General features: G+C 31.3%; 2 protein-coding genes across 2 annotated transcripts; both read right to left on the reverse strand.

The window, feature by feature from the left end:
* Positions 1 to 13,400: 13,400 nt before the first annotated feature.
* On the reverse strand, positions 13,401 to 24,520 carry LOC148278849 (uncharacterized). Its single transcript, XM_088230801.1, has 2 exons — positions 23,954 to 24,520; positions 13,401 to 18,208 (listed from the first exon to the last, which is right to left on the reverse strand). The coding sequence occupies exons 1-2, from the start codon at positions 24,407 to 24,409 to the stop codon at positions 17,570 to 17,572; spliced, it is 1,095 nt and encodes a 364-aa protein (XP_088086927.1). The 5' UTR covers positions 24,410 to 24,520; the 3' UTR covers positions 13,401 to 17,569.
* A 22,582-nt stretch (positions 24,521 to 47,102) lies between these two features.
* Positions 47,103 to 52,740, reverse strand: LOC148278850 (uncharacterized). Its single transcript, XM_088230799.1, has 2 exons — positions 51,804 to 52,740; positions 47,103 to 50,061 (listed from the first exon to the last, which is right to left on the reverse strand). The coding sequence occupies exons 1-2, from the start codon at positions 52,596 to 52,598 to the stop codon at positions 49,621 to 49,623; spliced, it is 1,236 nt and encodes a 411-aa protein (XP_088086925.1). The 5' UTR covers positions 52,599 to 52,740; the 3' UTR covers positions 47,103 to 49,620.
* Between the last annotated feature and the right edge of the window lie 19,349 nt (positions 52,741 to 72,089).

Here is a 72,089-nt window from a genome sequence, read left to right on the forward strand (position 1 = left end):
ATTTAAAAAATATATATATATATATATTTGCAATCTTATTATTTACCCAAATATTTCAATTTTGGGGGCATTTTCAACGAGTTGTACATAACTCACTATTAGAGAATGGGAATCAAGTTGGGGTAGAGTGGGGTTCGAACCTCGGACCTCTGATCCGTGAGTCCGCAACACTAGCCACGGGACCACAACCCGATTGGCATTCATAACTCAATTTTCTAAAAATGGTCTTTTGAATATACAATAACCAGGGCAGTGACTTACAAAAAACTACGCATTACAAAAAAAAACTTTGAAAAACAGCCGGAAAGCGAACTTTGGAAAATAATGCCTACAAAAACTTCAACGTTTGAGCGCAGGCCATTCCCTTTTCCATTACTCTTTGTAAAATTATAGCACATACATATATACGACACTTATCATTATCGTCGTTGACTCTTTCCAACCAAATGGTGCATAGGGCACTGCATTGGTACACCAATCACATCTCATCTTGATAAAAAAAAGATGGTAAGATGATCAGTATTAAGTCCAAGGATGATGTAATATCATAGGTGTGATTATGGATGAAAAACTCTTATTTGATTCCCATATTCAGACGTCTATATATAGGGCTTACAGAAATCTGGGCTTTATTATACGCACCACTCAACCATTCAAAACAACCGCATCCCTCAAAATCTTATATAATGCATACGTTCGCAGCCATCTTGAGTTTGCATCTGTTGTTTGGAATCCTCGATTTACAATTTATATATCACAACTAGATAAAATACAGAATAGATTCCTTAAACTTCTGGATCGTAAATCTCTTAAATATTTTGACTCGTATGAAGACTCTTCTTCCTTTCATAGTTTAACTTCCCTAACTAAACGTAGAAGCATTTCTGATCTGTCTTTCCTCTTCAAAATTTTAAACAATTTTATCGATAGTTCATATCTCTTGGAGCGTATTTCAATCAATTGTCCCGTAAAGTCAACACGACAAGTTCATTTTTTTTACAATTCATTGCCCAAAAAAAATATGTTCAAAATGCGTTTATTTATCGTAGCTGCTCCAAATTTAATTTACTTTGTCCCCATTTAGATATTTTTAATACAAAATTTTGTGACTTCAAAAAAAAACTTTTTGAAACACTGTAAAATAAAACATTTGTCAGTGTGTAATAAGTTAATGTTCCTTTAATTATGTTTATTTTATTGTAATATAAAAAAAATTAATTGGTCACCTATATTATGAAAATCCCTCTCTTCCACCCCTCCACTCTATTTCCTCATCTTTTTCAGAGCTCTTTTTTTTTCTCATGTCTTATATAATATATATTATTTTTAATATATTATTTTTCTCTTTACGATGTAACATGTTCTCTCATTATATTTGTGAAAAACTTTAACTGGATGTATGTACTATTTTTTATATTTTGTATTCTTATATAACAACTGTTGTTTTTCCTAAAAAAACCTTTTAAATAAATATTTTATGTCAACTACTGACCACATGACCACTACACTACAAGGCCAAAAGAATACGACAAATACAAACCTACATAAAAATGAATTCATGAAGGGGTGCATAAGTTGTTGTAGTTTATAAGAAAAAACTAAAATTACCCAAAATTATATAGATAAAAATGATAAATAAGGAGAAAAAAAAAGAGAGACTGAAACTCATGAAAAATAAAAGCAAGAAAAGAAAAACATAATTAGGGTGAGCTGCCATAGTTATTATAAGTACAAACATGTAATAGTTACGTATTATTATAATAAGTTCACGTTACGTAAGTACACTTAATAATATTACAAAACTTTCACAATAATACGATTTATTTACAGTACAATAATTTATTAAAAGATTCATGTTTTTCAATTCCATAAGTTGAAGATTGTAGAATCTTAGACCAACATGGAATGCATGCCTCTGTGTGCACTTACTGCATCATGGCACTGACAGAACACTACAGGATCTCTTACTTATCCAATTTTAATTAATTTTAAACAATTTCCCATTTGTGTGTACATATTTCAGGCAAAAGAAAAATATAACTTTCTTAAACTAAGTGCATTTTTCTATTTATAGTCTGTGAGTAACTTACCAAGTTCACTACTAGGAGAACTAGCCTTTTAGGTGATCTTAAGCTATTTCTATTAAGTGACTATTTGCGTCTAAGACTCCTCCCCTTCCAATTAAACCGTATGTGATTTAATATTGAATCAGAGCGTAATACACAATTTACAATTTATCTTTAGTTAAAATAATTTTTAATCATATATATATAAGATAAATACTTGATTTTGTTTGTTAATTTAGCTATATGTTTTTCCCATATTAGACTCTAATCCAGGGGTGCTCAAACTTGAACTGCTGGCGATCTACCTCAATATTTTTAGACTACTTACGATCGACTTGAGAGGCTGCAAGTATGTGTGATGCAGGGTTGTCGTACATACACGATACACCCTACCTACCTAGGTAGGGTGTACCGTAGCATATATAGATATTAGCTTTCGACTCGGTCGATCGCGATCGACTGGTCGATCGCGATCGACCGTTTGAGCACCCCTGCTCTAATCTATTAATTTGTTGAATATTTGGGTAAGGATACCTTCGTATGGTTATGAGTGGGATAGATTCGTACTGTACAAATGTACCCCACGCGAGTGAAGAAGGTTTATTCAGCAATAATATTGTATTACAGAACTATGCCGCGAATATACGTAAAAAAGGGTCTAGAATGGAAGAGGTAGATGAAGATGCAATAAAGTCTGCGATGAAGAGATTTGTTTTCCGAATACCAAAGATGAAGGAACAGTTTACATATTAGACGTGGTCTATATACTCCCACAACCCAAATTTGCTTTCACAGCAAAAACAACTAACATTTTACAGATAGTGTTTTTCTGGGTTATTATGCCGTGTTTGTGGGCTTTGTATTGCCGACGTTTCGGAGCACATTGCAGTGTCCATCTTCAGGGCTGAATGTATGAGTGTAGTTTTTAGTGTGTTTAATTGTGAGGAATTTGTACCGTGTCGCAGTCGGGCAATGTATGTGGTTAAGTGTGTGGAGTTTGTACCGTGGGCTTTGGAAGCACCGGGTACCATGAGGTTCGTAGTCGTAACCCATCATCCCTGTTTATGTTATTAGGATGCTTGTATATTTCTATGGCTTCCTTTATTAAACGGGCTTGATGATTTTTGGGCTTTCCAAGGACATTTGGCTCAAATGAGAAATTATGCCCTGTTTCTATGTAGTGCTCTGCAAGAGCTGATTTATCCGGGTAGCCCAACTTGCATGCACTCTTGTGCTCTTTTATTCTTGTCATTATGTTTCTGGCAGTCTGCCCTATGTAGACTGTTTCACAGCTTTTGCAATTTAATTTATATACTCCATCTGTTTCAAGTGGGTCCCGATCTTTTACTGATTTTAGTAAGTTTCTTACTTTTGAGGTCGTACCGAACACTGTCCTTATGTCCCGTTTCTTAAGCGTTTTTGCAATTCTATCCGTGACATTTTTGACATAGGGAAGGAACGCTATTCTTTTATCCGTATTAGCATCATCCATCTTGGAAATATTCTTTGGATTTGTTACCGACATTATTCTTCTTTTTATATCCTTCTTTTCATAGCCATTACTTTCTAATACTTTTGTCAGTATATTCAATTCCTCTTCTAGGTTACTTTCTTCACAAATACGTGTTGCCCTTCTGGCCAGCGTGTTTATGATGCCTAATTTTTGAGATGGGTGGTGATGTGAGGTAGCATGGAGATACCGGTTTGTATGTGTGGGTTTTCTATACACCGTATGTCCCAGTCTGCCATCTTCCTTTCTGCTTAATTTGACGTCTAGAAAAGATAGGCTTTTGTCCTCCTCTACTTCCATAGTAAACTGTATTGCCGGGGAAGATATTTACACAAGCTCCGAAAACTCCAGCACTATACGGACTACCAAAAATACACAAAGAAGGCACTCCTTTGAGGCCAATAGTAAGCACTATAGGTGCTCCTACATACAAACTCTCACAATACTTGGCAAGTCTCCTTCAAAAACACACGGGAAAAACCACTTCATTTGTCAGAGATTCTTCACATTTTGTGGATACAATAAAGGAGCTAAAAGTTGAGAAGGATGATATATTAGTCAGTTTTGACGTAGTGTCACTTTTCACGAATGTGCCCCTGAATGACGCAATGGTACTTATAAGAGAGATTTTTAGTGAAGACATGTGCGCTTTATTTGAGTACTGCTTAACAAATGGATACTTTTCTTTTGAAAATGAAAATTTTTAAACAGTTAGAAGGAGTGGCTATGGGCAATCCTTTATCGCCGGTTCTAGCAAACTTTTTCATGGAGACATTTGAAGAAACGGCCTTGGACACAGCTCCATATGCACCCAAAGTATGGCTTCGATACGTAGATGACGTATTTGTCATTTGGAATCATGGTGCAGAAAGATTAACAGTGTTTTTAGACCACCTAAATAATCTCCACCCGGCAATACAGTTTACTATGGAAGTAGAGGAGGACAAAAGCCTATCTTTTCTAGACGTCAAATTAAGCAGAAAGGAAGATGGCAGACTGGGACATACGGTGTATAGAAAACCCACACATACAAACCGGTATCTCCATGCTACCTCACATCACCACCCATCTCAAAAATTAGGCATCATAAACACGCTGGCCAGAAGGGCAACACGTATTTGTGAAGAAAGTAACCTAGAAGAGGAATTGAATATACTGACAAAAGTATTAGAAAGTAATGGCTATGAAAAGAAGGATATAAAAAGAAGAATAATGTCGGTAACAAATCCAAAGAATATTTCCAAGATGGATGATGCTAATACGGATAAAAGAATAGCGTTCCTTCCCTATGTCAAAAATGTCACGGATAGAATTGCAAAAACGCTTAAGAAACGGGACATAAGGACAGTGTTCGGTACGACCTCAAAAGTAAGAAACTTACTAAAATCAGTAAAAGATCGGGACCCACTTGAAACAGATGGAGTATATAAATTAAATTGCAAAAGCTGTGAAACAGTCTACATAGGGCAGACTGCCAGAAACATAATGACAAGAATAAAAGAGCACAAGAGTGCATGCAAGTTGGGCTACCCGGATAAATCAGCTCTTGCAGAGCACTACATAGAAACAGGGCATAATTTCTCATTTGAGCCAAATGTCCTTGGAAAGCCCAAAAATCATCAAGCCCGTTTAATAAAGGAAGCCATAGAAATATACAAGCATCCTAATAACATAAACAGGGATGATGGGTTACGACTACGAACCTCATGGTACCCGGTGCTTCCAAAGCCCACGGTACAAACTCCACACACTTAACCACATACATTGCCCGACTGCGACACGGTACAAATTCCTCACAATTAAACACACTAAAAACTACACTCATACATTCAGCCCTGAAGATGGACACTGCAATGTGCTCCGAAACGTCGGCAATACAAAGCCCACAAACACGGCATAATAACCCAGAAAAACACTATCTGTATTCTGAAGGCCGTGAAAACCTACGAACCTTAACTAACATTTTTACCTTTGGAAAGGATCTTTCTGTGTACAATGTGCAATAATAGATTCATTTAAAGAGATAACGGTCTGCTACTTTTATGTTGATTGATTTCATGTTATTTTTTGTGTAAAATTTTGTTAGTTAGTTATAACAATACTGTTATTTATAACTGGATTTAATGTTGATTCTGTGTTAATTTTGATCTCAAATAAAGTTTGTATTTTGTGTGAACACCATTTTTTATCATTGTGTCAAAGTATTTCACACTATGTACGAATCTACCCCGCGTGTGGTGTGCATTCGTACGATTTTATTTTTTCTAAAAAACCATCATAATTTATCCATGTTGTTTTGTATCAACATTTAACTACACTATTATTTCAGTCTGATATATGGGTAATAAAAGATCATTGAAATTGTTTAGAAACAGCTATTCATTTTTTTATAAGCCTTATAGTAAAAAATGTACAAATCTTACCTGCTCTTCCGTATACCAAAATATTGATATACATAATAAAATACAGATGTTCTTTTGAGAATTTAATATTTTAATCCAAGAATTGATAAGACTTATTATGACTTGTAATTAGCGGGTTTGAATGATCAATTTATAAATTGTGCGATATTTATCATTTTGTCTATACGTCTTCGATATAATTTCAAAGTGTTTATAAAACCTTTAAAGTTAAACTCATCTAGTATCATGGTGACTTTAAAAATTTCATACGTTTTTTAAATATCGTTAATAAATTAGCGGCCTCCGTGGTGTAATGGTTAAGACACTTGACTTGAGCACGAAAGGTTACGGGTTCGATTCCCGGTGAGAACACCAAAATTAATTTTGATTTTTTCAAGCCTGTGTTGTAATTCACCACTGTAATTGGGCCTCCTGGTTTGTTTGGTACAAAAAAAACGGAATGAAAATAGTCTCTGGACTGGTACCTGAAGCGTAAGACTGACTATCTTACCTTGATGTTACAAAAAAAAATATCAAGATACGCTGCAACTGGCGTACGAATTCAGTTCCAGAATGATGATGAAAAAAAAAGGCTTTTTATCAAATACCATTAAATTAAATTTCTGAACAACCTAATAAGCTTGAATTATTACAGGCTCATATAGTACTTGGATAAGACTTTTAATAAGTACTGTTTATGAAATGAAGAAATCAATTTGAAATTGTTGGTTAAATTTTTTAAAACAACTCATTAACAACTTTTTAAATTAAAAAAAATACTAAGTTGGATTCTTTTGACATATCTAAGTATTCTGAATTTTTGGACCAGTAGTGATAACGTTGCTAAAATTAACCATCAAAATGTCGAGAGAGCGATAATCAAACTTGGGACATCTGATCCACGACGATACCATAGGATCATGATCCAGCCCAATTATTACCGTAATTTTAAATTGTAACTAATATAAAAAGGCGTTTTTTGTCTTGTAGAAAAGTGTGAATATAATATGAATTCCGTTGACTTGGCAAATACTTTTTTATAACATGAAAAACGTCAACTCTGAAACAAAATATTTTTAGTTTTCTTTTATTGTAAAATAATTCATACTTACTCTGATTGTGTTTTTTCTCGATATCGTCAGTTTATTTGTTATCCATGTCTTTGAATCATCAATCAAAATAAGTCCAGATACTATATTTGATCCAGTTTCTGCATTAAGAGCTGCCCACCTCAAATTGGTTGATACACCAGTGTTACTGGTAAATGTAGTCAGATGTATTTCTGTATTAGCAGCGACTTCCAAGCCTCGGGTGCTTATACAACTTCCCGCATCTTTGTCATTTATTACAAAATAATCATTAGCCCCTTCTGGTCTCTGCGGAATATCCTCAAAACCTTCATATGTCTCTAGTTTGAACAAGGTAAAACTACTTGCGGCACATTCTCCGTCAAAAATACCCAAAGATCCAGAAAATTCTTCCTTGTAGCATTCTTCCTGGCACTTCACTATGTTTATAATTGACAAAACGAAGTAAAAACACGCAATCACATACATTTTGGAGATTACTTTTAAGTGTTTATTTTTTCCAGAAACATAAGCTTTCATAAAACTAAACTTATTCGCAATAATCAAACACGTTTTCACAATGTTTTCTTTCAAAGAAATCTTCCGTCATTTCATCAGACACTGCAATTGACAAACTGAATGCAAAACAAATCAGAACATCAATATATTTAACAATCTGACGAAAAAATCTTATCGTATGTTATTCTCATCAATCAAATTTAATTTAATTTAATCGTAATGTATTTAAGTGGGTTATTTACAACTCGTTGAAAATGGCCCTCAAAATTAAATATTTGGGTATATCATAAGAACCCAAATATTTATTTTTTTTTAAAGAAAAAAATATATATATAGGCAATGCCCTGTTCTAAGGAACCGATATGTTGCGGCAAAAAAAATAATGCAAAAGTGTACACGGATATTACATCTTTTAAAAAAAAATCTTCATAAGAGTTGTGAAATAAATTTATATTGCATGTATTCGATAAGTATAAATGTTGTAAATAAGTATGTATATAATAAAATAAATATGTATTTATATAATAAGTATGTACAATGTACATAATATATAAGTATATACATAACATATAGGTACAAATTAAGTCATAATTGTTAACAAACTTTTTACTTTTCATGTCTATGTAAGCAACATTTAAATTTGTAGTTGGATTTTCATTTATAACATGAATAAACATGTTTGTCACACATGTTTGTTGCAAGAGTCCTAGTCCCGCCCCTGATATATGGGAGAGAAGTATGGACTTGGAAAAACAGGGATGAAAGTAGGGTGAATGCTGTCGAGATGCGATCTCTCAGGCGAATGTGTGGTAAAACTATGCACGATAGATGCACAAATGTTGAGATCCGTACATTATACATGTAAGGCTGAGGCAAACATTATCGACAAAATCAAGAAAGGAGCTCTGCGCTGGTTTGGACATGTAGAACGATTGGACAGCGAAAGAACGGCCAAGAATATTTACAATTTGAATGTTGATAGGTGCAGAAATAGAGGAAGACCGAGAAAGACATGGCATGACCAAATCCAACATATACTTGAAGCATGGGCATGTCAAAAGTCGGAATAATCGGCGCGTGTGCATGAGAAGATGTTTGAATGTAGAGGAAGCGAGATCTGTATGCAAAGATAGAGTGTTGTGGCGATCTATCCTCTCTGCCTACCCTTCCGGGGAAACGGCGTGATGGTTTGTTGTTGGTGTTGTTGTTGTATAAATGAGTAAATTAACACAAAAAATATATAAAAAAATAAAATGACTACTACTGACACCTTTGAACGAAATGCGTAACTCGGTTTTTATTTTCATTTTATCGTTACTACCAATAATCTCTTTAGTGTGTAGTTATTAAATTTTAAATAGGGCGCTTTGTAAATCGGCTAGAATATGCGAATAATTATTTATTGTTCATGTATCAATTATTAATGTATCGGCTATTGAGCTTATATGTATTTTTTAAATACAATAAAAAGACATGTAAATAAATCTCTCAAACTTCTCGGTTTTATCAATAGAGTGACGGCGGACTTCAAAAATATTAATACCATCAAAACTCTTTATTGCTCACTAGTTCGACCCCATCTAAAATACGCTTCTCCTATTTGGTCTCCATTCTACAGGACTCATTTTGACCATATTGAGTTTGTCCAACACCGTTTTCTAAAAAAAGTGGCATGGTTGCTCGGGGTAATTATTCTTATTTTTAAAAAGAGCAATCTCTTAATCTGTCTTCATTGGAGAGACGTAGAACTGAGATGGACCTTATATGCATTTTCAAAATACTTAATGCTTTAAGTGATGTCCCATCTCTGTTGCAATCAATTTATTTTCATGTTCCCAACTGTGTCACCAGAAGTCAAAATCTGCTATTTATAAAATCTTCTAAGAGCAACTTTGGTTTCTATGCCCCAATGTCCAGAATGTGTAGATTATTCAATTCATCACACGACTTGGAATTTTTTGGGATAGATCTTCCAGCTTTTCGTAGATCTCTTCGCGACTAAACAGTGTGGGATGAAGTTGGATTGGCATGGTTTAGCTCAAAGTTTTAGGTCTTTCGTTTTTTTAAATATGTTGTATACAATTATTGTTTTGCCCTTGTTTGTCTTTGCTAAATAGTTTTATGTTCTTTTTGTTCAGTTTCTTGCATTTATGTTTCTTCATGTAACTGTTGTAATATGCTTAGGCCGTATGTATATATAATAAATAAATAAATACATATAGGGATGAAAAGATGCATGTTTACATGTTTAAGAAAGACTGACTTACAATCTTATAACCATCACTATTTCCCTATCCAAATCCAAAGGTGCATAGAGCACAGCATCTGTACACCAAATGTTGTTCTTTATAATTTGTTGCGTTAAACGAATCCCCATAATTTTGCCCTTTAGAAGGCAGATTCCTAGCTCCAAAAGTCAAAGTAATCCTGGTAGTATTTCACCATTTTGCTTACCTATCTTCTAGGTTCTCTCTTGTTAAGACACCTACTCAGAGCTCCCCTAGCTTAATCAGTAATTAGGTCTGTTTTCCTTGTTTGGAACATTTGGTACTAGGGAACGCCTTGGATCTTGTCCCATAAGATCATGTTATACTGATCGGCCTCTGCCACCTAGTCACTTACCTTATTCGGTTCAACCTGATACTTTAGCTAGACGTATAATCTAATAACTCGGATCCCAGTAATTGATCCCTGGTACCACTCGGTGAAGAACGAATGCTGACTGTTAAGCCCCTTCGCCAACTTCTGAATACGGTGCGAGACATCAGTTACTATAGTCCTTAAAATATAGCTTGATTAGAATGACAGTTGTCAGCAAAAGTGACGACATAACTTTGTAGTAACGTATAAGGAGTGATTTATATTGACACATGAAGAATCATTCGTATCTAGCATGTTATTTTTTTTTATACAATGCTCGACATATAAATCAACATAAATCACAGAATCACAAAAATATTTTGTGATTCTGCGATTTCCAATTTTTAACTGGAGCTACTGATGTTTTTTTTTGTATTAAACCAAAATTGAATTTATGTTTTTGTTTCAACTTTTTAACAACGAAAGTTGACATTGGTGTTTCATTCGCGTATAAAATAGCTTATTGCAATAATTTCTGCATTGTTAACTTCAAAACGGCAATAAGCGGACTTCCATGTTTTATTGTCTAAGGTACAGATGTAGTTTTAGGTACCCGAGTATTCATACTTACAAACTACTGTAGTCTTTAAAATGTAACATGATTAGAATGGCAGTTGTCAGAAAAAGTGACGACGTAACTTTGTAGTAACGTCAAAGGAGTTATTTATATTGACACGCGGAAAATCATTTGTACCTGGTTTTATTGAATTTAAGTTTTATTTAATTTAGTCTTTAAATACAATAATTCTTGAAACATAAATCAACATTAATATATAAAATCAGCTTAAAACTTTAAAAAATCACAAATAAACCTAATTATTAACGACGTTCTTGCAAGGTTACATCATTTTGCAAAAATATTAGAGATGGGACAAACTGATTGATGTAAATTGATCGAATAAAAAAATAATTCAGTTGATTTTGTTCACGAAAAAAAGCATAAATATCTTATTTTTTGGTGAATAGTTGTCTTAAACACACTATAATAGTTTAAATTTATTTCAACAGAGAGGGAAAAAGTTTTCGAGAAGGGAATATGGAAGTCTAGGCATTTACAGGGCTTATGACCTGTCATTGGCTGGTTTAAGTGGCCACTTTACACACTGTGTAACATTCACCATTCTGCCCATGTTTGAACATCCACATTTTCTCAACTCTTCCATCTGTTGACTTTTGTGAAGTGAAAGAGCTGAAACCTTTATCACGTGGGTGAGATTCATCCGGCTGAACCAAATCACCTACTAGGCAACGCCTCGAAACAATTTTCCAATTTTTATACTTCTTCTTTTACCAGGTAGTAATTCAACAATGTTTGATTATGTCCAAATGCTTGCAGACTGGCTGGATTTCCTCCCTAGGGAGTTGTTCGTATTTAAATTTATTTCAACAGAGAGGGAAAAAGTTTTCGAGAAGGGAATATGGAAGTCTAGGCATTTACAGGGCTTATGACCTGTCATTGGCTGGTTTAAGTGGCCACTTTACACACTGTGTAACATTCACCTACTACCTGGTAAAAGAAGAAGTATAAAAATTGGAAAATTGTTTCCAGGCGTTGCCTAGTAGGTGATTTGGTTCAGCCGGATGAATCTCACCCACGTGATAAAGGTTTCAGCTCTTTCACTTCACAAAAGTCAACAGATGGAAGAGTTGAGAAAATGTGGATGTTCAAACATGGGCAGAATGGTGAATGTTACACAGTGTGTAAAGTGGCCACTTAAACCAGCCAATGACAGGTCATAAGCCCTGTAAATGCCTAGACTTCCATATTCCCTTCTCGAAAACTTTTTCCCTCTCTGTTGAAATAAATTTAAATACGAACAACTCCCTAGGGAGAAAATCCAGCCAGTCTGCAAGCATTTGGACATAATCAAACACTATAATAGGCTTGTTTTTGCGTTTTTATATCAATTTTCGGAAACAGAGTTTCATGTTTGCATGAAAAAACTGATAAAATCGATTTGATCAGTGATAATTAATTTTCCATCACTAGTGACACTAGTTTGACAGCTGTCATTTTAATCAAGCTAAATTTTAAGGACTATAGTAAGAGATAGTTCGGCTGTCCGAAACACCACATTTTTTAGCCACCCGAAACCATAAATCAACCCCGAGTCGTGAAACAATAAATTGCTCCACCGCTTCTCAATCTGTAAAGTCAGCGCCTGTCAACCCGTGTAACCAACGATATTGCATTTCTTTAATTTCCTAGTGCTTGTACTGTATGTAATGTATGAACTGAATAAAAAAATGTACTTGAAATATAACCAGGCGTGTTATTGCACCTTAGAAATATTCTCAGAACGTTCCAATTGATTTAGACAGAAATAAATGAATGAATATTTTATGCTCCCCAGTTTCAATTAATCACCTTAAAGACAAGTTTGATTTATTTGGTTATTGAAGAATATGCTTCTGGGGAACCGTTTTAAGGATAGTTTTTATTAATGACTTTTATGTTTTTGCTACTGGGTCCAAATCTCATGACAAAATTTGCCAGAGCAAATTGAAAAAAAAAATTTCATTCACCATTATTCCCTCTGCCCAAATCCAGTGGTGCATAAGGAACTACATAAGTAAATCAAATGCAGCACAGTTTGATCATCTGTATCAAGAAGGTGAGGTTTCTAGTCAGGGGCCAGTCCAGGAACAATGAAATAGTGCTGGTCTGAAAAACCTTTGAAATCAATATTTCATGTTCACCCTGCCAGGAATCGGACCCAGGACCCAACGACTAGTTCGTCAACCACTAGGCTAGTGCGTCAACCACTACACAACGAGGCGGACTTATCTACAATTGATTTCCTTATTCAGGACTTTTATCTGAGAGCAGCCATCTAGCCAAAAAACTCGTTCTGTTTATATAAAAAACACAGAACTGTATAGTTCATCTGCTTGAACACAGAGAAAATTATTTTATTAATACCTGATTTAAAAACTAAATAATAATGAGTATCATATTTATTTAATCAGGATTCACATATAAGAAAATGTTAATTGTTAATAACCCATAAATTATTTTTTTTATAAGCTGGTCTTCATCAGATAATGGCGGCCAATAAGCTCTGTACATGCCTAGATCTCAATGTTATTTTCTTCAAAATGTTTGCCATTCTTGTTTTAATATTTATCAATATTGATAGGTAAACTTCCTAGGAAATGAAATCCATTACTTGTCTACAAACATCTGGACGCACACAAAATATTTTGAATACTTAATTTATCCATACAAAGATGCATATTACAAAAAACTATGAGGCCGAGAGTCCTGTGTTGAGTTGGTATATAACAAATGGAAAGTAGTAGCACGCATATAATTAAAGAATGCCTAAAATATATATTTTTATTTAAACATATATTTTATTAGACATCTAGACAACTTGCTTAGTAGTAGATACATCTATTCAATGTCTCGCAGCAGTCTCTTGCAATGGTCTCTTCCCTTAGACAAAATTCAAATTTGTACACTTCTCCTGAAAATGGCTTTAGTTTTGGAGAATTCAATATGTTCATCCGGAATATTTAACACTTTTAGGGCCACAAAGAGAAATTGCTCTGAACAAAAGTACCTTAAATGGTTATAATGTTTAATATATTATATTGATACATTTATTAAATGTTTTTTTAATATTTGTATATAACCACTTGCCGACTTTTCAATATCTACCGGTTTCGAGATGTACCCGTCTCGTCATCAGGACACCAATTAAACCAACATGCAAAGCCCACTATACACCGTCATGATAGTTGTTGTACAAAAATATAAACCAACATTCCATGCATTTAATAAGCAACTATTACATGGACTGATTAGGTTATAAAAATATTTTATGTTTTGGGAAAATAAGGTTATAATAGAGGGAAGAGATGAAGGGAGGGGCGTGAATTTAATAGGAATAGGGTGACCATTACAATGGAACATCGTATAATGAGCTAAATTGAAAGATTGTTTGATTATTGATAAAAAAATATTTTTTTTAAAGCTTTCCTAATGTGAAATATTTCCGTATTATTTACTGTTAGCCCGTTATTATTTGCATGTTAGATTTTAACTCCCGTATCTTTATTTAACTTTCATCAGTATCGTAAACTAATTCAAAATTGCTTTTTAAAATGCATAGCATGTTGGTTTTATATTTTTGTTCAACAACTATGGTGTAGGCGTATAGTGGGTTTTGCATGTTGGTTAAATTGGTGTACTGGCGAAGAGACCGGTACATCTCGAATTTGGTAGACATAGACAAGTCAGCAAGTGGTTATATACATATTTTAAAAAACATTTAGTCAAATTTTTGACCACAAAGTTAATGCTTTAAATATTAATAATTGTAATATTTATTCGAGTAAGTTTGATAAAGAGTAATATTTCGTGCCTGTAAAAATATTTGCATCCGGAGAAAGTAAGTCCTGGACTCAACTTTTTAGGGATTTTATCAAGATCGACAGATATTTCAACAGAGATGGATAAACATTTAAAGAGACCGGCCTGCTTTACAAGGTCCAAAAAAGGCTTTTTTGGTTTTTAAAGGGAAAGAAACAACTAACCTTCATGCAGTGGTAAATATATTAAAACATACATTCAAAGAATTTATTTTTTTTCATGGTAAAATCATATTCAATGGCACATTTATTAGCCGATTCCTTGAGCGCCTTGCCACAGCAGTCTCAAATTGGCGGGAAAGATACATTAGGTAATTCTTTTACGAAATGAAAAAAATAAAAACAATTATTAATTATCAAATTTTTTCTTCAAAGTGAATCAAGAAAAAACGGAAAATCGCATTTTTTTTTTTTTTTCATTTCGAAAAAAATAATTTGTATTTCAAAACGGAAAAATTTTTTTTAGCGCCCAATAAAAATAAATTAAAAATACCTTTTTATCAATTTTATTGGTTCACTTAAATAAAAATTCAACACTAAAACAGAATTAGCGTTTTCTTAGATCATATAGTTGTTATGCTATCACGTCCGCCAATCAACTTTTAAAACACTGGTAAATAATTCCTTAGCACGCGGTGACGTAACATCGTGTTACCACAAGCGAAAAAAAAAATGCTGAATTGGTGTCACACTTATTCTTTGTGTTACATCACAGCCACACAAGAGTTAACTATTATATATTTGAGGGTATTATAGAAACCTTAATTGAAAGAGTTACTGAGTATTTGCGAAAAACTATGAAAAAAGAATTGTTAGATTTCTAATTATGCTTCACTAACTCAATGAAGAATGTTTAGATTTCGGTGTAAAGTAGTATAATTAAAATCAGTTCTTGAAAGATTTATAGACAGTTTTGAATTACGCTATTATTTAGGTAGGTAATTTTTTATGCATACCTAGTTTATTTTGGCATCAACAACTAGTTTTCCGTTTTTGGTGAAGTTTGCTCATAATACCCTCATTTGTCTTCCGAGTGAACCATGAAAAAACACACAAACAGGCTAATTTCTTTTTAACTTGAAAAAAAAACTGTGTACTAATACCAAAAAATATATATCTTTTACCCCAATGAAAAGAAATTGTAAATACTTTTTTTATTAATTTTATTGGTTCATTTAGAAAATAATTAAATACTAAGCAGAATAAGCTTTGGTTTCGTTCAATAGATCATAATATATAGTTCTTATGCTATCATCATCATCATTCCCTTACCGCGCCTAATAAAGCATAGGGCACTGTATTGGTACACCAATCGCAGCGTATCATCATAAAAGCATCAGGTACTAGTATTTGTAAAAAAGGTCGTTCTTCTAGTTTCTAGTATTTCTAGAATTTGTGACCAAAAAGACCGCTGTTTTTGGTTGTGCATCTTTTAAAATACTTTAAATTGGCCTCTGCAACCTTATGTTAAATAATCGAAATGTAGATTTAGGCATGATTTTTTTTAAAAATATTTCGGATCTTGTGAAGCAGGCCACTTCCTTAAGGCAGATGATATAAACGATTCCAGGCATATACAGGACTTATGATCTGTCATTCGGAAAAAGGGAATTTTTACAAATCGAGAATATTGTTAAAAATACATAGAATATTGAGAGTGGATTTTTACGATTATAATGATAAAACTATCAATGCTTACTTACATGTTTCTAAATTTTCGGGATTAAAACGGTGCAGTTGGCGTCACGTCATTTCGACAACACACGTCATGTCCGCCGAGTGCGCTGCTAACAAATATTGCGTACCAGTATGGCACGGTAACGTTATGCGTGCCGTTTGTCCCAAAGGCCGCAATACCGTTACCACCGTATTTTTTGGTTGTTTGCAAATATTTTTCAAAATTGGAAATACCCAATTGAAGTGATCAGTGCTACAGTATAATTAAACCTGCCAATGACAGGTCATAACAATACATAACAAACATTGAAATAATTAAAAATGTTAAACATAACCATATTGTAAAATCAATAACACTCTTTTTACTTAAAGACAATCGCACTATATCTGAGTTATGCAATTTATAAAAAATATTAAATAATATAGTAGACTCTTTTAACCTACTCTTCAAAATTAATCTTAATGTCCCCTTTTGCGTGACAAGAAATAAGTATTTATTCTATCTGCCTGTCTGTAACACTATGCAAAACACTCTTTCGTCTATCGTTCTTGCTCAAACTATAATAATTTTTTTCCATCAATCGATAAATTTAACATGCTCCTTAATAATTAATTTTAAATAAATTAGGACTCATTCTTTCTTGCTGAGATACCCTCCCACTTGCTATGTAATAATGCTCACGCTTACACACACCTCTACACTTACTCTCAAACAAATGAACACAATCACACCCTTCTGTTGTATCACAATTTAATATGTATGATTTTTATTGAGAAACTTCGCTGGTCTGTCTTTAAACCGTATATTTTTTATCTTATTATATCATTTCTGTAAAATTTATGAATAAATAAGCTGTGTACTACTATATTCCCTCCCTGAAAATGTTCTTCGTCTCTGTTGTTGTGTGTAGTATTGGTATTAGAGTAACTCCCTATTTTTGTTTATTTAAAAGTAAATTTAGTTAAAACGTGAAAGCAATTTTTTTACAAACTTACTTGTTTATAATATTTAACTTACGCGTTAACAAATAAATTATTTACAAGGAGAGATTTAAAGCTCTTGTGGTGTTTTAGAACAGAGTTGTGGTCCCATGAAAGTGTTGCGAACATATAGATCAGAGATCTAACGATAGAACCAAGATCTACTACATCTTTTAAATTGTTGCACTGTCCATTTTCAAACACAGATATTTACTATTTTAGGAAATGGACGAATTATTTGTGGTTCTGTGAAAAAAGAAAATACTTTATAGCTGAGATTGTATACAGCAGTTTGTTATAGCAATTTAAAAGCAATTCATTAATATTTTTTCAAATCATGTACATGGATGCCTTTTTCCTTTTGACTAAAACAAATGTAGTTATGGCTACGCAGTAGATAAGTTCAATTCCAACTATGGATAGTGCAACAATTGATACGGTTTTCCATTCGTCAAACTCCTCCGGAGAGATAGTTGGTGGTAATTCAGTTACGGGATTAAGTGTTGAAGGTATTATCAAATCAGTTGTTGGGTTATTTGTAATAGCATCAGTTGTTGGTGGTCTATTAGTATTGGGAAGCGTTGTTGGCGGTCTATCAGTATTGGGAAGCGTTGTTGGCGGTCTATCAGTATTGGGAAGCGTTGTTGGCGGTCTATCAGTATTGGGAAGCGTTGTTGGCGGTCTATCAGTATTGGGAAGCGTTGTTGGCGGTTTATCAGTATTGGGAAGTGTTGTTGGCGGTCTATCAGTATTGGGAAGCGTTGTTGGCGGTCTATCAGTATTGGGAAGCGTTGTTGGTGGTCTATCAGTATTGGGAACCGTTGTTGGAGGCTTGGTCGGCTGTGGAGTTGGAGGACCAACAGTTGTTGCAGCAATGGCTGGACATTCTTCTGCAGAACCAGCATGGACTTGTACATTGTCAATGGCCATAAAAATATTTGGATCCAAATCTGTACACTGTATTTGAATCTGAAATAAATATAATGAAAATAGTTGTAATTATTCAAATTTATATTTGATACTATATTATATATTTGGAGTAAAAAAAACGCGTGAAAATACGTTTTAATTTCACTGTGTGTAAAGGGATCAATTAAACCTACCACCATTACGAAAATATTCAATTTTGAGTTTGTTCAAATGTTTGTCGGCGGGCTGGATTTCCTCCTTAGGGAGTTATTTTGATTTAAATAGGTAGCAACAGAATGGAAAAACATTTTTGAGAAGGTAATACGAAAGTCTAGGCATTTACTGGCTAAAGTGGCCACTTTACACTTTTCAAATGTACAGAAATTGTAACCAAAACAGATTCTGTGAAAAAAGAAATACCTCGTAGCCGAGATTGTATCCAGCAGTTTGTTATGGAAATTTGAGAGCAAACCGTTAATATTTTTTCAAATCAAATAACTGGATGCTTTTATCATTTGACAAACACGAATGTAGTAATGGCTACGCAGTAGATAATTTAAATTCCAAATATGGATAGAGCAACAATTGACATGACTTTCCATTCATCCGAAGAGATAGTTGGTGGTACATCATTTTACACTCAACAACTATTAGGAGGAAATTCAACCTATCTACAAACAATTGGACATACTCAAAAAATTGTTGATTAAACTAACTGGTATTAGAAGAAGCATACAAATTGGAAAATTGTTAGGATAGGTGACATTTCACCATTGGTTGATGAATCGCACCCAAATGATAAGATTTCGTCTCTTTTACTTCACAAAAGTCAACAGATGGAAGAGTTGAGGAAATGTGGATGTTTAAACATAGGCAAAATAATGAATGTTACACAGTGTGTAAAGTGGCCACATAAACCAGCCAATGACAGGTCATAATTCCTGTAAATGCCTAGACTTCCATATTCCCATCTCAAAAATGTTTTCCCTCTCTATTGCAACAAATTAATACACAAACAAACAAACTATCACGCTGTTTCCCCGTAAGGATAGGCGGAGAGGATAGAACGCCATATCACTCTATCTTTGCATACAGATCTCGCTTCATCTTCTCATGCACGCGCGCCGATTATTCCGACTTTTAACACGTCTATCTTCATGTATTTGTTGGATTTAGTCATGCCATGTCTTTCTTGGTTTTCCTCGATTTTTGTATCCATCAACATTCACTCTGTAAATATTTTTAGCCGTTCTTTCGATATCCATTCGCTTTACACGTCCAAACCAACGCAGAGCTCCTTTCTTGAATTTGTAGATAAAGCTTATCTCAGCCTTACATAATGTACGGATCTCAACATTTGTACATCAATCGTACATAGTTTTACCACACATTCGCGTGAGTTTTTGCATTCCGATAGCATTTAGTTAGTAAGTTTTATAGTGAGAAGATCTTTTAATATAATTATGTATCCCCGTACTGCGGGCCAACTGTTTGTGCTTGCTGATTTTTATAATCCGAATCATTTCTATCAAACTTATAAGTTATTTTTATTTATATATTATGTAGGTGCATATAATATGCATTTGTGTGTTTATTTTGAATCAACGTTCGCGTATTGTCAAACCTTATTTTATTGTTGTCATTATTTCGTATTTACTGCATTTTGTGGTTACCTACCGTATTGTATAGGACTCGTCGCACATTATTAATTCGATGTGTATCAGTTAAATTTTAAAATAAAATGCTTTTTTTTTTTCAGAATACGGTTTTGAAATTTAACATACTTTTTTTAAAAAAAAAAACAATTTATATCATTTCTTGATTTGAATTTTATTAAAAAGTTTTCTAACTTTTTACTAAGCTCTTTATTGTACCATTTTTAATACAATTACAAGTTTTAAACAATTATTTTTTTATACTTACGCACCCACACCCACACACACGCACCCTCTCCCTCATTCATTCCCACATGCACATGTATCCTCTCCCTCATTCGTTCACGCATACACACATTCACACATTCACATACACATGAATACAAACGTCACACAAATACAATCACTAAACTTCTTTTCTTATAAATTATGTGTCATTATATTTACAGTGGATTTTTTAAATTGGCTTTAGCATTATTAAGATTTTTCTACTTATTTGTTTATGTAATAGCTGTAAAAATCCCAAATAAAATAAAATAAAAATAAAATAAACTTATAATTCTCTTATCCCTATTTTTCCAAGTCCATACTTCGCTTCCATACATCAGGGTCGGGACCAAGACTCCATTGTGAACTGCTAATTTAGCCTCTTTCGACAAACATTAATTTGCCAAAGTTGATTTAAGAGCACTCTTCACTCTTTTACCAGAACTCACCCTCCTTTTTCAGTCATTCCATTGTTAGTAAACATATATCCTACATATGCAAATTCTTCTATCTGTTTTAGTATAACCCCATCCACAGTGATTTCACATTTAGTCATACTTTCATTTCTTTCAAAAACCATCACAATCGATTTATCGACATTCATCAGCAAATCGCTTCCCTTGTATATATCGTAGACTTGTGTTACCAAGAATTGCAGTTCCTCTTTGATTTCCGCAAATTAAGTTCCGAATAATAAAAACTGAATACAACTGAACTTTTGCCATCTTAACTTGTATGCTTCAGTTTTTCAGTTCAGTGCCATGTTTTGTAGAATGTATAATTTGTAGAAGCGTTTATTTATGATCAAATTTGCCATAATATTTTTTTGTAGAGACTGCTAACAATTATTTCGGTTATCAGTGGATTTATATAGTCGTGATTACAATTGAACGTAGTTATGCAGAAAGCAGCCAGTCCACAATTTTGAAAAAAATAGATATTGGTGTTAACAAGTTCAGGAAGGTCAATTCTATATTCTGCTAAAAAAACACACCCAAACATTTCATGAAAATAAATGTCACCTTATACATTTATACCCGTATGCAAAGACAAACCTTAAGGTGAGGAAAGTATATTCTATTGTCTTCACCTTCGGGTTATTTTCTGCATTTGAAATTAGAATGTACTTTCCTTACCTTAAGTTTTGTCTCTGCATATGGGTATTAGAGTTTGTTTAAGGTTTCGTTAAATATATGATGTCGCTTTTTATGCAAAATGCGTATTTCAGGTAGTGTAGTTAAAAAGACTTAAAAAGATCACCAAAATTCCTTTGAAACATTTTTTTTTGTTTTTAAAGATAATATAAAAAAATAATGAAGTATTTTTGTACAATTCGGTACCGTTAATTAAACATTTTATTTTTTTTTGCAACAGAGAGGGGAAAAAATTGAGACGGGAATATGGAAGTCTAGTCATTTACAGGGCTTATGACCTGTTATTAATTTATGTATTCATTCAAAATTACACTAGTTTATATATTAATGAGCTTATTAAGGCTTTTGAGGCTATGCCCGTGTCAAGCCACAAAAAATAACAATAAAAATACATAGCAAAATTAATTCACTCAAATTATAATGACATAGAATAACAATCTAGAAAAAAAGGTAAATGAAAAAAAAAAATACAATTCCAAATAATACAATGCAAAAAAAGATAATCAGAAATAATTTTTAAAATATAAATTATACAAATTAAGAATCACACATAATCAAATTTACAAAATAATGGTATCATTAAAATCAACAAAATAACAGTAAAATATAGTAGTATTAAAAAAAAACAAAATAAGAGTATCATTGAAATCAACAGAAAAAGAATATATATAATATAATAATTGAAATGATAATTGAGATATGTTTTCTAGAAACTCACTCAATACTATAGTAAGAAATACAAGAAATAGGAGCAATAAATCATATGCCAAATAATAGTACGTACTAAATTATATTATACAAAAATACATGGTAAATAAAAAACATAAAAATATCACGATGTATAATGTCATTGCCTGGTTAAAGTGGCCACTTACGCTCAGATAGAAGAGTTAAGGAAATGTGAATGTTCAAACATAGGCAGAATGGTGAACGTTACACATTGTGTAAAGTGGCCACATAAGCCCAGTAAATGACAAAACTTCCATATCCCTCCTCAAAAATGTTTACCACTCTGTTGCAATAAAATTGAGATATGAATAACTCCCTAAGGAGGAAATGCAGCCAGTCTGCAAGCATTTGAACATACTCATAAAAATTTTGATAAAATAATATGACCAATACATAATGACAAAACACACGTCAGAGTTTTACAAGGGACGTTTGGACAATTAGACTTTAAAAATCATCAAATCCGACATTATAACATTCCAACTGTTGTGTAGATTTGGTTATTCACCCTTTTCACAAAAGTTCTCAGTTTCTCTTTTCTGTGACTGGATGCTTTCTGCATAACTACGAAAAATTTTAGTCATTAATTGACTTTATTTATTGTAAAAATAGCGCCTAGAAAACAATTCATTATTAAACATTATTTTATACATTTTACGTTAATTGACCAAAAACGATTATACTCATTTGATAAACAATACTTTGAGTATATCCAATTTTTTGTAGACAAAGAAAGCATTCCACCATGGACAATTTAGCGTAATTTATTATAGACATAAAATATGATTGATACTTTTACATTTGTAATAACCAGTGACAGGTTTTCTTGACCGAACCTTATTTAATTCATCAATTATGATTAGGTCCACCGGGATTATCAATTATGATGATTATTAGGTCCACTGAGATGGGATAATTTAGAATGTAATGATAGAAGAAGCGCAACACTATTTAAACACATTGAAATATTATTTTATATTTTTTTCATGCCGGCCTCGTGGTGTTATGGTCAGCGCGTTTGCCTACCATGCAAGAGCTCTCGGGTTCGATTCCCGACATGATAAGAAATATATATTTAAAAAGGTGTTTTTACATTTAAATATTTCATAGTCCCCTAGACTGGCACCTGATGCGTAAGACTGACCATCTTACCTTCATGTTACAAAAATGATTAAGATACGTTGCGATTGGTGTACCAATGGAGTGCCCTATGCACCATTCGGTGCGGAGAGGAAATGATGTTAATGATGAATTATTTTTTTTTAGAAAAAAAAAATATTTGCGTTCTTACAATTTACGTGTATATATAATTTTGAGAGTCGTTTTAGCGAGTTGTAAATAACTCATTATTAGAAAATATAAATCAAGTTGGAGTAGAGTGGGGTTCGAACCACGGACCTTTGAGCCGTGAGTCCGAGACACTAGCCACGGGACCACAATTCGATTCTTACCCAGTATTTACCCAGTAAGATATCGTTGAAAAAAATATTTATTTATTTAATTTCGAACTCTTTATCCTTACCTTATTCGTATTCTGAGTGGTAGGGGTTAGTGCTATGCAAGCTCCTGACGTCATTGCGACATGTGACGGGTTCCCGTAAATAGTTCTCGGCCTCCAAGCCCAGGTCTATAAAGAACCTGGCTAGTGTGCGGAAAGCGAGAGTTTACATTTTGCTAAATCTCCCCCTCCAAGCCCACATCCGTAAAGTATTCTGCTATTAGGTAGAGGGTGAGATTTTTAACATCCTCAGGTTTAACCAGTGGTCCCCTGAGGATGAGGCTCATTTTATGATGTTATATACTTATATTTGTATAAATACTTGAAATTTAATTTAATTTGATAAAAATACCAACTAGTCATGAATATGTCGTGAAGACGATGAAACAGGTCACTGGTTATTCCAAATTCGCTGATTCAACTATCTTTTGTCTTTTATCTCTTTTATCAATTTTAAGGTCTCTTGTAATATTTATTGGGTATTTAAAATCTTTTACGTTACCTTTATTTTTGCGTTCCTAATTATTCGTATGGTTGAAGTTTGCCAGGTTTTGGAGTCATCAAGGTACACCAATTTAGAAGTTATGCTTCCACCAGTAACTGCATTTTGTACGGCCCATCTGAGGATAGCCGGAGGACCAGGGTTGCTGCTGTATACTGACAGGGACAACTCTGTTCCAGCAACAACGTCATACCCTTCTCCCGTGATTACGCAACTCGACACCCCAACTGGATTAGTGATGAAATAATCATTAGAAGAACTCGGTTTCTCGACTATTCCAGAAAAATCGGAGTATTTCTTAACGTCTAATAATGGGGAACTTGAGGTACACGGATTATTTAAAACTCCCAACGAACCACTAAAGTTTTCTTCAAAGCATAATTCCAAACCAACAATCGAGTTGATTAAAAAAAGCACACAACACAGTACCACCTGTAAATATTTGACAAGGGACATTTTGAATGAAAAGATTTCGACTACAGATGCTGTATTTGTTACATTGTATTTTAAGTCGCTAACTTTTGTAGTCTCTTGTCAATAATGAACCAATTAGCAGTTATGTCTGTATCAAATATTATATCGACACTAAAAATATCTAAACTCTTATCTAGCGTAATCCTGCATTTTATCAATATTGTTAGCTGACTTATCAATCGTATTCCTTATAATCAGGTAATCCAAATTCACACGAATTTCACAATTACTGGTGGTTGAATATTCGATTGTCTGCCGACATATAAATTAATTCCGAATTCGATAGTTTGAATATAAAATTAAACATGTGAAATTACCATGAAAAAATGTTAAAGGAAAACACGTAGAAATATTATTTTTCATCATGGCGATTGTTTAGTTAACAACAACATTTATCGATATTATTCCTGGCCAATTACATTTCTTTCTCAGCTTTCCCTTAACTCATCCTTATGGTACCTACCTTAAATCAATATAAAATAAATACTAAATTAGAAGATTTGGATTTGGAAAAAAAAACATTTTTGACATTAATTAAGATTGCATAAAAATTCTTGGATTTGTCAGGCTTTGTTGTAGAAGTAATTATAAATCGTTCATAATTTGTAGTGCACTTTCACATCCAATGCCCAAAATTGAAAAACATCTTATTTATTACATAATGTTATTTGTATAAGAGAGTACTTCAATTCACGTGGCCCACAAATAATTGAACCACTCTCGAGTCTAATTCGCACCAAGGAGCTGTAAAGAGTTCTCAGTACGCGGGTATCTTAGAAAACCCAGGCGGTACGCAAAACGAATCCTAACATATTCAATGCTTTACTACTGATTGTGATAATGAAATATCAGAATGCTTACGAATCTATAATTTTTTTTTAATTAATTTAAAATATCTAATTACCGTCATGGTGAATGTATGACTTCTGTATCTTCCGATTGTAATTGCCCCATGGGCCAAGTTGAATGAGGACTAAAAACCTCGTAAATTCCGTTATTTTGTCAGTCCATTAAACTAAAACAATGAACCTACTATTTGGATAATAATCGTAAAAATGTGTACGAAAATATGACTTCTTATTTTATAAATTAAAAATTAATAGTGTTCATTATTTTTTCAATTACTTAAGCGGTTTTAGAAAAATAATTATGACACTAAGATATTTTGATATCAAAGATAATTAAAATTGCTTTATAGATAAAAATTAGATATTTCTGATATATTATCAAATTCCACAAATAAATATTTGCTAAAAGGTATTTTTGATGAGGCATATCAAAAATGTATTTTGTCTTAAAATTACAAAAATAAGGTATTGCAAAATTATTGGTTTGCGCGGTCGAATGTAAAATTGATTGCAAAGGGGCTTATGTTTATTATTAACGATAAAAGTATTTATTAGCGGTAATAATTAGATACGTGCCCCATATATTCAATAAAAAGTATTATGTATTATACGATGTAGGTACGATACTTTATTTTACAGTGTTTAAAAGTTTATGTGTCATTGTTTCAAAATTATATTCGTAACATTTTTCTGCTGAAGTATCGAACATACACGATCCACGTCTAAACCTTTGGGGTGTAGTAGTTAAGGCGCTTGACTCACGCTCGGAAGGTTCCGGGGTAGATTCCAAATGAGATCACAAATATTAAAGATTGCATATTGTTTTGCATAGACTTCGTGGTCTGCTTCCTCACTCTGTTTTGTTTGCCGTCTATTACGCTATGATACATTCTCACCTATCCTATTTATGCTGTATTTGGGGTTTCGCTAACAAAAACCAGATTTCTGAGATTCAAGTTCTTCAAAACCGAGCTCTGAGAAGCATTCTTGGTTTGAAATGGGATTCCCATGTCAAGGATATTTATCGTAACACAAAAATACTTCCTTTCAAGGTAATGGCACTGTATGACATCACTAACACTATTTCAAACATCATAAACTTTTCTGCTCACACAAATTTAAAACTTACATTTAATCATGAAATTCACAACTATAATACACGACATGCAAAAAATCTTCACATTTCTAAATTTTGTTCCACGAAGTTCGGCAAAAGGTCTCTGGAATACATTGGTCGTATACAATTTAATAAACTGCCTGATGACCTTAAAAATGAAATGTCGAGTGGTAAATCTCAAAGACCAGAAATGAAGACCTATTTCTTGAATCTTTTTGAAAGTGATAGTTTTTAGCTCAGTTTCTGTGAATAGTCTATATATTGTGTTTTAGGTTTAAATGTTTTTCTTTTCTTTTTTTAATATTAAGTTCACAGAATGTTTAAATGTTTTTATTTTCTTTTTTAATATTAATTTCACAGAATGTTTAAATGTTTTTCTTTTCTTTTTTAATATTAAGTTCACAGATTGTTTGAATGTTTTTATTTTCTTCTTTAATATTAAGTTCACAGATTGTTTAAATGTTTTCTTTCCTTTTTTAATATTAAGTTCATAGATTGTTAAAATTTGTTAAAATTTTTATTGTTTAAATGTATACTATGTATTGTTACAAGAAATGTACTATTTTTTTATGTACCGTCCCAAATGAGTTTTCTCGTACAACTCCTGGGAATATAATATCATGATATTCATGTCTTATATGTTTAATTAATAAATAAAAAAAAAATATAAAAAAAATGTGATTGAAGTGACAAAAAATAATTAAAATAAATACAAAAGTTTTTTTTGTGTTTGATATTATGATCAGTCTTACGATTCAGGTTCCAGTGAAATATTCAAGTGTAAAAACAACATTTTTAAATAAGTGTCACATGCCGGCAATATCGAATTTGAACCCGAGACTTATGGCATGGTAGACAAATGCGATTAGGCCACGAGCCATGCATTTATGAAATTATGTGAAAACAAATATAACTTTTAAAAACTGGGATGCATGAAAGTAGTTGAAACAAACTAAAATATCGTCGCCTTAGAGGGAAAACTCATTATTAGCATAAATCACGTTTTTGAGATAGTGAGGTTAAAAATATTTTTATACATTTTCTCAAATATTTTACTTAATTGTCAATGAATTTAAAAAAAAATATTTAGCAAGTGTGGTAAACATTTGCCTTTGGATCTTTGTTCATTTTTACTATATTTTAGATTTGTTTTTGCTTTAAAATTGAAAAATCCCATTTAATGAATTTTACCTGTCAGGAAAAAAGTGACCTTTGTCGATTAATGATATTAATAATTAATATTGGCTATTCAATAACTATTATTTAATGGCCAATGGCCTATTAGATGGCCCATACCTGTAGCTTTCTCTTTCTATCGCGGTGATATTTGAGAGAAAGCGATATCCCCCGCTTGTTCCCACTTACCCCCCACCCGAAAGATGGCGTTTAGTGGGCCATTGTCAGGAGAAAGCAATAGATACATCTTAAACCATTGACTATCAAAATTAATGAAGTCATTTAGTGACTTTTACCTGCAAAATTTATATCGATTTCAACAACAAGTAAAAATCATAATTCATTTTACTTCTCACAAAAATTCGAAAAAATGTGATTAATGATTTTCGAATGATTTTATTTTTTTGTACTGCCACTTTAGGCAGATAATGACTTTTACATATCATCATTGAATTTAGATAATGAATTTGGTACACTCAACTCATTTTTGATGAATATTGCAAATAATGAGTTTTACCTCTAGGCAGACAATATTATGCCTAGGACTTACGATAGTCGCGCATGACGTTACAGTTGCTCTGCCTTCCCTTGCTGAGAAAAAATGGCGTGGCGTAAGATAGATATAAGCAACATATTATTATGAAATACTATGTAATTCAAGGCCTAAGATTACAATACTGTTGACTGGCTTGCATAATATTTACACAATATTTACAAAGAATATTAAACTGATATTGCCCTCTATCAAATAAAACAGAAACTAAATTAAAATTGTAATATTAGCAGATGATTTGGTTCAGATCTGCACTACACTTTCTGGATCCGAATAATATAGGAATGGTTTTAACAAATGATGAATCAATTATTAATGTTAATAAGTACATTGTGGATGTCAAATATAAACATTTTGTGGAATTAATAATTATCATAAATTTACAGCAAATAATTATGAACATTTTTATAAAAATAGTTAGCACGCCTCTGTTGATAGTTTGCTATACTATTATAATACGTGGTTCAGTTATTTGCTAACAAGTGTTCTGAATTTTAGTTCGAACGCAAATCGAACTAAAAATGTATATTTAGGTACTCAAAAATCATAAAACATGATTTAAAATACGCGCGTAAATTATTATGCAGTGAATTACACTCATTATCAACGATTTACGTCTATGTTTCAAGTTTTATATTGGTAATAAAAAAAATAATGTCACGTCAATGAGGAATTTTTTTGTAATACCATTTATTACTGATTTGTAAAAACCAATCTGTTTTTTAGTTATACTATAACCTTAACAGACCGTTTCTGTTAAGGTTATAGTAAAACTAAATTATACATATAACTTATATGTAACAGCTCTTCAATGTACGCTATAGAAACTCCAACTTATAAACTGTAAAGGAATTATTGTAAAAGAAATGAAAACGAAAGGTCACAGGTCACGCGGCCGAGTCACGAGTCATAAGATGTACCCGAGTATAGCCGCATGTAATCCGACACATCCCGACTGCAGGTTTCGGCTGAGATAAAGTTTGGCCAACTTTTGGGCGAAACCGAAACCGCCGCCGAAACTCGTTTCGTTGGCTTAAACTTCAAAACCGAAACATCGGTCAATCACTAGCTATTTAAGACTTTAAGAAAATGGCCCAAGAATTGAAATGTGTGGGTAAATATGAGGAACATAAGTTTATCTTTAAACAGATTATAAATATATAAATGTACGTTTGGCTTATATTCGGATTATAAGTTTAGATAATGGAATAGTATTAATGATTCTGCAGAAGTTGGCGAAAAATAGTAAAAATAATGGCAGCTCTTTTTATTCAATCTAGAGAAAAGTTTGTCGACTCTTCGAAACCAAAATACAGTTCGTTTTTATTTTATTTTCGGGTTCACATTATTTTAATTTTTAAAAACTACATATTTATTTCTTACTGTTTTTCATAATCCATTTACTCAACATTAAACAAGAGTCTAAGTTAAAACAATAGTAATTATTGCGTACTCTTTGAGAAGGGAACATAATAATTAAATAAATTAAAACAGGTAGGTACATATTTTCTCGTTTAAAAAAATTAAACTGTTCAATCTATTTATTGTTTTATGATAATTATGTAGCTTAGTACAAAAAGAAAAAGATTAGTTACAAAGATACTTGAAATCAGAAATTTTGCTTACCTGAGAAAATAACCAAATCTAGAAATAAAGATTTCTGTAAGAATGTTATGATATTTTAACAAAAATAAAAAAGTCCCGTGAGACATTTTTTTCTTGATTTGTTTTGTGTGATATTAATGTTAAATAATGTCCCGTTTTTATTTATTAAAAAAATAAATATGTTTATTCGATACGAGGGAAAAATACCGTTTATTTAGTGGCTGGACACTGAACACCAGGACATTTGGCTGCATTCTGAAAATTGCCTTTCTAGACGAGAAACAGGTCTGGATTTATTTTTAGCGATAGGATCAAACCTCTTCCCCCTGGATTTTTTCCCATTACCAATTTTACTTAGCCGGCCATTGTCTTCGTGAGATGCAAGGCTAAATTTGTCGTCGAAGCATACTAATTCGTCAATTTTTTTAATGTGCGAAGAGTCATTGGAACTTTCTGGTAAATCCATGAATCTTACATTGACGTCATCTGTTTCCCATCTGTGAAGCGAAGCATCGAGAACCGTCTTTGGATCGTTACGTTTTTCTGCAATACAATTAACCTCTAAATGAAGACTTTTCTGGGCTGCGTAAGAAGTATCCACCGGAGTAAAGCGAGTCGCCGAATTGATATCGCAGCCAAATTTGTTTGTGATGTCTCTAAAAACTTTACAATTTTCTTTGTTTTCTTGGTTCAAAGTATTTTGATTCACTGTCTTTAAACACTTGATTCTTTTCGGTTTCGTAATGGGTTGTTTTTTGTTTTTCAACAATATTTTTTCTTTCATTTTTTTATAATAATCCGCATCATTTTCTGTAAATACCTCGCTCGTTTTATTTGTTTTGGTAGAATCTACCGCAATTGCATTTCGTCCATAGTAATTATACTCTTCGTCTGGTCTCTTCGAGTTTTCTGCGAATCTGAGAGTTTTCTTATAACTGGTTGATTTTGAATTTTTCAAGATACTGGATAAATTAAGAGATAGATCAATTTCTTCAATATTATGAAAGGGAGCTGAAGATAATAGGTCTCCTGCATTCGCGTAGCGCTCTGGAGTAAGCCGATTTTTGGAGCGATTTTTTCCTGATTTAAACGAATCTCTGCCAATGAAGAATAATTTAGATTGCTTTGTTTTCTTATTAGATATAAATTGTTTTGTTTCTTCTGGGTATAAAATAGAATTATTTTTAGTTTCATTGTGTTTCGGTGTGTTGCCAAATATATTTCTTATCAATCCGACGAACTCCTTTTTTGAAGATCTAAAAACATATTACAAAGGTTTTAATATTTCTAATATGGGGAACAGGAAATCAAAATGACATAAACACACTGCAAAGACAGCAAAATAACATATTAAAGTTAGCATACTATATGACCTACCCTGTCTAACAGCAACTAAAGAACTTATTAAACAAACCTAACAATTAAATGTAACTGAACTATTTAAACTGGAATCCTTAAAATTTATTCATAAATTTGCCACTGATGTAATTGTAGACGAAGAATTAAAAATTGAAAAAAACTGTAGAAAACATGAACACAATACGAGAATATCAGAAAAAAGTCATATACAACCTTTTAAAATGAGAAAAGGACAATCGAGACTAATAAACCATGGACTGAAATTATACAACAAACTACTAGACAAAACTAAACAAAAGACTCACACAACCTTTATAAAAGATGTTGAAAATATTAATATTAACAGTAGAATGTGAATTTTAAATGTAAAAATATTTTTTTAAATGTATGTAACCCAACCCGTAAGGGTTTATCAATGAAAAATTTTAATTAAAAAAAAAAAAATAACAAAAAAAATCTGGTTGTTCTGATGAAACAAGAAGAAACAAATTACCTTAAATGTCCTAAAATAATTGACAACATTTATTTTTCTGTTAAAAGTTGTTTGTAAACAAAATAAAATCAGATTAAAATGTAGATCGGTTTTGTAATATGAGGGATAGGTGATATAGGTATTGAAATGTTTTCTTATATGCCCACAAAGACGTGATAGTTCGTCATTTAATTTCATGAAATATCTCATGTGAAGAAGAAGAAGAAATTATATACTCCTCTCAAAAGAAAGAGAATTAAAAAAGATGATGAAAAAAAAAAGCGGATATTTTTTTCTTTCCTTGCAAGAGGGAAATTTAAGAAGAAGACCCATTGGAATGAGGAAGTTTTTTTTCTCGTCATACAAGGTAAAAGCGAAGAAGAAAAGATTAGCCTTCTTTTCTCTTTTCATCCTATCTTTCTCCACCCAAAAAAATCTTTTTTGAACCTCGGGGGGCGGCCTCTTCCACCACGAATGAATAATTTTGATTTAAGGTCTGACAGACCTAATAATACATTATTAGCTAATTTGAGTGGTCAATTTTTTTAACAATTATTACCATGTTTATTTATTTGTTTATTTATTTATTTACACTCTTTATCAAAATATAATTCCATGTTCACTTTGCCCAGCTAACAAGGGTACATACCCCATTCCAAGCTAGGCAATTACATTTTAATATATTATAATAGTTGACAAATTAATATTGAGCACAGACAAACAAGATATAAACTTATTCGTATACTCATTTCGATACATATACATACAGACATACACATTTATACACACATATATACATACACATATATACACATGTACATACACACACACGTACATACACACACACGTACATACATCCATGCGCATACACCAGTAGCGAGCGGTGAGTTTTTAAATTGGTAAGCTATGAAAATTCTGATAAAATGTCCATAGCGGTAGTATGGCATATAAAAAACAAGTATATTTTATATTTAATAAATAATTCCTAACAAATGGCTCCAGCGGCTAATAGTTTCAGTAAAAATATTTTCTGATGTAGCACAAACATTTGATTTAAAAAATACAATTTAAAAAAATATAATTGCAAAAAAAAATTGGAACCCCTATGGATTCGTACCGCCGCCTTCGTCAGTAAAAAGTAACGACACAACCGCGCGGCTTTTTCGCGTTTTGGGCTAAGCGTCGAAAAAATAATAAATAAACTAAATAATTCATTAGCGCACCGGTGCATCTTTGGTTAAGTCAGACTATTATAACTTGTCTTGAAATAAAACACTATTTCTTAAAAAATGATAATAATTAAATAATTTAAAAGTATTCCTTACCGAGTACGATAGTTCACCAAACAAAACATTAATTACGTTTTAAGAATCATCGTTTCATCGACTTTTATATCATATTATTATTCACAAAACAACATAAGTTATACATATTATAATTCTTCATGTATATTTATTCTTAACACTATACACTAGTAACGTTTTTATCATAACTCTAACTAAATTTTAAAAGTTTAAATGGATACTGAAGAATAACCAACAAAATTCAACTGTCATCGTATGCACAAAAACGAATTACAATTAAAAAACAATAAGCGAATCTTTGTTTTTTAAAACCCACTAAGGGATTTATACTATATTATGGATTAAAATATCAATTCGTTTCGATTAAAATATCAAAATATTTATTTATTTTAAAGCAAATTTACTTTCAAACCACCGAAACATAAGTATGCTAAATTACTTACGACATACAAAATATATTCGTTATCTCTTTCTTACACATAACGAGTGCGTATATTGTCACCTCCCTTAGACTGTCGTAAGTCAAATTGATGTATTTTAAAGAATACTAGCCCTTAAGCTAGGGTTTCCTAGGACAGCGGTGCCCGTATTTTAACGGCCGTAGTGAACGGTGATGCGGTAGGCAGCCGTCGTAGCGGTGACTAGAGAGTGTTTTTATTTTTTAACGGTGTTATCAACACTGTTTTTATAGGAAACCACTTTCTAGTCACCGTTACGACGGCTGTCAACCGCATCACTGTTCACTACGGCCGTTAAAATACGGGCACCGCTGTCCTAGGAAACCCTAGCTTTATGAAAAAGTATTGAAAGACTAAATTGCATTAATGAAAGCTGCAAGATTTTACTGTAATCGCAAGTGTAATTTTTCTTACGAGATTCTAAAGTTTTAGGTTAAAGACGTATTTGAATTAGTGATTTTAAAGGGAGCAATCTCGTGTAATCCAGTAGTAATAATTTTGGCCAATAGAGGCGCAACTGGTCGCTGTATGGAATAAAGGAATATGATATAAATTTAATAACCAAAGAAAAGTAATATATTTTTTTGGTGATGTGTTTTTTCCTAATAATACTACAGTATTATAAAACATTACTTACGATGTCAAAAAATATGGTAAGCTGCATGTAATTGATTATAAGGAGCATTCGCCCCTGGCATACACATACATACATTTATAAAAACATAGACAATTTATTTATGCGAAACTTCATAGTTGTCATCTTTAAATATATATTTTTTTAATTGTTCCTTATTTTTTTTTTTCGACATCCAGTAAGAATCTCCAATCCGTGGCATGCATCAACTTTTCTGACTCCCTACGACCAACGTTATGAAAGAGCGAGGTCAACACCTTCCGTAACTTGACAACACTCCTACATTTCGTTTCCTCCAAATGTCGTAAAAGGCTGTTTTAAATTTATATTTTTTTTAATTAATATGCAAATATCACTCTTGTGTTTATTTTGAAATATTTTTACATACTTCGTGTCTTGATAGTTATTGAAAAAAATATTGTGGGTATTCTGCGAAAAAGTATGAAGTCAAAATTACTAATTTAAAGATATTCAAGTTTAAAGGTTTGCTCATCATCATTATCATCATCATTCCATTTTCGCACCTATTAGTGCATAAGGCACTGCATTGGTACACCAATAACAGAGCATCCTGAATTATTTTTTGTTACAAGAAGGTAAGATTATCAGTCTTACGTTTCTGGTGCCAGTCAATGGAATAGTATATTATAAAAAAAACCTTTTTTGAAGCTCGTGAGGAATATTTTATACTCATTTTCTTTACGACTTTATATTATGTTGATAAGTCACGGGAAACAGTTTGCCTGTAATGTAGATATGACTTAGTGGTTTTTGTAGATTGCAAAGAATATGTTGAACAATATAAGATCATTAAGTCAAAACAGCAAAATGCCTTTTCGCAGAACGCCCACGTTATATCCTCATCAGAACATATTAATATCACACAATTATGTGGCTATTATAATTATTCACTTGAGTTATACGTGTCACGAGCTCAATTAAATTTGTTTAAACATTTCAAAGGAAGCAATCATATTATATTGTAGGTCCTCCAATCTGAATTCAAATTTGTATTTTACTAGTTAAAAAACATCATACATTTCTCATCTCCACAAACATTACCTACATAATATATTTATATTATAATAAAATAGTATTGTCCAAAAAAATATTTTCGTAAAACGACATTTAATATTTTAAATTAATTAGCGCCCATGGGGTGATTTTCACAAAAAATGGCGATACATAAATCTTCCGTAATAAAAGGAATGTGTGACTATTGATTTCAAACTTAAAACCTTATTTCAAAATATTTATTTACTTACCGTTGCTTAGAAAACATCTTGAAATATTTTTTTATGATTTACCGTTTAGCTAAGGTAATATTTGCCAAAGATATTTTCCATTTGAAGCGTTAGACAATTATTTATACAAGGACATTTTATACAAATGTCTGTCGTCAATTTAATAAAATAATGATTTTAACTCGACATTAAGCTAAAGGTATTATTTTGGTAACAAAAGTATTGTCACTACTTAAAAGGTTGATATGTTTATGAAAAAAAATCCAGGCAGGTGCCAAAAAAATTACGATTAAAATAATTAGTTCCCCATACACTTAATGTATTTTTTTAAAGACATTATTTCAATATGTACAAATTTTGGTAGAGAAGAATAAGAATAATTGACAAGTTTTTTCAGACATTGCCTAGCGACTGAAATAATTCAGATGAATCCTAACAAAATTAATAAAGGTTTCTGCTTTTTTACTTCGTAAAATTCGAAGGATGGAATAATAATTCTTTGAAGAAATACAGATGATGGAACTAAACGTCACGTCGATGCGCCGGTAATATCTGTTAAGTAACATTAAAAAAAAATGTTAAAGTGATTGTACTTTTAATGAAATAACTGAAAGCTTTGAGAATGGGAGTAAAAATTGGTCCATGAGCAACTGAGATCAACTGGCGTTTTGTGGCTAGTGGTACAGGCTGGCCCGCGTCACGCATGTAATTGTTTATCTTGCTAACAAAGTGGTCCGCAACCTTTTTGTCGCCGCGGACCGGTCAACGTTTCATAATTTTACCGCGGGGGGGAGGGAAGAGGGGAAAAGAAGGGAATACACATAGAATGAATGAATTAACAACAATATATTTGTTCAATATATAATAATAAAATTTACAACTGTGGTACATAAGTTATAGTGACAAATAATGGTAGAGAAAACACAAAATTAGTGGGAAAAATTATGTAAAAATATATAATAACAATGAAGGATTATTGATAGATATTTTTTAAATTTTCTTTTGGATTTATGAATATTTTAAATATTTTAAGGTTCAACGGAAGGTTGAAAGTAATTTTTTTTCCAAGATAGAGAAAAGAAATTTGAGAATGCTTGAATGATTTAATTATCGGAATTTTAATGTTATTATGATATCTTGCAGATATATTAACTTGAAAGTTATTTATTTATTTTCTTTAAAAGTTTTGATATTAAAGTTTTATGTGTGTTGATTCAATGCTTAATAAATGAGAACCCTGAGCTTGTTTCATTGAAATGAGATGGTTCCACCTGGGGGTAATAGGAGATTGTGACACCCAAAGTGTTTTGCTTTTATTCAGTTTATTTTTTTGTTTTGTTTCGGTTGTTGTCACTGCAGAATACCCCGCTTCACATAGATAGGATGTCGGAAATGGCAATAGGGATAAATTTTCAGTCATTACAGCGCTATGATAAATTTTACAGGTATGTTCGATTTTCCGAAAGAAAATTTGATTTTTAAGCAGGGCCTTGCGCGGTACAGTACCATTTGGTACACGGCCCGGGGGTTGAGGACCACTGATCTATAGCATCGAAAGTGAGACGTAAAGAATGTTTGAAAACCCCGTATAAACATTTGATTGTGTAGGTCATTTATCTCCAACTTCCGATAAATGCCTTTTATAAAATTATTAAAAAAATATAATTTCTATGATACGTTAATGTAAAACGAAGGAATATCGAAAATTTTAACCCAGTATTTATTTTATTATATTTGCAGAGATATAACAGTTATTAGATGCAGTGTGTATACAGTATTGGCTACACATCACCCGGGAGGGATAGTTACTATTTTTTTTTTATATAGTTTTCTAAAAAAATATAATTTAGGCTTCTTAAACAAAATGCGACTTCTTTATTTTGGAGAAATAAAAGGGATATATTGATTCTCATGTTTAATATTGACTTATATGACATCGTAGACACACAAGAGCGAAAATATAATTGGTTATCAAAATAACCGTTTTTCGAAGCCCCGGAATAATTCGATTGACTATTAACTACACTATCCCACAATAAGTACGGCTAGGTATGCAATAGAAATATTATCTTCTGCAGAGTAGGTAAGTTATGATGTGTTATAAATATCAGGCTTTGGTTTCACAGTAATAGCGATGGGATTTTGCGAGGAACACATGTGCGCTGTGTTTGTTATTAATTACTTAAATTCAATCGCTTCTTGATTAATTACACCACGTTTATAACGCTACAACATGACATATCGATCCAATTGGTTGTTATTAATCGATACAAGATTTGTTAATATGAAAGGATTTTCATTATTAATTATTGGTCATTTTACTTCTTCATTTAATTTTTACGTAAAAAATGTATACCCTTTGCCTGATTTGTTAAAAATTGTCCAAAATTTTACTTTAAAAAAATGTTTATGCTACTGGGATAAAAATAGGAATAAAATAATACTAGAAGGAGTAATGTCCCTCTCACTTCTGTTCAATGTACTTCATAGTCCTAACGCTCCTATATACCTGCGTGAAAAATTTCAACGCTTATCAGTTCATGGTTTACCTCCTCGTTCTAATTCTCAAGGCACTCTCTTAATACATGCGGCTCGACTGTGGAATCATCTCCCATCCACCATCAAAGATGTTACTACATTATTTCTGTTTAAATCACGTCTTAAAAAACATATCCTTTCTCTTCCTTAATCTCTCCTCCTTTCCTTTTTCCTCTTTCCTCTTTTTTCCTTTTTCCCATTGAGTAATAGTTTTGATTTAAGGTAATTTATAAACAAATACGTTTATTTCTATTTTTATATACTTTTAGCTTTTTAATCTTTTTTTTCTATTGAATATGTTCTGTAACTTGAATTATAAAAATAAAACTTTTATTTTATTGGTCGGTTGGAAAAAATTGGCATTTGGCAATAAGCCCGCCAATGTACAAATAACATTATGTACAAAAGTTAAATAAAAAAAATGAAAAAAGTAATAACTTGAGCGACAACTGACAACTTAGAATCGGTTCTAGAAATAAAATACGAGATTTAACAAAATATTCGAATAAATGATGTTTGAAATATTAGAATGAAAATGTTTTTAACATGAAAAAATTATAGTTACCCGGTTAGTAGAAGCTGTAACAATAATAATTCGTATTTTGGCAACAGCGTAATGTACTGTGTCCAATATTATTTGCGCATTTATAGTATTTACATAGACACATTCTTTAAAGAAATAAATAAATAAAAATTAAAAATAAAGGCATACTGCAAATAAATCATGATTTCGTAATATCAGCATATGTTAATTTGGTTTTTCTTTTCTTTTTCTTTTCTTTTCTTTTCATAGTCATGTCATACTATATTTATATGCTATAAACTTTTTAATGATTAAAAAAGGAATGGCCCACGCTCAGACGCTGAAGTCTTTGTGGGCATTTTTCCCAATTTATGTTGTAGCTTAATTTTAAGATGTATTTTTCTAAAGTGTATTTTTGTAATTATATTTCTATGTAAATAATATATGTTTGTAAAAATATTATAGTGCCTTTATTATGCCAAGCCTTGTGGTGTAATGGTCAGCGCGTTTGCCTACCATGCAAGACGTCTCGGGTTCGCTGCCCGACATGGATGATATGAAATATCCATTTAAAAGGTGTTTTCACACTAGAATATTTCATAGTCCCTAGACTGGCACCCGAAGCGTAAGAGTGATCGTCTTACCTTCACGTAACAAAAAAATATCAATACACATTGCGATCCGTGTACCAATGCAGTGCCCTAGTTAGGTTAGCCCACCATTAGGTGCGGAAAGGGAATGATGATGATGATGATACATATTTTTTAATCTCAACAGTTTTTTAGTTGGCTGATAGTTACACGTGACTCTTAGCGTTGTTTTTTTTTTTTTTTAATATTTGTTTATTCAGGTTTATATTGCCCACCGCGTGAGGTTCTTTAAAAAAATACATCGATGTTCTAGAAGACACTTATTATGAACGTGCACCTACGTTTCAGGAAGAGATGAAAAATAATTTAGCATTCTAGTTAGTGCACATGATATTATTTTATTTATTTTATAAATTTAATGCAAAAAAATAATATACATACTCAATAACAGGGAATCTATATAAAACCAATTAATGTAAAATGAAAACGGAGTGTTCTGTGTTTATGATAGTCTCCATCTTACATGGCACAGCCTGTTCTAAGATGGAGATTTTCTATCTTTAGAGCATAAGTAGTGCTATAAAACAATAATATTTAAAAAAAAACTAAAACTACTTAATTATAAATGCCTAGCTAATCAAACGTAAGAAAATAAAACTCGTTATTATACAAATATAAAGTAAATATATGTGTAAATAATAAAGTACAATATATAATAAAAAACAAATATAAAGCAATGATATACCTAAAAATATAAATAATATGTGTACCAATTATATAAAGTACTACGTTTTTTGATTAACATATATTATTTTAAAAAATCTCTCACTAAACTATTTATATGTGCAGCTATTTTCATTTTAAAATTTGTTTTTATTTTAAGTCTTTTATATTTGGCAATAAATCATTAAATATTTTTGGAGCAATTACATTGTGGCGGTTGATACAAATGGGACAATACAGTTTATTTGTGTTGCTGAACGAGTGTTTATATTTTGTTGGGTTCTTTTGACCTCACTTAATTTATTATAAAATTTGAGTAGTAGGTAGTTTAAGTAGATATGACATGCTCACTTAACAAATTTGGCGTCAAAATGTTTAAACTATTTTTTTGTACTTTGCACGTTTGTCTACTAGACCATCGAAATATAACAGACAATAAATACAAAAATAACCTATGATTAACAAATCACTATTTCGTACACTTTGCAACATAAGCAATTGTATATGATGACATATAACTTTCCTGACAAGTGGGCGTCAGCATTAATAGAGAGTAAGCTGTGGAGTGTACGTGTGTGTGTCTTGTGGTATGCGTTTTGCGTCAACGCACGCAATCTTGCCAACCCTACCGATTTTTCGGTAGATCTACCGATTTTAGGTGAAATCTACCGTTCTACCGAATTTGATCGAAATTCTACCGAATTGAAATATTTCAATTTTTTTCAAAAGATTTTTTAAAAATAATTTATTCATCCCCACTATTAGCAATCCATTTATAAATGAATAAATTAAATAATACACACTTTTTTGTTTGTTCCAAAGGCTACTTTTACTGCCATCTATGTATTATTATGAATATTACTTATCCTTCGGTCGCGCGTAATTCATACTTTGATTGGTTAGTATTAGTAAATAGTCATTCCTGGTTAAATTTAAAATTGATAAATTAAAATGATGTTATTTCTCCTTATCATTTCATAGTTTCTATTTTATTAAATAAAATGACAGCAGATCATTCAATAATAATGAAACGCTTTTTTCACCTGTTATCATTTTCTGCTAAAATTCCAGAACTTTTTTCAGCGATTAGTAGTCATTATTTTATCATTAAACTTAAAACTCCGATAAATGTAAAAAAATACGTAAATTATTCTGATCTCACTGGAAATCGAATACAAAATTCTTCGTGTATCGATGGCAAGCGTCAGCCATTAGTTCAAGGGGGCCTCCATTTCGTTTGATTAAAAAAAAAACAACTTGCATGTTTGGCGAAATTTGTAATAAAAAGATAGGGGAAATTTAATACATCTTCCCTTCCCTCCACTCTCCTCGCTGCAGTGGCGAATGGTGATTTTATTTACTGGTAAGCTATAAAAAAATCATATATTTGTACCTACATAGGAGGTACATAATATAACGTAAGTAATATTATATTCTATAAATTTATATTTTTCTGTGGTTCTGTGTGATACAACATCTCTTATCCATAAAATCAACTCAAACTATGTAAATTCGTATTATTTTATATTATACAGACATAGTATTTATTACTTTAATACACAATTCATTAAAAATTAAATAAAAAATACCACTATGAATTCAGTCGATATTAGGTATTCAATTGTAATGTCAACTGGCCGAATTGTTTTAGTAATTGATAGTGCTAAAAACGGCCGCGTGGAGCGCTGTATGTCCTGCAATATGACGCATGAAAGTAATTATGGTCTTATGTCGAAAGTACCATCTCAAAGAAAAATAGTCCTTAAGAAACAATGTTTGAAATACTGTTTTCCAAATCAAGAATTTTCAAATAATGTGTGTAATCTGCAAGTTTAATCTAAGAGAAAAAACCCACACTAAGGTTAATACATTAAAAATATAGTATACTTATTTGTATGAAAAAATAAGCTGTAATAATCGGCTAGTTTCTTGGCTCACCGCAGGCGCTGGGCGCGCTTTATTAAAATTTATATTTATATTATGATAAAAATACAAACGGTGGAAATTATTTAAAATAAATAATAATTATTTATTTGTTTTCCTGTAAATAAAGTTTCAACAAATCAATATTATGGTTGTCAAATATAATGGTAAGCTGCGCATAATTGCTCATTTACATGGTTCGCCCCTGCCTCGCTGCTAGGTAATGAATCTAACGATTGTTTTTCTGCATCTACCGATTTTCGCATGATGAGGATGTTAATTCTATTCAATTCAATTCATTTATTTAAAATAACATGTTAATACATTACAAACTGAATTTTAAGACGTATATGCTTTGAAATAAATAAATAAATGTAGCAACATTATCTTTAAATATGGGATCAACCCAAATTTATCGGTATTAGATGCTATTAAATATCAATGTTACTGATAGGAATTGAATGAATAAACTCTTTCAAACAAGAGCTTTGTACCTTTATTGGAGAAATAGATTTCTCTCGTTAGTAAAAGGTAGATAGTACCTACATTAAACCCTTCTGTGCCCGTTATAATTTATTCTGATTTTAAGCAGCACCGGGTCAAACAAACCCCTTGAATTAAATCGGGTTTTAACAATGATTTAATCTTCGTTTCCGTAACTTGAGGTACTAATTTATTAAGTAAAGTGTTCCACGATTGTGGTATTGCATTTGTGAGCACTTTTAGTAAATGAAGAAATTCAGTCGTTTTTATAAACTTATTTATTAATAGACTATCAAACTAATCTAATTAAAAAAATCTATTTTTATTAACCGTGTTATCAACGTTATGTTTTTTTAAGCCGTGTTATTTTGAAATTACTATACCAGTGACAACTTCTGGTCGGTGAGTTTTGCTGATTGGTGAGTTAGCTTCCTGGAAACCTGAAATATCTCACAACACTCTATCATTGGTTATATATATGTTTTTTTAAATAATTTAAATCATAATACTTCGCCTTACAATGAAATGCTTTAATTTTTACAACGGGTAAGACAATTTTTTTTATCTCTAATTTTCTGTTGTACTGAACTTCCTTATTTTAACACATTTCGGAAGAATCACTATGGTATACACTAGTGAACACAAAATGCATTGTTTTATCATTAGTTTTTCATGCCATTTTTTTGGCCATTTTGACGACAGTACAACATTTAAAAAAATCTTTAAAGTCCTTAAAATATAGTTTGATTAGAATGACAGCTGTCAAACTAATTTCATTGGTGATGGGAAATTACTGATCACTGATCAAATTGATTTTATCAGTTATTTCATGCAATCATGAAACTCTGTTTCAGAAAATTGATACAAAAAACGCCAAAACAAGCCTATTATAGTGTGTTTAATACAATTATTCACCAAAAAATGAGACATTTATACTTTTTTCATGAACATCATCAAATGAATTAATTTTTTATTTTATACATTTACATTGATTAATTTGTTCCATCTCTAACGTTTTTGCAAAATGATGTAACCTTGTAAGAACGTCGTTCATAATTAGGTTTATTTTAGTTTGCTTTTAGTTTTAAAGCTGATTTAATATTAATGTTTCAAGAATTGTATTAAAAAACTAAATTAAATAAAACTTAAATGAAATAAAACTAGATACAAATGATTTTTCGTGTGTCAATATAAATAACTCCTTTGGCGTTACTACAAAGTTATGTCGTCACTTTTTCTGACAACTGTCATTCTAATCATGTTACATTTTAAGGACTAAAATAGTTTGTAAGTATGAATACTCGGGTACCTAAAACTACATCTGTACCTTAGACGATAAAACATGGAAGTCCGCTTTTTGCCGTTTTGAAGTTAACAATGCAGAAATTATCGCAATAAGCTATTTTATACGTGAATAAAACACCAATGTCAACTTTGGTTGTTAAAAAGTTGAAACAAAAACCTAAATTCCATTTTGGTTTGATACAAAAAGAAACATCAGAAGCTCCAGTTAAAAAATTGGAAATCGCACAATCACAAAATATTTTTCTTGAACAATGTGACTCCGTGTTTTAGTCCTTTCTTCATCCTTTAAAGTACATATAATATGCATATGTAAATTGGCGGATATATACGGCAATAAATCATATTGTAGTATGACAGACCAGTAGTTTCTCACAAATCAGTGTATGTCAGCGGTCCTCTAGTACTCTTGTTGTCTGTGCGTGACACACCGCTAGATGGCACTAGTGCCTGTCACTGAGACGATGCGCGATGGTTTGATTCATGGCTAAACCGGACAGCCAAGACTCGAATCGAATTATTTATTATCCATCGACGTACTACGATTAGGGTTGCCAATTTTATTGACCGAAAATACGGGAGGTAAAATAAAATAAAAACATTAAAACCAAATGATTTTATTAAAAAAATATTTAATACATCGATATAATAGAGTGATAACTATTATTATTTATTATCTCTCATCAACTTCAGGGTCCCTGGAAGAATGACTAGATAGGTGCCACCGTTTTGTAGCAACAATTCACGGACAGTGTATACTTGTAATGCCGTATTAAACAGACTTCATGAACTCGACAATAGTTATTCCCACGTATCCGATATATTTAGTGTAGGCTATTGTTCTTATAGAACAAAACTTTTGATCTTTTTCAAAGATGGTGAACGGTTATTATATTTATTTATTCATGCATTTCATAATATACACAGTTTTTTTTATCACTTTGCCCAGCTGTATGAAACAATACTTATGAATTTCTTGTTGTATTACTGTAGAATGTTTTATTATTTAAACTTTCTACTGAATATGCTGCATAATTTTTAGGTTAATTTTATAATTATAAATCTTGTGTAATTTTAAGGTTTTTTTTAAATATATAATTCCTGGGTATTAGGAAATTTATGTTTTAAGAAAAATAATAAAGCCTAATATGTAGTATTATAAATGTTTGTAAAAGGCAGATTTGCCTTTTATGTTAATAAAATAAATAAAAAAATAACTAATTATTACACAGACAACTTGAACAAATACTAACTAATTCCACTTTTGGACAAAGAGATTTTGGGGAAAAGGATGCTATTAAAATCTATAAACGTTTCCATTGTCCATTTAAACAATAATTTATCAGAAGATATTAAAAAAGGCCATAAAAAATGGATAGTGGAGGTGGGTTGAAGTAAAATGGATTGTCTTATTCACCTGAACTGAATTGAATCACATGCTTTACAAACGTATAGTACATGTTATGTTTTTGTTCTTTTATTGTACGTTTTATAATAAAAATACTATAGGTATGGGTAGAAATGAAATATACATATAAATAAACAATATTTAAAACTGTCTTAACATTTTGTCATTTCTCTCAGTATATTAAGTCTTCTTTGTATATTCTCACATGTAAAAAAAAAGTATGCTGTTAAACGTGCTTGGCAAGGGTAACCCCAGTGATTTAACAATATTTTTATTATATGTCATTGTTTATTATGTGAAAAATAAATAAATGTGAAAACCATTTATTTTTCATGTTTTTTTTACCCTAGATTCAAAAACATACTTGGGAATTACAGAATTCATAAACATGTCCAAACTCTTAGATGAACATGTTATATAAGTGATTTTAGATTTTTTAATCTATAAGGTACAATTAAGCACATTTAAAATATCAGACGTTGTTAATTAAGGATTAATAAAATGAAATAAAAATACAAAAATACATTTAAACGTACTTCAAAATTTAACTTTCTATTTCTTTCACTATAAAAGTAATAAGCGTTTACGTGTTTTGTGCGGCGTGTGAGACGAATGTTTATGAACCTAGGGTCAATAATAATTTCTATATACTTAATTTAAAATCAGAGATTAGTCTTTTTTATCAAATGCGCAAAATGTGTTAACAAAACGTTACTTCAAAAATCATTATTTTTAGTGAAAAACAATATTGGTATCATGTGTTCTTTTTTCGAAAATGTATCATATTTTCTTAAAATTGTAAATTTTTTCGCTGTGCGCACAATCCAAACGACATTTTGACATAAGTTGATTTACTTAACTAAAAACACCTATGCTCCGGCATTTGCGGTTGGAATTAATAAATAATTGAAACATATTTTTCATCGGTTCCCACATTTATCTTCATCATATTAAATATGTATCCATTGTTTCGCTTGCAATTTCACATTTTTTTTCCAATAAACAGTAATTATAATACAGCGATCAATAGGTGTTGGTATTGAATTTTTAAATTATGATTTGTTACTGTTTATTTTGAACCGAAAAGGATAACTCGGCAAACCTACCAATACTGTGGCAACAATACTTCGACATCATATGGTAAAAATGCAGTCATCAATAGACTTCACTCTCTAGGCAATAAGTACCAGGACATTGGTGACTCATTTCACATAAAATTTATTACATATAGAACGGCTCTTCTTCTTTATTTTATTGGTAATAGTTCTAGGTAACTATTTGTTACTTTTGTTAAAAATTTGTTTTAAACTTTTTTATAAGTGTTTTTTTTTCTTTTTTCGTTTCTTTTCTTAATTAATTTATAAGTAAAAAATATTTCTCTTTATCATTTTTTTTACATAAATACCTAAATATTAGTTTTCAATAATAATACATATATATATATATATTTTTATGTTATTCAAAATTGTCTTCTTTGTTATTTTTTAACTGGTTCAAAGTATTTCTAATACAAAATTATCTTTTTTTATCGATAATTCTATAACTGGTAATATTTTATTCTTTTATATAGTTTATTTCTTAGCCTTTCTAAATTAATAATATTGTTTTTAATGCTCTGTATTACTTAAATTAAGCTTACATGTATGTATATTTAATTGTATTTGTAACTAATATGTAAAAGGCACTAAGTGCCGTTTATTTCAATAAAATAAAATAAAAATTCGGGGAGATTTTAGTTGCATTCCGGCAGTTAGGAGACTAAAAAATAGTTAATAGCATATTTCTGGAAGAATTCCGTGAGGGTTGGCAACCCTATCTAGGAAGGATAATAGGTGTACTAGCTACTTCATCATCATTTCCTTTTTTGCTCCTAATGGTGCACCAGGCACTGCATCTATATATATCAATGACAGCGTATTTCGAGACTGTGAAATATTTCAGTATGAAAAAGTCTTTTTAAAAATAAATGTTTAATGACAACCAAGTCTGGAATCAAACCCGACACCTTTTGTACGGTAGGAAGATGCTCTGATCGTTAGACTACGAGGTGAATAAATTAGTAACGTAAGTATAAACAATTGAAAATGCATATTAAAACAAATGTTAGTAACCTATTTAGTCAATTATCATGCCAAAAAAACTGGCAACGTTTTTTGGCGGATTAAAAATACAGTTCTGTTTCTAAAAATAGAGTAAAAAGTGGAGATATGTCTGCCTTGCATTGAAGTGTTTGTTTATTATACTTTAGGTTCCGGGTTCGAATCCTGTCAAGGTAGACTTGAAATAATGGTTCAAATTATGGTTTTACGTTAGTCTGACTACCCGAGATACGCTGCATTGGGTGTACTAATGCATTGCCTTATGTACCATTAATGATAATTATGTAAGAAATAAAAACGCTTGAAAAATCAATGTTACGAACGTTTATTTTATTACATGCCACTACATGTTCTTATTTTATAATAGTTTTCTACATCCATATTTCTTCGATTTTTCTGAAAGCTGAAAGAAATAAAGAAAGAGAGAAAATTAAAACTTAAAATTATTTATTATTCTGTTTACTCAATTATTGAATTATATATTGAACCAAATAGTACTACTGTTATTTTATTTTATTTTGAATAGCAAAATAAATTACTAAATTGGATTATAAAATTATTGAAGAGTTAAGTTAGTTTTCAGATAAATGGTCTTAACTGTGCTACACTATCTATTATTAAATAACTTGTCTGTATTAATCCCTTTCACACCTAATGGTGCATAGGACACTGCATTGGTACACCAATCGCAGCGTACCCTGAAAATTTTTGTCACATGAAGGTAAGATGATCTGTCTTTCGCTTCTGTTACTAGTCCAAGGACCATAAAATATTCTAGTGTGAAAGAACCCTTTTAAATAAATATTTCATATCTTTTTTCATTAGGAAGCCAACAGACATTCATAAATTTATAAGATAAAATTATTTTATAAATATATATCATAGAATCCAATTAGAGACTTCTACGTAATTGTAAATGTTGTCACATAAAAATTATACATAACATCAATTAATTAATGATATACTGCTTATAATATTACTTGAAATGTTAATATAATACATATTATTAAAAATATATCTACTTTTTAATATTGGTCACACAGTTGCACCCTTTTTTTTTACAAAATACAAAAGAGGTTTCTTTCATAAAGAAACCCTCAGCATTCAATTCGGATAGTCTATTTAAAATATTTAAGGTTCATACAGTAGACACTCTTTAAAAAATAAAAGAATTTGAGATGAATAAGTCACTCAGATACCAATATAATATTAAAATTCCTAAATTCCACACAAGTCATGGTCAATATAGCTTTGTCTTTAAAGGTGTAAAAAATTATAATAATCTTCCCAATGAACTAAAAATTATTAAAAATCATATATCAATAAATAAATTTTAAGTAAATCTGAAAAAAAAATTACACGTGTAAAAACTACATTATTTTAAATAATATTAATGTATTATTGTTTTATTTTGTTTTAACAGAGTATTAAAAACATAAAGGATAATTACACAGCAATGAAATACATATTAATAGTAAAAATATTAAACAAAAAAAGGCATGTCCTGTTTGTGGGTATAAGATTATAAGGTACTTTTTATTTATAGTAATTAAAAAAGGAAATGAAACCTAAAAAAACAAAAAAATATTCCTAATTAAAGGGCAACAAAATATATCATGGGAAAAAAGAGTTTATATCTTTAGTTTGAATACAGGATAGTGCGTGTTTTTTAAAAGAAGGAAACTTTTAAAAGTTTGGGATCATGTTTTTATGTTTTTACTAAAACTAAAATCCCACCAAGCCACTTTCTGTAGCTTGTTGGTGGAGACTATATTTATACTTACTTATTTAGTATTATTTACATTTATAAAAACAATCGCAACAAAAATCAGCCTTGACAAATAAATGTTTGTCGAAAGAGGCAAAATTAGCAGTTCACAACGGAGTCCTGGTCCGGACCCTGATGTATGGGAGCGAAGTATAGACTTGGAAAAACAGGGATGAAAGTAGGCTGAATGCTGTCGAAATGCGATCTCTCAGGCGAATGTGTGGTAAAACTATGTACGATAAATGCAAAAATGTTGAGATCCGTACCTTATGTATGGCTGAGACAAGCATTATCGACAAAATCAAGAAAGGAGCTCTGCGCTGGTTTAGACTTGTAGAACGAATGGACAGCGAAAGAACGGCTAAGAATATTTACAATGCGAATGTTGATGGATGCAGAAAACGAGGAAGACCGAGAAAGACATGGCAAGACCAAATCCAACAAATACTTGAAGATGGACATGTCAAAAGACGGAATAATCGGCGCGCGTGCATGAGAAGATGTATGAATGTAGATGAAGCGAGATCTGTATGCAAAGATGGAGTGATGTGGCTTTCTATCCTATCTGCCTACCTTTACGGTGAAACGGCGTAATGGTTTGTTTGTTCTTTTGTTTTTATATAAAATAAGTGTGTAAAATCAATTTAAGTAATAATAAAGATTAAGTATAGTGTTGTTGTTGTTATAAAAACAATGAATAGCAGTTAAAAATTTTAGCCGGAAAGATCAGAATAAACATGTTTATACTAATAATAATATATAAGTTTATTTTTTATATACAAGAAAATATTTGAAAAATTAAAATATTTACACATAAACTACTATCCATCTATAAACTTTTGATCGAGTAGCCACTTTTTTATTGTGCTCTTGTTACAATAAATGAATAAATCTATTTACAAATGAACTTTGAAAATATTTAGTGAGATTTAGATTATCAACCATGTTGGGAATCGAACCCGAGACCTCTTACATGGCGCTTTTTATTATTATTATATTTAAATTGGTTAAAATGTCATTCCACAAAGTATGAAAGACATCTGTCCATTGCAAATAATATGATTGATTACAAAACATCCAATTTCACAAAATCTCGTATCACTCCGGCTATTCTCTCACAGAAGGCCATTTTTGTTTTTGGGTCTTTAAAAGTTTGTACTTCCGGTTCTTCTTTATCTTCTCTAGTCAGTTCTCCCATATCTATAACATCTGCCGGCTCACTTAGCTGTAATGGCAAGAACATAACAGCTATCACCAAACCGTGAGGAAGAAACCTTTTCAGTTGGTTCTTGTACACCTCAAAAGGATAACACTTTGAAACGTCGGAGTTTAGGTGCGCTAAACGGGAGCTGAGACATTCGTAGTAAAACCCAATAATTTCTTCGTAATGGTCTCCTCTGTATTCTTCAGAAGTAGATGTGAAAAGCAAATGGACAATGTCAACTATAGGAGAACATCGCTTCATTATTTGATAGTCAAGAAGAACCACACCATTTGGCTTTCCATCCTGAAAAAAAAAAAAAAATATTTAAGGCATTAACTTTGTGGTGAAATTTTTAACCTAATGTTAGTGAACGTTGATACATAACCACCTACTGACATTTTATGTCTACCGGTTTCGAGACGTACCCGTTTCTTCGTCAAGACACATCTATCATAAGACAGTATTTACGAAAAAAATGCATGCAGAGTTTTAGATATTTGAAGCTAAAATATAAAAAAAATATTAAAAATGTATATTAAACAATTATACTATATGTACATTTATTATTATTATTATTATTATTAGAGCACACGTAAGAATGATTATTTCTGCCCTACTTCAAGGTTCAAATTATATAAATAAATTTAAAAAAACAACACTTTTTGTTTGGTTGAAAGAAATTTTCTTTACCAATGTAGCTACAAATATTTATTATGTACAAATATTTAAATAGAAAAAAGTCTCTGAAATTTTGCCATTAATTGGACAAGTTTTCGGATTTACAGACAGGGCTAGTGATCATCATTAAGCGTTTCTGCTCCTTTTTTGATTTATTTTTGTAAAATTTATATTCCCTTTTTTAAAAGTTTTCTTTCTATTGAAATATGTATCATACGCCTTTCCTCATAAGTTAACCCTTTCAGCGCGGGTGTTTATTAAAATATACACAAATTTGAAGATTTTATTACTCTCGAACCTACCGAAATTCAAAAGGAGCTGTATTATTTTTTAATTACGGGAACTGCTAAAAATGTCTCTATTTTTTTTTGTGTACGTCGGTAATCGGCAGTGCTTAAAAAAGTTTGACCGCTGACTGGCTTCTGGCTGGTTTGTTCGTTTTGGAGCAATTACCCGACATAGTTGTTAAAAATTTAATTAATTTGATTTAATAAATACAATATTCTATAAGATAGTAAAATATTTTAAATGAATGTTGTCGGTTTAGTTATGAATTTGAGACTTATTGTTTATAAAAAATGAACGTTGAATCATTTCTAAACTATGTATAAAAGATAAACAAAAACTATTGAAAATACCGAAAATGTTCATATCGAATTTGAATCGGGTTGTGGTTCCGTGGTTAGTGTTGCGGACTCACGGATCAGATTTCCGAGGTTCGAACTCTACCCCAACTTGATTTCCATCAAAAGTGAGTGTATCAAAAAACAAAGTACAAGTTTTATTTCTCCAAATTTAATTTAAAATGATACACAAAGTTATTGCAGAAAATATTAAAAATATAAGTAAGAACAGTTGTTTACAACTTGTCACCAAAATTGAAATATTTGTCTTAATTTTAAGAATGCTAATATTTCTTTAATGAAATAAATATGTATTATTCCTTAAGTACAAAAATGATTTTTACATCAGCAGGAGTTAATTCAGGTCCGAAAGCGTTAAATTAAAATGCTTTTTAATATTCGGTATCTAAAATTAGGACCGCGATATATGATATACGTAAAACTTATTCGTTTGATAAATTTAATAATGAACTAAGCAATGTCCCTGAAACTTAGTTAATTCTGCTCAAATTGCGTACTTATTATTGAGTCTGGTATATTGTAACACGCTGGAATTCATTCTTCGCTTCTCATTCCAAGGTGAACAGCTGACTATTACAAAAAACACGATTGTTTAATTATATATAATATATATGTTTCTATGCCAAACAGAACGTAATAAACTGAACAATATTTACTGCACATGATTACATTTCTCATAGAATATTTTGAACCGTTTAATTTTATGAAAATATGTGCACCTACCTTGTATTTGAAAAGCAAATTTGAAATCCAACAATCTCCGTGGCATAAGACATCATAGGGTATTGCATTTTTCTCGTCTGTACTGGATGAAAATATTTCTGGAAATGGTTTCTCATACGCTTTTAACTTCTCCAGACAAAATTCGTCGCTTAACTCCATTTCAGCTCGGATTTTCGAATTGTTGATATAAGCGTCCATATCTGTGGAGTACCAAGGCTTGGAATCTACAAATTCAGCTAGTTCTTTGTACTTTTCCGGGTCCTGATCTTTTAAAGCGAACGAAAGAGCGTGAAAATTTGCAATGCTTTTAAACGCCAACTTAAAATGATCATCGTCTAAAATTATTTTTCGATCCATCAATTTGTAACCTTTGCTTATTAAATCTTCCATTATAATAACTTCTTTCATATGCTCAGCATCTGCTTTGAAACATTGAACAAATTTGTATTTTTCATTTTCATTCGTTACATATTTATTTTGGAGTGAGTTGAATGCTGGTATCACATGGTTATAAGCGAACACTTCAATTGTAAAGAATCGATCAAGCGGAATTATATCTCTATCTACTTTTTGAGCTGGAGTTTTACAAACAAACGATGTTTCTTCTTCAGCCCCATTGCTTTGCACTCCGGATACTTTCACTCTGTTGACGTCACCCATATAGTTGTTTCCTTTTTCCGATGCGCCACTTGTAACCACTTCGCACTTAGTAAAATTTTCCCTTTCAATGAACTGTTTAATGAATTCTTTTACTTTTGGATTAGTAATGTTTTCCGTTCTATCGCAGACACTCATTTCGGCTCGTGGTTGATATAAGACTAATTGAGTATCTAACGTGCTAGATCAGTTTGACCATGACACGGACAGATTTGAATACAAATAAAGCATTTGCACGAAATAGGTCGTTTCAGATGAGGGTACCCTATTTTTCCACATAATAATACACGTAGTGTAAAGTGTTCGTATCTTCACGACGAGATAAAAACATTGTTAGAGATATAATAATATTTATTTTGTTTGTTTAGTAATCTGTTGGATTGTGTTTTATCACAGTGAAATAATAATAGAAATGAGGTCTTTTGAATTGTGTGATACGTTTGCAGTTTACTTGAGTTCATCGTTTATAAAGGTTACAGTGGTTAATTACATCACAGAATATCCAGGAGGCTTGAGAAAAATGATATTTAAAATTTTGTGTTCTCACCAGGAATCGAGCCCGAAATCGAAATCGAGAATTGAAATGTCACTATCTAAATATTTAAATTGTTCCTTTATCCCTTTTCTTTCCTTCCCATCCCCTCTTCTCTCTTCATAGTATAGTGTTATTTTTATATATAAATATATATATATATAAATATATTTATTTTTGTTAATCTTTGCTTTTAATTTTTGTATAAAATTGTAAGATTCAATATGTCCATGTATTTATAATTCTCAAACTGAACGGTTTGGGTAGGTAGGAAGAAATTGCCTTAAGGCAATATGCCCACCCTTATAAGTATATTTATTGTATATGTTTATAAAGTGTCAAATAAATAAGCCCGGGACTTTCCTTTTTATTTATTATTTTTAAATTTAGGGGAATAACCCGCTAAACCACTATTTTAGAGGCTTTTCAGCAGGTACGAAAGAAAGGATATGGCAGAAAATTATAAATTATTCACCACAAAACCTACACCAATTAAGGCATAGTCTTTTTTTTGCAACTGTCGGGAATCGCATTGATAATAAAACAACATCGATATGGAATTTTTCAATTTCTTTAACGTCTATTATATCTGATTCAATTACATTTAATATCACGGTTATCTCCAAAACCGTAACACTAATTTGTAACAAAGGGCCTGCCTAATGGCAGTTATGTTAATACATAGATTTTTCCACATATACGAAAATTTACGATTGGTTTGGTAAGAAACCAAATTAGCTCATTAAAACCAAATTACCTTAAACGAAACGAGGTACTCGAACTTTTTAAAAAGCAAGGGCGCCTGTCTGTAAATGCTATTCTATGGCTCAAATTTGTTACTAGATACCGATTTGATAGTAACTACCAGAAAAGGCATTTACATTCACATAATACAAGGCTAGCACAACGCGAAAGCTTGTCAGTACCGAGGTTTGTAAACAAGTATTGCCAAAGAACACTTCATTTTATAATTAAATTTTTTTTTAATAAGATACCTAAGATGATTTTAAAAGAAAATGTTGACAAAGCTTTTAAGAAAAAAAATAATTAAAGGTTAATGTGTAACAAAGCTTTATATTGATTATCATTTAATGTCATCTATTTAATTTTTATAAATAAATTTTGTGTAAAAATTAGGTATGCTTTTAGTTCTTAATAATGTTTATATTACTTTTAATATTTATATAATTTCTTAAACGTTTCTCTTTGTAAAGGAAAAATAAGAAACCTGCTGACAAGCCGGTTTCGCGGTTTAGTGGGTTTCATAATTTTTCTTTTTACATTTTCTGTTTCTGTTTTTACCTTCTTTAATAAAAATATTTAAAAAATCCTTATTATTAAAGGGCAACAAAATATATCACAGAAAAAAACCTACTCATACGGATGTTAACTGATTTTCAAAAGTATCTGGTAAAATTAGCTGCACGCCGGATTCCAAAATCTCGCACACTGCGGAAAGAAAAAAATGTTTTTTCAGTTTCTGTATTTATAAACTAACCATGTAGTAGTCGTTTACTAAAATTTTAAATACAGACTGCTTAATATAATTTAAAACTTAATTATTCAACAATATTTGTTCAACAAAAATCTTCAGTCGTTCAGTTCGAGGTGAAAGTGAAGTCTCTCATTTGTGTTTGCCCTGTTCCCCATATTGTAAATATGCAAACTGTTAAAATATCTGTGAAGAATATTATTGAAGCCCCAATAACATAGGTTTTGAGAAATGTTTGAGAAAAAGCGAATGTATTGATAATTGTGTATAAGTTTACGTATGTAACTCTGGAATATACATTTTTTCTAAATGTCATTAAATATTTGTAAAAAACCACTTACCGACTTTTCTAGGTATACCGGTTTCGATACGTACCCAGTACGTACGTAAAAAAGTCGATAAGTGGTTATATACACATATTTAATAACATTTTGTAAAATGTTTGACCACAAAGTTAATCCTTTAAATATTAAATAAATATATTTTTTCATTTAAATACTTAAAGACTTACTTTAAACTACTATTTTAATTTTAAAAATTGGTAATTTTAATTAAGTTGATTCAAGAGATAAAGGGTCTTTTTCCAAAAAAAAATAAAATTTCAAAACTAATCTGGACACGGAAGATTTTGTTTTATAATTATCAAACTTTTTTTTCATTTGGCAATCTTTTTTTACTATTATAATTTGAAAAAAACAAAAATATAAACATTCTCCACACATTGGTGGCCTCCCTAAATGAGCATAGCTTGGCTTGTATCCTTTACAACCAGGTCATATAATGATCTCTTGTTCCCAAAGTCGGTATTCAATAGTGCATCCGATACTGTAACTGAAACTCAGCTTCAATTATTAATTAAATTGAATGAAAATGCTAATTAGTAATCCTACGCCTCAGGTTAATACTACCTAATTAAACCTCGTATACATATTTTGGAACCAAAAATCACATCCCAAAGTTTAATATTTAGGTAGTCAATAGTTGAACTCTGTACGTTGAGTATCGTGTGTACTTTCATCAAGTGTTTATCATAAAAAATCAGCAGATGCACGAAATGAAGAAATACGGATTTTAAAACATATGAAGAATAACGATTATTACAAATTGTGTATGTTATATGCAACAACCCTGGGAAACAGGATACCAAAATTACAAAAACAGACTACAACGACAACAAAATAAAATATTGAAGCTAGTATATGACCTCCCTTATCCAACGCCAACTACCGAGCTTTTTAAAAAAACTAAACAATTCAATCTGAATGGACTTTTTCAATAAGAATCTTGAAAATTTATTCATAAAATAGCCACTGATATTATTGTAGACAAAGAACTAAAACTGGAAAAAAAAGTAATAAAAACGTAGAAATAATACAAGAATATTAGAACAATACCATAAAAAACATTCCAAAACAAGACAAGGACAATCGAGACTAATAAATCAGGGACTGAAATTGTACAATAAACTACCAGACAAAACTAAAGAAAAGACTCTTAAAAACTTTTAAACTTTTCAAAAGGCGTTGAAAATATAATTATTAATAATAGAGTATACATAAAAAAAATCCTGGCATACATTCCTAGCTTCTTCCACATTCATACATCTTGTCACACATGCCCTTCGATTCTGTTTGCTTTTGACATGACCAGACTTAAGATTTTGGTTTATCTGATCATACCACGTTTCCGTGGTCATCCTCGTCTCACGTTACCGTTCATTTTCGCCATATATACTTGTTTTACCTTTCTTTCGTCGTCCATTCGTACTACGTGACCAAACCATCTCAGATACCCTTTCTTAATCTTATCAATTATACTTGACTCAGATTTACACTCTCGCCTGATTTCATCATTCGTAACCATGTCATACATACATTTGCCTAAAAGATCGCATTTCAACCGCGTTCACTTGGCTTTCATCCTTCCTCTGCCAGTTCCATGTTTCACTTCACTGCCAGTTAAGCTTCGATTGACATATTCTTATTAGCAATTACTGTGCACTAATGCTCCGTTCATTTTGTTGCCCGCATTCACTCTCCTTTCAACATCTTTTTTTACTCATCCATCTCTTGAAAACATACTTCCCAGATACATAAATTCTTCTACTTGGTCGAGACATTTGTTGTTTACATTTATTATGCAGTCAGTAACCTCACTATCCCCTTCAAATACCATCACTTGTGACTTACTTTCGTTCATCGCCAATTCGCTCTCCAGGCATACATCATACATTCTAAAGATTATCTGTTGCAAATCTAGTAGCTAAGTTCGTGGACAATAATCATAGAATGATTTTTCTCCTCATAGATGACTCGAATAGGTTATTACTCTAAGGTTAAACTAGTCAATGAGTAATCATGAGCCCGTAAACACTCAGGCATATGTAAATGTAAAGTCCTTTTTTGTAATTTTAAATTTAATTTTATTTTCCTATAAAAAACAAAACACATTTAAAAATTTGCACAACCGTAACAATACATCGTTATCTTTGGAAATGTGTATACACGAAATGGGTTTCAATTATTTTTAATTTTATGAGGTTAACTTTTAATGGAACAAAATAATTATACTAAGTACTTTATACACGGATTTTAAGGAAGCGCAAAACTTAAACAGAACATTTTTTAATGATTTACTTAAAAAAATATTCTAATTATTTTTTTGGAAAATCGCATTTATTATTTTTATTATTGAATTGAGATAAAAACATATTTGACCAACAAAACGATACGCACCGAATGTGGACTAAGAAAAGGGCTGAGTAGGAGAAGGGAAGGGGTTTGTGGAAATGCTTGTTTCGATTCAAGTGATCGTGTTTGTATGTATGTGGCAATGTATATAAAAAAATCCTTATATATTATTTTATTTTATTTATTAAACTTACGGCCTAAGCCAATTACAACAGTTACATGAAGAAACATGAATACAAGAAACTGAACAAAAAGAACATAAAACTATGTGGTAAAACATACTTTTTTGTCTTATACTTAGTTTTAATAATAAAGTCTTATTTTATCTTATTTTATTTTATCTCTAATTTTTATTATTTATGTATGTATGTAGTACTAGTATGTATGAACTAGTATGTATTGTACATGTATTTAATGTATTTCTGTCAATATCTGTCATTGGTTTTATTCTCTGTATATTTTATTTGTTATATTTTTGTTACATGTATTACTGTTGATATCCCCAATAAATAAAAAAAATAAAAATCTTTACTTACTCCATACACTGTCCGACATGTGAAAAAATGCATTTACAGTAATGTTGACCCTATTGGCACAAGCATGAGTAGAAATACTACTGATATTTTGAACTGTGGGGAATGCCTCTCACAATAAACTACAATACTTATGTCCCGTGACAATGGGGTGTAAAAGCTTTGTCCTGCAGCTATTGGACAATGCCACAGCCGTCCAGTATTGTGAAGTATCTAGAAAAGTGTATGAGTTTTTTTAATTGACGGAAAAAGGCCAGTTCAGGATAATAAAAAGGAAGTTTTTTTACTCATTTTTTTATTTGTCAATACTATACTATCAAACTTAGCAAAATTTTCATTAAACATATTTTCATGAATTTTATTATAAGCGTAATGATTCTTTTAAGTTTTGTAAATTTGTAAATTACTCCACGTGTGACGTCACAAGCTCTGTTCGGTGAGTTCTGCTATTTGGTAAATTGGCTTTCTATAAACCAGATATCTATTGCAATACTCTATCATTTAAATTCGGAAGAACTAGTGATATCATTCAAAGCAGATCGCTTTTTTTTTGTATATTTTTTTTCATATATTTTCAAGAAACGTTGCCGTACAATATAATGCTCTTATTTTTTCCGCACTTAATACAAACTTTCTCGTAGCACTGAACTTCCTTATTTATTTTATATTTAGTGAGTCGGCATTAACATTTGCGGAATGACGTAATACAATTATTTGAATAAAATAATTTTTTATATTATCGGATTTGAGACGCATCAGTCTCTTTGTCAAAACATTAATGACTCTAACACGCAAATCCCAGTATACCTTCCCCATAGTATATTGCACAAAAATATTGAACTAACGTGCTAATAGGGCATACGCTTTTTTTGTATGTTTTTTGTGTTAATCTCTATTACCTTAACTGGAGAAAACATATGAATCATGTAGTGGGTAAGCAGAGTGAGGTAATGAGGGAACCATTATCTTCATAAAACTGCGTTATATATTCTTCATTGTAGAAACTTAAAATATACCCTATGGTTTGTTCAACTCTGTTTTGGCCTACGGTTGTATTTGTTGGGGAGGAGCTGCCAATACTATTTATGATCCCTTGGTTAAGGCACACAAATTAATTTTAATAGTAATATTGCGAAAACCGTACAATCACCCGAGTGCATACATTTTTAAATCCCTAGAAGTCCTTGATTTAAGACAAATTAACCTAACGTTATGTTTTTGTTTATAAAAGGTATCTGTGTCGTATATACACTAATAAAATTTAAAAATAAAAACGTATCTAGGCGTAACCTTATACCAAGTTCATTAGTAAGGACCGGTGCGTTTGGAAATCTGTAAAACCGATAGTATTGAAAAAAAAACGTAGCGATTTGGTTGGCAGACATTGGAAGTAAATAATTAAAAAAAATGTAAAAGACATTAATTTAAATATTACGCAATTCAATTTAATGAATATTTTTTTTTTTTTATATTAAAGTACACTTTTTTTTTCTTTTGTGCTATAACTGTCTAAAGTTGGCCTCGTGGAGTAATGGTCAACGCGTTTCCTACCATGCAAGAGGTCTCGGGTTTGATTCCCGACATGGTTGATTTGAAATATTTATTTAAAAGGGTGTTTTCACACTAGACCATTTCATGGTCCCTGGACTGGTATCTGAAGCGTGAGACTGATCATCTTACCTTCACGTAGCAAAAATGATCAAGATACGCTGCCATTGGTGCACTGATGAAGTGCCCTATTCACTATTAGGTGCAGAAATAGGAACCGATACTATTATTTCTGAATCGCCAAACCCTTCATATATTGAGCCTACTCCTAGTACCTATGTACAAGCAAATTTCGTCAGAGTATTTTTTGTTCTACTTTGTTTAATATGAAAGACGTATGTATAAAAAAAAAATAATGACATCAATAATTAATTTTCAACAATATTTGGAATTTATCCAAACTTTTATCGACAAGGACTGGATTCAACTCCCTGGGAAGCTGATAATATTAACATATTACAACAGAGATAAAAAACATTTGAGATAAGGTAATATGGAAGTCTAGGCATCTACAGGGCTAATGACCTGTCATTGGCTGTTTTAAGTGGCCATTTTACACACTGTATAACATTCACCATTCTGCCCATATTTGAACATCTATATTCCTTCAATTATTTTATTTGCTGATGTTTGTGAAGTTAAATAGCTGAAACCTTTATTTATGCGGGCGAGATTCATCTAATTGAATTAGTTCACCTACATACTAGGCAACACCTAAAAATTATATTTTTTTCAATTTCTATACTTTTTCATGGGCCAGGTGGATTTATCAACAATATATCGAGTTTGTCCAAATTTTTGAAGACAAGGACCGGATTCAACTTCCTGGGGAGCTGTTAATATTAACATATTACAACAGAAATGAAAAATATTATATTACCTTCTCTAAAGTGTTCTTTAACGCTGTTGTAATATGTCAATAATTGTGTGTTATCAACTGAATTTTTTAATGTATTTATTTTGATTTTAAAATTAACATGAGAATTTAAAAATACGTCTAATTTGATTTTTCATTTAATTTATAATGACATATTTTTACTTCTATTTTGGCTGCGCATATATTATTATGTAGGTATGAAGTGATGTCAATTATTATTGTCACGATCTCAAAATCTATACACCTTGCCTACTCTACCCCAGTATTCCTTTGCCATCCGCCATTACTAGACCTAGTGTTTTTCCGCAACTTTTTTTACTTTCTGCCGCGCCGCTTTGAAATATACGGGCTATGTATAGCGTGTGAGCTCGCCAATATATGTCAGTAAAAATTTTATTGTCTTTGAATTTCCTAGAGTTTTAACCATCGAAAAAAAAGAAGATTGCAAATAAAATCAACAGACAATGGAAATTTGATGTGTATTATTTTAATAGATTGTTTATAACAGAAAAATACAAAGAGAAATATGCATTTTTATTTTTTGTAATAAAAACAGTCTAGTAAATTCGAATAAATTAAAATACGCTTTATATTAACAATATTATATTGAAATGCAAAAATAACATTGAATACTTGAAAAATAAATATTACTGAGTGTTACAAACATAATTTAAAAAACGGATAGCGATTAAAAGTAAAAACTATCTTTAGTTTAATTATTATAGCGATAAATACATTAACATTATAAAACAGGAGTTATACAAATACAAAAATAATATTTTAACTAGGCGGCTACCTACACGGTTAAATTTTGAAACACCACACAATTTCTTATCTCGGCTACGCTATGTAAAATGAAAAAAAATATTTAAATTAATAATTTCATCACGTCATGAAGTCACCCCTGGGTAGCGCCTGCTAACGTCAATCAACAAAAACATCCTCGTTTTTATAACAGTATTTCGGCTACGCCATGAATTTCTTATAAAAAATGTCAAAACGTCACAAAGCCACTCTCTGAGTGTCGCTACTGACATCATTTACAAAAACATAATTGTTTGTGTTTTTTTCAGGTACGCAACATTTTTTTTAAATACACCTACCTAACCGATAAAATACTATTAGTAATTAAACCAAGGTGTGCTTTAAAGTTCCGTATGGCCAAATAATATTATTTATTATTAGAATATTATTGACATGTAGTTCAAGCATTGCTGCATTCACGTTGCTTTACTTCTGAGAGCTCAACTGCTATGTTTTTCTATGGTTATGTTAATGTCATCTGTCATGTATTGGCGAGCTCACAGGCTATACTTACGCCAAATATACTGTCCATCCGATCGCGCTAGTATAGTGTCTAGAAGCCCGCTTCAGAAGGCCCTGCGCGTTACGCGTATCGATGCCGCATCTTCAATAGTGTCAAGTGTCAGAAGCCAGCCATGTGCCAGCCATGTGCCAGCCATGTGCCAGCCATGTGCCAGCCATGTGCCAGCCATGGGAAGGAGAATATATAGAAACAGGTAAGTGGCTTCCCGTTGCAGTCCATCTTTCTTGGCAAATGTTGAGAACGACGATTGACACGACACATCTTACAGCAAGTAGAATACTTAGAAAAATACAGTTCACTTTTGCTCGCATAGATTCATAGAAAGCTTAGAATAGAGGAATGAGGTAGATATTGAGATTTGGCAGATATTTTATTTATTTTATTTTATTAACATAAACGGCAAATCTGCTTTTTACAAAAATTTACTATACCAACGTATTTGGCTTAGTATTAAAAAAAAAAAAAAAAAACATAAATTTCCATTTACCCAAGATTTATAAAAAAAATATACTTAAAAATTATACAAGATATACAAAAAAATGAGCCTAAAAATTATACAACATATTCAGTAGAAAATTTAAACAATTTAAGAATAAATGAAAAAACAAATTAAATAATAAAATGTTTTAAAGTAATATAACTCGAAAATCGTAAGTATTGTTTCATACAGCTGTGCAAATTGAACAAAATTTGTTATACACTTATTTGTTTATAAATTTGTATAAACCACTTATTTTTTTAAATTACACTTCGACCGGTTTCAAAGGTACTACCTCATCAAAACCGGTCGAAGTGTAATTAAAAAAATTAAGTGGTTTATACAAATTTATAAACAAATAAGTGTAAAATGTCATACCACGAAGTGAAAAATGTTTTTGATAACAATAAAAAAAATGTATATTTTATCAAATGTATAAATAAATAAATAAAATAACCATTCACCATCCGCCGATAGATATTGCCGAGTTCATAAATTCGGTTCAATACGGCATAACAAGTATACACTGTCCGTGAATTGTTGCTACAAAACGGTGGCACCTGTCTAGTAAATTTTCCAGGCACTTTCAAGTTGATGACAGATAACAGTTCAGGGCAATCCTATATTGAATTTACAATTGTGAATAAATTTAAAAGGTCTATGGTTTTTCTTCCATCATTAAGTTTTAATAAGTTTAATATTTTTAGTAAAAAATCGTAATTTAAAATTCATGACTGATTCTAATATATACACAGATTTAACAGATGTTGACGGTACTGAACATGCTTTCGGTAAAGCAATTTTTTTTGAAAATACATGAGGGTTTATATTTCAATTATTAATTAAATTATTGCCCTAATATATGTTTAGTAATATTCAGAGTAATAACGAAATCCATCGCTAATCTTCGAGGAGAGGTTAGGGTTTCAGAACAAAAATCCAGTCAACGCAAAATAAAACCTTATCACAAAGGACTTGCCATCATTACTGGGACAGGTAAACTTCCATATTCCGACTCGTAGGTTGAGAAACAATGAAGTGCCTACTGTTCATCGATCAGCATAGAACAAACTATGGCCATAATTCTCCAATGACCCGTCTTTGTCGTATAACTCAAGACAAGATCTGGACTTTTTGGTTTAAGTTTACAACAATTTAAACGAGCACTAAATAAATAGTCCAGATCTTATCTTGATGTAATGCTTCTTTTTAAAAAAAATGTTTTTAACTATTATTTTCTTGTTTTATTTGAAACCTATAAATTGTTTACATGAACAACGTCCGTTAATAAATAAATAAATACTGTATTATTATTGTATTTCGTTGTATGATTTGTTTAAATTGGACATTGTTCGTAAATTTGTTAAATAAATAGAGATGCCACGAATAGGGATTTCGTCGAATACCGAATGTTCGGCGACGCTCTCGGCCAAAGCGCCGAATATTCGGTGACCGTTTTGAGCGCGACAGGTAACCACCTGTCTAATTGCGGCGCGTGCGGGAATAACGAGTTGGGCGTATTTGTTTCATTCGCGAGTAGATTATGTCGCGACACGAGTTGTTCGTTCATTATTACATCACATTGTGTTAATAAGAGTTCTTTTAAGTAATAGTTTTTACAAATGACTAATTATTTGTTCATCGTACATCATGGCAATATTTAATAAAAAATCGAGTATCTGTGAATATTTATTTATTTATTAAAAGAAAACAACAGCCATTACAACAAAAAAAAATATTTACAAATAAACCAAAAACATAGGCTTATTAAAGTTTTCTATGCATTACTAAAAACAATGTCAAAAAAAGAAGAAAAAAAGCGTACATTAAAATAGCTACTTCGCATCATTCCACACGTAAAAAGTAAATAAAATATTACAGTAATAATAAATAATAAAAATAGTTGTAATGTTAAAAATAAAAAGTTTTTCGTTTACTCGGACTTAAAAATCCTTTCGTCGGTGGATCCATACGGAGTCTATCAGTCGTCCCTTCTTTCTTCTTTCAAACAAGAGAAAATAGTTAAATATTAAAGTGTAAAAAAAAATATTAGGTAGGTACTGTTAGATTAAATTAAAATTATATTTTTTGATTAAGGTTCTAGCATTTTCTTTAAATTTGTTAAGAGTGAGGAAATATATATATTTCGGCAAAAAACGTGTGATAATTATTTAAAATTCTAGGCAAAGATGCATTCATATTATTATTCGTGCTTGAAATACCAACATGAAATAATTGTTGCAGCCGAGTTGTACGTTGAGCAATATGTTGATATAATATCATGAGGTTTGTAGTGAATATAATAAATTATCTGTTTGTTTGCTGTGTAACAACAAAATCTCGAGAAAAGGCGCAATCGTTTGCTATCAACAAATACTGAAAAAAATGATTTTATTCATAGCAAGTTACCACTGATAGATTTTAAGAAATAAACTTACAATAGATGTGATTATAATACTCGTATATACCTTTTTGAATAAAATGTGCGTTTTTTTCATGATTTGGTATTCGGTATTCGATCGAATAGTACGCAGTATTCTTTCGAATGAAAATGTTTTAAAAAAATAACCTAATAAGCCGAACACCGGATTGTAACCGAATATTCGTGGCATGTCAAATAGAAACCGTTGGGATTCGACCCCGCTCACGCACCCCCGCGCCCGCTAAAAAATTCGTTTCCCCACCAAATTCTTTTATTTCATTTCAAATATACCAAGGGACATTTACAAAAAAAGTATAGGTAAGTGCAAACACCTTCATTTTCTTCATCTTATCAGGCGGTTTCTCTTCATTGCTGGATATAGTACATACATAATAACTAATGTATACATGCATGTCATTTTTAAATAAACTTAACAGTGATGAAGAAATATTCCACAAATGACATCAAAGCAATCATACGCTAAAACAATACTCACAGATTCAAAAACTATTCTCACTCAGACGAAAGACATAACGCCAACAATACTACACTTACAAATAATGTAATAACAAGATTTTCAACACAAAGACAACTGAAACAAATACAAACTAATACCAATTTCGGACAAAGAGATTTTGAGTATGATGCAATCAAAATGGATAACCTACTTCCACTGCCCATTGAAACAATAATTAATCAAATAATGTTTTAAAAGGCTTAACAAAATGTATAGTGGAGCTGGGTAGAAGTAAAATGCATTGTCTCATACGCCCAAACCAATATTTATTTATTTAATTTTACAATGCGCCCAAGGGGCATTTACAAAAAATATACAGGTAAGTACAAACATAGTGAGTAAAAATTTAAAAGATAAACAACGCTTTTTTGTATACATATAGAAACAATAAAAAGCATACTGCCATGCAAAATAAAAAGTGAAACTTTACATAGAAATAAAGAAAAAGAAAACAAATGGGTAAAAGAAAAGTAATCGAATTAAAAAGCAAATTGTAAATAACTTTGAATTTAAACAAAAAAATAAATACATTTACATATACTTATATGTATATAAAAAAAAATTGTATCAACAAATTATTGTTAAAAACATATAAAAAAATAGTTTACAGTAAGTATATATAAGATAATAACATAATATCTGGTACTCAAAAATATTTGATACATCAATTTCAGAAAAAGATAATAATAAATAATAATACACATCAAAAACAGAGAAAAAATTTAATCACCTGCTCCACAAACGTATAGTTTATGTTATGTTTTTGTTCTTTTATCGAGCCTTTAAAATATAAATAATACAGGTATACAGATATTAAATATAAACACGAATTTCTCTGTGTATATTTTCACATTTAAAAAAAAACCATATCGTCAAGTTTCCTCGGCACGGGTTACCCCAGTGAGGTCACATTCTTTTTATTATTTGTTACTGTTTATAACGTAAATAATAATAAATAAAAAAAACTAAAATTCTGAATTATTTATAAATATGTATTTTAACTGTTGCTAATCGAAACAAAAAATATTGTTAAATCATAACTTATCTGTATTGTATTTATTGGGTATTTTGTATATTAATGTACTCGTATATGCACAAATGTTTTGATTTTTATATAAAAGAGTCCCAACTTAACACGGAATTTTGGAACAGGTGGGAATGAAGATTTTAATTGTGCTGTGATGAAGTTGTGTATTGTGTGAATTAAATAAATATAAAATAATGATAAAATTAAAAACAATGTAATAATTGTTCGTTCTAATACTGAAAAAGGAGTTGGCGTCACAAGATGTTCCCGTTATATAACCCAGGACAGAAAATCCTGGCGCTATCGAAAATGGACGCCTGGCCTGTATGAACCGGGATAGAGGGCTAGAAAAAAGAGGCATGACGTAACAACATGTTTTAAAGATGTATATTATTTATTGAATTTTTATTTACATTTTTTTTGTTTGAGTTTGTTACATTTTTTTATTACATAATATATAACTTCATTAAAAAAAAAAAAAAATTTCAAAAATCATAAAACATGCTGAATTTCAATTAAAAAATAAAACTTAACATTCAAAAAAATAACATAACTTTAGTTTTGTTCAAACTAGAAACAATCATATTTTGCTTAAAAAAACGAATTAGTATAAAGATTAAAAAAAAGTACAAAATAAATAGTCAATTTAAATTACAAAACATTTATGGTAGTTACTAAAATATTATTAAAACTGTAAAAGTATATAGGATTATATTCAATAATTAAGTAGACTCTTTTAACCTACTCTCCAAAATTAACCTCAATGTCCCCTTTCGCGTGACAAAAAATAAGTATTTGTTCCATCTGCCAGTCTGTAGCACTAACTATGCACAACACTTTTTCCTCTATCGCTCTTGCTCTGACTATGATGCTTTTTTTTCATCTATAGATATATTTTACATGCCCCTTAATTTATTTGAGAATATATTAAGACTTCTTATTTCTTGCTGCGATACGATCCCACTTACTATTGAATGATGCTCACACTTACACACACCTGAACACTTACTCCTACACTAATACACATAAACACACATCTACACTTACTCTCATACAAATACACATTAACACACCCTTTTGTTGTAACACAATTTAATAATATGTATGATTTTTATTTAAAATCTTACTAGTCTGTCTTTAAACTGTTTTTTTTTTAAATGTTACTTCATAATTTGTTTGTTTCTTTAAAATAAATAAATAACAGTTAAAGCAGAAAAAAAACATAGAAAAATAAAGAAAGTTTTGTATCGATTTTTATTAGCTTTACACAAAGTTATTTTCGTTTACCTAATTTTTTTGAAAAGGGAATATGACAGACTAGGCATTTACAGGACTTATGACCTGATATTGGCTGGTTAAAGTGGCCACTTGACACACTGTGTAATATTCACCATTCTGCCTATGTTTAAACATCCACATTTCCTCAACTCTTCCATCTATTGACTTTTGGCACTGTGTGCTATTGGATGATGCCAGAGATGAGATGCTGAATGGTCTGACAGGGGTCATGCGACCAGCGTGGAATGTGGATCTGATGGCCAACAGTACGAATTTTTCACTCTTCCGTCAGTTTTTCCGGACTTGGTTATCGCGTTGGGAGCTCCTCAGATGCGCGGACGCCTAGGTGGGTAAAATATGGTAGGACAGGCAACTGTTCCTGTGGGATGCTCATTCAGTTGGGACTGTGCTTCCTTCCAAGCGGAACGCACACGTTCTTTTGTTTTGTCCTCCCTTTACGGGGATGGTATTCGGATCCTCTGCCTTTAACCACTCGGGGAGTCCTTCTTTATTCAAAGCCGTTCTTTCATTGTAAATATCCGTGTTTTCACTTATGTTTGTTGTGTAAGTTATGTTTGTTGTGTTACTATAGTTTTAAGAAATTGATTTTGTATATTTGAATACGTTTATTTATGTAAGTTGTTTGGGTAAATATATATTTTTTGAATAAAAAAAAACAGAGGCATTGAAGTGATCTTGAGGGGTGGGGATGACGTGATGGCCTCTGTCCATACATCCTCCTCCTCCCTCCTTAATCTGCATAGAGTTTGTATTCCTTGAATATTTATAATAACTTTCCTCTATGCGCAGCTGAGATTGAGTCCTCCAAGACTCTATAACAGGTGCGGGTGGATGGTGGGCTAAAGGATATCCCCTCAATGTTGGCTTTTGTGAAATAAAAGAACTGAAACTTTTATCATGTGGGTGAGATTCATCCGGCTGAACCAAATCACCTACAAGGCAATGCCTGAAACAATTTTCAAATTTTAATAATTCTTCTTATACCATTTACTTTAATTAACAATGTTTTGAGTGTTGTAATTTTTTTAAAGACAGTCTGGATTTCCTCTCTAGGGAGTTATTTAAATTAAAATTTGTTGCAACAGAGAGGGAAAACATTTTTGAGATAGAAATATGGAAGTCTAGGTATTTATTGGGCTTATAACCTTGTTTTCATTTATGTTCAAAGATAAATATGCTATTTGTCATTGTGACTTACCTAGATATTAATTTTGCGTTAGTAATTATAAATGCCCTGAATTCTCCACTTATACGTTTTGCTCGTGAATATAATTTGAACTTTCCCCTTATTGATCCATTTGATTGTAAAAAAAAAACATTTAAAATGCGCGTCTTAAAACATACTTTTTTGTCTTATACTTAGTTTCAATAGTAAAGTCTTATTTTATCTTATTTTATTTTATTTTATCTCTAATTCTTAATATTTTATGTTTATTTATATTTCCGACTTCCGACACACATGTCCACCCTCATTCCAATATAACTCCCACTCACCCACCCTCTCACTCACTTACACTCACACAAACACACTAGTGTATTTATTTATTTATTATATAAACGGCCTGAGCCAATTACAACAGTAACATGAAGAAACATAAATGCAAGAAAGTGAACAAAAAAAAAATAAACCTATTCAGCAAAGACAAACAAGGGCAAAATAATAATTATATACAATATATTTATAAAAACGAAAGACCTAAGATTTCGAGCTAAACCATGCCAATCCAACTTCATCCCACACTGTTTAGTCGCGAAGAGATCTACGAAAAGCCGGAAGATCTATCCCAAAGAATTCCAAGTCTTGTGATGAATTGACTTATCTACACATTCTGGACATTGGGGCATAAAGATAGAAGATTTTATATACAACAGATTTTGACTTCTGGTAACACGGTTGGGAACATGAAAATAAATTGATTGCAACAGAGATGGGACATCACTTAAAGCATTAATGTATTTCTGTGGATATCTGTCATTGGTTTTATTCTCTGTATTTTTTGTTTGGTATATTTTTGTTACATGTATTACTGTTGATATCCCCAATAAATTTAAAAAATGAAAAGAAACGTGAATCATCAATAAAAATCTTCTTAAAAATGTTGATTCGATTGAATATCCAAATAAATGTAATCAATTGAAACTATTTCGAATTTCAGTACAAATTCTAGGAATGTTCGAAAGTTAAATTTTGCATCCTGATCAGTAGAAAGTACCGGAAACACTAGACATTACACTGCCAATCAATCGACCATAAGAGCATCCGTAGAACTAACCGGAAGTAGAACTGTTTAAACCTCAGTTATTTCACCAGTAAGGGTGGTATTTCAATACCAAAACTGTTTTCCGATCTAAGGGGTTTCGCCCACAAAGCTTTGTTCGAGTATACCGAGCCAGTTAGACCAGGGATTCTTATGCATCATCTAATTGGTATTTAGTATTATTTAATTAAAACAGTAATGCAATGTACAGGACCAGTTTTAGCACTACCAGCGCCCTGGGCGGGATTTCTACGGCGCCCCCTATTTTCCACCCCTTTCAACCCATACGAAAAAAGGCAAGGTTTATAACGAAAAAAACATTTATTTAAAAAATCCTAATAAATTTTAGTTGTCTAACCTTTCTATCAACGAACTCTTTTATTTATATACTAAAAGTTATGTTTTCCGCAATTTAGTTTTCGATTGACAGAGATGCCAAGTTTGTCAATCAAGATTGAGATATTGTCGATTGTCGATAAGTTTTAATCAGTTTAAGTTTAGAAAAACTTATTTCCCAACTTGCAACCGTTCCAGGTAGGTATAGTGATCAATATTCGCAATACATTTAGATACAGTTATTGTAAGTTACGATCTTTGATAACATTCAAAACAATGACAGGATTAACTACATTCTGATCAGGCAAAAATGATTTCAGACTTACGAGTTCATCACACAATATACAACCATATATTTCGGATTAAGAATCTACTATTAATTTCAATCGGAAATGACTACAGAGTTTGAAAAGGTCTGGTTTTTCCGGAATCTTTTTTATATTGAACAGCAAATACAAAGATTTTGAGTACTCATTTAACTTTTCAAATCTTTCATTGAGTGAAATAAATGTAGTGTCCAAAAAGCTGTAGAAAGATTCAACTTCAAATGTTTTTTTTTTGAAAAGTTATAGGCTCATCGTGAGCCACTATAACGAGTTTGTCGCTAAATTCAGGAAATTTACTAGTAAGTTGGACTCACTCGATGAGCGAGAGGATAAAATGGGGCGCCTGCAGCGCCCCTTTATATCTGGCGCCCTGAGCGGTCGCCCAACTGCGCCCTACTTTAACGCCACTACTGGCAATGTACGTACTTGGTGGGTTTATTGCCACGAAACAAATTTTTCCAACCAACCAAATCAAAAATACTTTAAGTATGTCCAAATGCTTGTAGACAGGCTGGATTCCACTCCCTCGGTAGTTGTTAAGGTCAGCCAGATAAACCCCACTCACATCTATAAAGGTTTAAGCTCTCTTACTTCACAAAAGTCAACAGATGAAAGTGTTGACGAAATATGGATGTTAAGACATGGACTGAATTTTGATTGCTACACAGTGCGTAAAATAGCTACTTAAACCAGCCAATGACGTAGAATTTATAATATACTAGCGGGCCCGACAAACGTTGTCCTGCCCGAACGTTGGCTTGCCTGCTATTAGCTTGGAAAAATACTTTTCATCGATAAGTAGGTACCTAGGTACTTGTTTGTGATTAAATTCCAAAACTAAAAACTGTTAATATTCAAATATTAAATTTAAGTAGGTACCTTGGTACTTGTTAATGGTTGAATTCCAAAACATAAAATAAATATTTTTTCAAATATGGCATTCTTTTTGCAAATTCCGGTTTTCTCACCAACAAATCGGTGTACTTGTGTAGAAATACAATTTTTAATAGTGCATTGAATTTAATATTATTTTAATATTACCAAAAATCCAGTAAAAATAAATAAATGGGTAGAAGTAATTAGGAATTTAAGGAAAGAACTTGATTGAGATCCACAAAAATTAAATGCTATTTGTAAACATTAAATAACAAACATCTTTACTTTTTTTGGTAAATGCATTTTCCTCAAATGCAACTCTGGTAGATCGACGAATAAAACACTTATGCTCCTTACCTCTTTTTTACATATTATTTATGTATTTATTTTAAAGAAATAAACAGTCGACAATTTTATAATAACATTTTTTAAAAAAATACAGCTTAAAGACATACCAGCAAAGTTTCTACTGAAGATTCTAATATTTACGAACTCGCACAGCGCCAAGATCTATATATCTCTAAAAACCGCACGTAAATCGGTTAAGGCGTTTAGGAGGATTTCGGTGACATCACACGTACAGAGGAATTGTATATATAAAGATTATAGATTTATTATACTCACGCACAGGTCATACCTATTTGGAATTTTTCGGTTAAAATAAATAAAGTTATAAGAAAATGTACTAAAATGTAAAAAAATACATGATAGGTTTTAAGCCCTGTAAACGCCTATCCTTTTTCAAAAATATTTTTCCTTTCTGTTGCAATAAATTCAAATGAAAATAATAATAATTTGCGGGTAGCAGGTAGAAGTTAGCTGTCGCCAAGGATTATGTATTAGTTAAGTTGGCCATTTGGGTTTCATTTAATTGGCCCTACGGTCCTCAGCTATACGGCTATTCGGGCCTCGGTTAATTAATATCTAATATTAATGACCTTTTGGGCCTCCAAATTTAATTTTTGCATTTCGGAGTGATAGAAATATAATAACAAGTTTTGATTCCAGAACCTCACAAAATACTCAAATATTTAAAATATTTATTGAAAAAGTTATGTTGGTGAGCGATCGAAATGAAATAAATATGAAAC

Source organism: Micrasema longulum, unplaced genomic scaffold (assembly GCF_059751315.1).
Source record: "Micrasema longulum isolate JH-2025_06_02 unplaced genomic scaffold, ASM5975131v1 h1tg000819l, whole genome shotgun sequence".
NCBI classification, from domain to species: Eukaryota; Metazoa; Arthropoda; class Insecta; order Trichoptera; family Brachycentridae; genus Micrasema; species Micrasema longulum.

Bases quoted from the DNA above. Each gene is read 5' to 3' on its own strand.
- LOC148278849 (XM_088230801.1), bottom strand. From the start codon at position 24,409: ATGTCCCTTGTCAAATATTTACAGGTGGTACTGTGTTGTGTGCTTTTT. The intron at 18,209-23,953 runs GTAACGTAAAAG...TATTTATTTCAG, and splicing joins TTAGGAACGCAAAAATAAAG to ATTCAAATACAGTGTACAGA.
- LOC148278850 (XM_088230799.1), bottom strand. From the start codon at position 52,598: ATGAGTGTCTGCGATAGAACGGAAAACATTACTAATCCAAAAGTAAAA. The intron at 50,062-51,803 runs GTAGGTGCACAT...TTTTTTTTTCAG, and splicing joins ATTTGCTTTTCAAATACAAG to GATGGAAAGCCAAATGGTGT.